This window comes from Macaca mulatta, chromosome 13 (genome assembly GCF_049350105.2).
Source record: "Macaca mulatta isolate MMU2019108-1 chromosome 13, T2T-MMU8v2.0, whole genome shotgun sequence".
Lineage (NCBI taxonomy): Eukaryota > Metazoa > Chordata > Mammalia > Primates > Cercopithecidae > Macaca > Macaca mulatta.
The window spans coordinates 116,231,506-116,302,597 of NC_133418.1; the positions used below are offsets into that span (position 1 = coordinate 116,231,506).

At 51.0% G+C, this 71,092-nt stretch overlaps 1 long non-coding RNA gene across 1 annotated transcript; it reads left to right on the forward strand.

Annotated features, from left to right (window-relative positions):
• Positions 1–18,350: 18,350 nt before the first annotated feature.
• LOC144333924 (uncharacterized) lies at positions 18,351–56,047 on the forward strand. The gene is made up of 5 exons (XR_013403076.1): positions 18,351–19,040; positions 19,789–19,860; positions 50,827–50,915; positions 52,000–52,059; positions 53,838–56,047. It is a non-coding gene; the product is annotated as an uncharacterized LOC144333924 (long non-coding RNA).
• The last annotated feature ends 15,045 nt before the right edge of the window (positions 56,048–71,092 follow it).

Below are 71,092 nucleotides of genomic sequence, written 5' to 3' on the forward strand. Positions count from 1 at the left end.
ATGAGAAAGTTCCTGGAGAATGCTCTGGAACGCATGAGCGTTTAAAATGCCATGTGGCTGCTTGCTTTCTTTGGTGGCTCGTTTCTCATGCTCTGACTTGGTCCATGGCACCCTGGCACTGGCGGCAGGATACAGAACTCGGTTAGGGAGGCTGTCCTCAGCTCTCTGCCCTTCCTTCCTGGCTCAGAGGACCCGCGCTGCTGCTTCTGCTCAGGGGCCATGGGGTGGAGGTGGGGCAAGCTGAAGACTGGCTAGCAGAGGACATGAGTGGCTGCTGGTCAACCCATAGGCTGGACGAGCATTTGGAAGTGGGGCCTGGAGCTGGCTTCTGGGCCGGGGGCCTGGAGCAGGAGTTTCCCAGAAGTCAGGAGCCCAGAGGTGGACGGGGTCTCTGTCCCAGCCTGAGGGGGAGCAGAAAGAGCGGGGAGCGGGTTCAGTGCAGCATCCTCACTGCCTACAGCAGAGGACCTGAGCGGCAGGGGGGGGACCCTCGGGGGAGCTGCTCACGGGGAATTCAGCCCCCCGCACCCCACAGTGGGCACAGAGGAAGCTGCAAAGAGGTGAGCGCTGGGCCCTCTGTCCCTGGGAGGTTTTCCTGCTGTTAAGATTTGTTTGAAAAAAATATTTTGGAATAACTTGTCTGGGAAGGGATTAAGTGAATCTTTTGCCCTCTTGAGTCGGCTTGCTGGCTGAAAGGCCTGCTTGTAGCACACTGGGATCAGGAGAGAAGGGGCACCCCAGAGGGAAAATATTCAGATGTGAACAGGTGGATTTTCCCCCAAGAGGCAGCACGCTTACAGACTGAGAGCGAGTGTGGAATCGAGTGAGTGTGTGTGCAGAAGCGCCTTCTGGAATGGAAAGTGCTGCTCCGTGACGGGAGCTCACTGCCGTGTCTGGGTCTGGCCGCAGCGTCCAGCGTGCGTGTCCGGCGCCCCCTCCCTTGGACCTGGCTGCCGGACCACAGCCCATGACTCACGCTCTGGGTGCTTTTCGCTCATTTTCATGTTGTTACCCTTGTGTGCTTCCGAGTAAATCACATTTCTCAGAAAGAAAAAACAAACTACTTGTTATTTACTTGATTTAAAAACTATTTTTTGTGAAAACTACATCTGCAAATGGGCAAGAATAATTCAGATAAAGAGAAACATGAACTCTTCTTAGGGGATGGACTTGAGGATGATTTTGGAGTTGGATTCTTAGTTTAATCTCATGGCTTTTGTTTTTTCAATAAAATAACATTATAAAAATAAAAATGAGGCCGGGCGCGGTGGCTCAAGCCTGTAATCCCAGCACTTTGGGAGGCCGAGACGCGCGGATCACAAGGTCAGGAGATCGAGACCATCTGGCTAACACGGTGAAACCCCGTCTCTACTAAAAATACAAAAAACTAGCCGGGCGAGGTGGCGGGCGCCTGTAGTCCCAGCTACTTGGGAGGCTGAGGCAGGAGAATGGCGTGAACCTGGGAGACGGAGCTTGCAGTGAGCTGAGATCCGGCCACTGCACTCCAGCCTGGGTGACAGAGCAAGACTCCGTCTCAAAAAAAAAAAAAAAAAAAAAAAAAGAAAAGATTTGTTTCATAATAGAGAAATTATTTTCATCAGGTAGAGCAAGACAGAAAGGGAAAAGCTTCTATTATAGCTTCTATGCATTAGACTTAATGCTATCTTTGGAAAGCTGATAAGGAGAACAAGCTGTCACACCATGGTGCCCCGTATTTGGTGGGTAGATTTCCTGGTGACTGAGCTGTCATCCTCAGTTCCAGGACAGCCTCTGCCTTCAGAAAAGACCAGATTTTAGCAGTGAACTAAAATGGCTTCCAAGTCCCTGGTGATACTTCTGAGCACTTGGCAGCTGAAGTGTTTTCCAGTGAGGAAGACTGAGTTAATGGGCACATTCTGGGGTTGTTGGAGAACCCTTCCTTGCTGCAGGGCAGCCCTCAGCCAGCTCAGGTCCTGCTCAGCCACCATGGGCCAGACAATGCACACAGAGTCGCCAGGAAGTAGATGCTTCCCTCATGCTCCCTATGGCCTCATTCTGGTGGATGGGATGAATGTGCTTTTAGAATCATGTCCGCATCATTATTTATTGAAGAGGAAGGGAAGGATTTATCCTCTTCCCCCAGATGCGTGACTGTGGATATTTTAGGCAAGTATGCAATGACTTGGGGAGGCGTGAGGATCACCTGGGATGGGAGAGCACGCCGGAAGTAGGCAGGGAGGAGGAAAAGGAAACACCTATCAAGGTTGTTTAACTGCACAGGTCAGCGGACATGGGAGCCCCTCTTGTTATGTTGGAGAGGGGCTCTCTCATTTTCAGGTTGCTCATACATCAAGATTTATCCACGGACTATAACCAATGCTTCAATTGGTTGGGGGAATATTTCTTGACTGGGAGATTATTGGATGGAGAGGCAAGACAGAGTGTGCGCATGCACACGTGCGAATTTGCAAGTATGGGTTTGCTCTTGTGAGTGGGAGACACGATCTATGGCTTCCTCTCATAAGGACTTGTAATCTACTCTTACAGAGAAGGAAACCACAAATGGCTCAAAAAAGAAGAAAGATGAATAACACCAAAGGGATAAATAATGATGGTATCAGTTTTCTAGGACTGTGATAACAAAATACCACAGGGCCAGGGAGTTTAAACAACAAATCTACTTTCTCACGGTTCTGGAGTCTGGAAATCCAAGATTAAGGCGTCTGCAGGGTTGGTTTCTCCCCAGTCCTCTCTTCTTGGCTTGCAAATGGCCCTCTTGTGGGCGTGTCCTCACATGGTCACCCCTCCATCTGTGTGTCTCAAGTGATCCTGCTGCTTCAGCCTCCTGAGTGGCTGGGATTACAGGCGTACACCACCACGCCCAGCTCATTTTTGTATTTTTAGTAGAGATGGGATTTCACCATGTTGGCCAGGCTGGTCTTGAACTCCTGACCTCAAGGGATTCGCCTGCCTCAGCCTCCCAAAGTGCTGGCATTACAGACGTGAGCCACCATGCCTGGCTCCCATGGGTATTTTCGACACCTCCACAAGGTGAGAGGGGACCAGGTGTCCTGGTTGTTACAATAGGGAGGACCCTGGAGGGGAGGCTGGTGGCTGTCCACAGCTGAGACAGTTAGAGGCAGTGCCCAGGCCTCTGGATTCCTTTCCCATTTGTTGTCACAGCTCCAGGATCCCACAGTGCCACTCCCGGCTATTCTAGGAACATATCAGTCACACCATTGTGACGCCTGATAGGCAGGGAGACCTCTGAGGAGCGCGGCGCAGAGAGGCTGCCTCTGGGGATTCAGCTTCTGGAGGAGCCGTTCCTGTTCTGTTCTGTTCCCCACCACCCTGTCCCACTGACTCCTGCACCGTCTCCATGTGTCTCTGTCTGCTACCTGGCTAGCTGTCTGGCTCACGAACTCCCCGTGCAGTTAGAAATCTGAGCACTGAAAAACCTGCAATCCTGTGCACGACAGCCCTGGCCTCGTCTCCCCGAATGCAGGCAGGGCTTTCAATGCAGCTCTCTGCAGGCACTCTCTAGCACGTTGGTAGGCACACAGGAAGCTTTATTTATCTATGTGTGTTGAATACATGAATAAATACATTTTAATGTGGAGTTCTGGAAGTGGAAGAAGCCTCGTGCTCCTTTCTCCTGACACCTGTGGAAAGCTCGACACTGTGCCTGGCTGCATCTCTTTGAATGCTCCCGGGGATGAGGTGCTCACTCACAAAATAGCAATGTCCCTCCTGGGAGATGTTGACAGTGAAAACATGATTTGTGTATGGCAGCTGCACTGTGGCTCCCTCTCATGTTTGCCGCATGGTCTTAGTCATGGACAGAACCTTGGGGATCTCTCTTCCAGGGCTTCTCAGAAGGGAGGAAGATACCTGCTGGGTAGGGGTGAGTGGAGCAAGATCATTTGAAAAAGCCTATGTACTATTGTATATTTTGAAATTTAGAAGATCAATTCAAAACCCCTATTATCTTCTTTCTTTTTACGAGACAGTGTCTTGTTCTGTTGCCAAGGCTGGAGTGCAGTGGTATGATCATGGCTCACTGCAGCCTCGACCTCCTGGGCTCAAGCAGTCCTCCCACCTCAGTCTCCTGAGTAGCTATGGGTGAGCGCCACTGTACCCAGCTCTATTATTTCCATAATAAAAACTACTGACAATAAAGAGAAGAGTAATTACAAAGGGTGGGGGGTAAGATGCTGATCAAGTCCGGGTTGGTAACCAGGCTTCTCAAAGTTCACCTGGTTATATTGTTTTGAGGTTTGAACCATGTGAATGTATCACCTGTTCAGGGCAAAAACGAAATAAAACATGAAAATCAAAAGCAGGAAAAACAAAAAGGGACACATTTTGCTAGGTCGGGATAAGACGTAATGATTCCAACACCACAACGTTCCATTCCGCCACCGGACTTCTCTTTTGTACCAAAAGAGAGTGTGTTTTAACAAAAGTTAACGAACACTCCGATAATGGGGCCGCTCTGTTTGGAAGGAGGAAGGTGCAGCAAAGAGAGGAAAGTGTCGTGTCCAGTTGTGGTTGAGTTGGCTCAATCTCCTCCCGCACTCGGAAGCTCTGGTGGTGGATGAATTTGGTAGAAAGCATCCTGGCCTGAATATTAAGCTAGTGATGTTTGTTGACCCCTCCGTTTGGATGTTTATAAGTTGCTAACGTGGGGTTGACATGAGCATAGCTGGCTGCTCTACAGCTACTGACAATAACATTTAAAACATTTCCTTCTCTTCTCTGAACCTTAGCCTCACTTAGAAACAACACAACACAACACAACACAACCTACTGTATTGTGAATACATGAAAAGGAGCTCAATTTCACTGCTTCATAAATGCAAATCGGAAGAAGATGCCATTTTTCACCAATCATATCGACAAAGATGAACAAGTTTGATCATCTGCAGTGATGACTCAGGTGTGGTGGAACAGGGCTCTCAGCACTGTCGGTGGCAGAGTTTACGTTGACCAGAGTTTACATTGGTGGCAATTTTGCCTTGTGTATCAACGTCATAAGTGCGTGTAATTTGAGACCTACAATTCCACTTCTAGGAATTTGCTCTTCAGATATCCTGTGGCAATATGAACAAGGACACTGTAGCAAGGTTTGTAACGGCGGTAAACTAGAAGCTGGGTAAATGAATTATGGCGCTTCTATATAATGGAATCTTATACTGACATCTAAATGAATGAGACAGATTTTATAGAAAAAGCACACCAATTTATGTTATTAAATTAAAACAAAAATGCAAAAACTGGTGATGATAGACAGCAGTTTTTGTTTTTTTTTTGCAAAAAGATATTTGCATGTGTTTGTGTAGATGGGAAATTTCTGGGTGGATGCATGGACAATGGACCCCTCTGGAAAGTGAATGGGGGCATGAAACGAGCAGGAAACTAACTTGGATTGTATAACCCTTTGTAGTGATTGAATTCAGTCACTATGGGCATGTGACTTTTATTTTTATTTTTGTTTATTTTATTTTATTTATTTTTGAGACAGATTCTCGCTCTGTCACCCAGCCTGGAGTGCAGTGGCACGATCTCGGCTCACCGCACACTCTGCCTTCCAGGTTCAAGTGATTCTTGTGCTTTAGCCTACTGAGTAGCTGAAATTACAGGCGCGTGCCACCATGCCCAGCTAATTTTTGTATTTTTAGTAGACACGAGGTTTTGCCATGTTGGCCAGGCTGGTCTCGAACTCCTATCCTCAGGTGATCTACCTGCCTCTGCCTCCCGAAGTGCTGGAATTACAGGCGTGAGCCACAGCGTCTGGCCGAGTTTTATTTTTAAGGGGCAACTTTTCCCTCCGACAAAAACCTAACCCCTCATAGGCCATTGTGAAAATCAAATTGGATAAACTCAATTCAATTCAATCAACTTTTATTCAGCACTGATTACATTTCAGCCACTGGCTAATGCATATAAAACTGCTTCCCAAACTGTTAACCACCAGAAACACCAAGAGCAAAGCATTTATTTTAGATAGTACAGCTAATTAACCAAATATTTATAAGAGCCAGCTTCCATTTATAAGACAGAGCCCTCCTGAACAGCAAGATTCATTGCAAATGAGCAGTCACTGTTATTTTATTAAGGTGCTAGATTTCAACAATACAGAATCACCCTATAACTTGAAAAAGCAGACATATAACAATTCCCCCTAAATCCTTCCAGAAAGCCAAAAACAGGTGTGAAGATAGTTCAAGACCTGGGATAGATTACTATATATCACAAGACCTGTGATAGTATGTAACATCTCTCCTCCCCTCCCCTTCCCTCCCCCGCTTCTCGCCTCTCTTCTCCTCTCCCCTCCCCTCCTCTCTCCCTTCCCCTCTCCTCCCCTTCTCTCTCTATATATATATACACATATGTATATGATATTTGCATGTGAGATATATATTATGTATACACACACACACAGAGGATTCATACCACTTTAATTTTTTTTTTTTTTTTTTGAGACGGAGTCTCACTTTGTTGCCAGGCTGGAGTGCAGAGGCGCAATCTTGACTCACTGCAACCTCTACCTTCCAGGTTCAAGCGATTCTCCTGTCTCAGCCTCCAGAGTAGCTGGGACTACAGGCACGTGCCACCATGCCCAGCTAATTTTTGTATTTTTAGTAGAGATGGAGTTTCACCATGTTAGCCAGGATGGTCTCAATCTCTTGACATTGTGATCTACCTGCCTTGGCCTCCCGAAGTGCTGGGATTACGGGTGTGAGCCACCCTGCCCAGTCACCACTTTAGTTCTTTTACTCATCCTTGCTGTGAGTTTTTGGCTTGCAGATGTTGTAAGATGTCATAATATTCAGCTATTCCATTAAACTGTGTCTGCCCTGAGCACCCAGCCCCTCTGACTGCAATCCTCCAGGGGTAACAATGCCTCTGATGTCCCCTGATGCCCTGGGGCGGGGGGAGTGCACTGGTGTTATCAGGTGAGACTGTTTTAGCTGAGATTTCTACTGTACCCAACTGACCTGACAGCTCTGTATAAACTTCTTGGGTTGCAGGAAATGGGTTACAGGTGTATCCTAATGATCCTACGGGGCTGTGACTGGCACATATTTCAAAATCATTTCCGAGAGCAACGTGAATCAATAGCTAATGAGCCATCTATTTTCACCCTCCAATGACTATTCTTGTAAGGTGGGAAAGGATGTGGCTTCTTAAAATGAAAAAGGCATCACAGCCCTTTGGTATCTCACACCATCAACCTTCCTTCCCCTCCTGTATGAGCAGCAGCTTGGTCAGGATGGTGTGTAGCTTGGAGGAGGGAAAGTAAGGGCTGCTCTGGGGCAGGGAGGGTGACTGAGATCGGTCTCACCAGGCAGTGCCCTCCTTGGAGAGAGACCCTGGAGCCGCATGGTCTGGGTTCCGATTCCAGCTCCCCTACTTAGTGCTGGTAGGATGGTCCGTGCAGCCGCCCTTTGCCTTAGTTTTCCCATCTGTGAAGTGGGAATGACGTCAGTGAGGTGGCCCAGTGTGTTAGTACAGGCAGGGGGCTCCCAGCAGCACCCAGCATGCACTAAGATGTTCAATAAGTAGAAGCAGGCACCCGACTTTGAGAGAGAGGAATGAGGGCGCAGAAGCTGGGGGGAGACTCTCTCTCTCTTCTGCCTCCCTCCCGGAGTCACCATTTGGGTGGCAAAATTGTTCTGGCTGAACTGTTTCCGAGGCTTTTGACCTTCTGAGGACCTGTGGGACTTGATGGGGCTGTGGAGAAGCCAGCGGGGTCAGTGTGGAGCCTAAGCAGAGGAGGCCCAGGTGGGTTTCTCCAGGGTCGGCGGCACGGGGTTCCACCAGGCAGGCCTGGCTTCAAACTGGGCTCTGCCATTTACTAGGTTCCCACCTGCCCCACTGGATCCTGGTTTCCCAATCTGTAGAATGGGGATGACTTTATACCACAGCTTAAAGCCTTCAACTGGTGTTCACCACTGAGACAGACACTGGGTATTTAGACTAGAGCTTGGGACCCAGATGCAAGGGCTGCTAGGGTGGAGCTAGGGACTGAAGCGCTGCTCAGGAGAGAAGGCGAGAGGCCCTAGAGGGCTTCACCTGGTTGTGTCTGGTCCCTGAAACATTGAGGTTTTGGGTAAAGCCCTGGGCACTGTTCTGTGGCCCTCACATTTGGGGGTCCCTGATATGGAGGGCTGGTAGCTCATGCCGCATGTCACTGAGAGCCAGCTAGGAGGCTGTTGGAGGATGGCTGGAGGGAGAGAATAAATTGGAGACTGAGGGGACAGCCATGGTCTGAGGGCCACTGCCGAAGGAGACCCAACTGCTCTGCAGAGTGGAAGAAGGACCCAGCAGCCATTCTGTGCCGTTGGGACAGGAAGATGGGGTGCCTGTGCTGCCGACGTGGCCACAGGTTATATCCTACCTGGTGTCTTTCTAAGACGTAGAGCTGCAGGGGAGGAGTGGGTCCCCACATGGGTGAAAGGTCTTCTCCCCTGCGGCCCTGGGAGGAGGGAGGGGAAGAAGCTGGAGTGGTACCCCCTTGGCTGCCTGGAGTTCATCTGCTCTGCCCCTGGTTGGGGAGGTGACCAGGGAGCTGAGGGGGCCTTGGGCTCAAACACGAAGTCCTGTTTTGAATTATGCCACTTGCACAGCCGACGTGAAGCTCCAGATGTGCTCCCAGACCTCATTTTTTCTCACTTTAAAGCAAATGTGTGTAGACTGGGAATGCGTTTGACCTCTCAAATTTCAGGTTTTAGATTTGCTGCAAACCTGTCCCCAACGTGGGGCTGTTTTCAGATTTGAAGGTGAGTTGTCTTGACCTAGTTCATACCTTGTCTTGGTTTGACATGAGCTGTTCTGGCTCCTGAGGCATTACCTGACCCAGACCCCCTTCACTGCCCTGTGAGGCTGGCGCAGGCCACCTCTGGCAGCGCTTGTGCCTGGCCGTCACCCTTTGTTTTGGTCCCACTGGCCACCCCAAGGCTCTAGCTTCTCCCCTACCATGAATCACAGCAGTCCTTGCTTCAGATGGCTGTTGTGAGAAGAAAGCGAATTAACCCAGCCCCTTTGGCTTTGAATCCACTGCTCTGTCTCCTGGCTCCAGGCCCATGTCCTGGCTCCTGCCTGGCTTGGGGACCTCTTTGGCTCCCCCAGATCTACCGTGGCCTCCCCCAGGGGTCAAATGTGAGTTCCACTTTTGGAAGAGGCCGGTCCAGCCCAGCTGGACATCCCGAGGGGGAACGGAGCATCCCAGGCCAGGCAGCCTCTACAGCTGCCAGCCCTCTCATGGAGCCCAGAATCTTCTCTCACTCTTCCAGCCAAGGGGGAGGCCCCCTGCTTGGGAGCTTCCAGGGGCTGTGGCTTGATGGCAGCGATCTCAGAGGTATCCGGTGTTACTTGGGTGTTGCTGTGGGAACCTCACCGCTCACGGGTTACCCTTCACACTGGTGACCTTTTCTTTCGTGTCTGAGCAGGATGACGTCTCAAATGTCAAGAACTTTAATTTTCACTTAGCAACGTCCCTGTGAGGTGATTTCCAGCCAACTTGGAAGCAGAAAGTTCAGGCATTTCTGAGTGGGTTGAATAATAATAAAATTTTAAAAAGGATCCTAAAACAAAATGAAAAAGGCCCCCGGAAAACCCAGACTTTCACAGATCCCCAAACCTTGTCATGCTTCTGCTTCCTCAGGAAGGTGACGGGGTTTCAAGCCCCTGTTGCATGTCAGGTGGTCTGGCCACAGTGGGAGCTGGTGGCACTAGTGACTGGGACATTTCAGTTCTAAATGGATCAGGGAAGTTGCATCCCCCCCATCTCCCCCACTGGCTTTCCCACCACAGCCTGTTTCCCCACCCCCCACCTGCAGGTGTAGCTGCTGCTGTTTCTCCTGAGGCAGCCACTGAGAGCCACAATGTTCTCCCCTCTGGGTGCCCTTTGGTTTGTTGCTTGTGGCTACTCAGCCAGGTGAGACAGCTACATACCATCGTCTCAACACCTTCCCCAAGACCTGGACTAACTGTGGCGTCAGACATAATTGGGGTTTGAATCCTGGCTCTGCAGCATCCACACAAAAGTGACTTAACTTGGCCAGGTGCGGTGGCTCACGCCTGTAATCCCAGCACTTAGGCGGGTGGATCACGAGGTCAGGAGATCGAGACTATCCTGGCTAACATGGTGAAACCCCGTCTCTACTAAAATACAAAAACAAAATTAGCTGGGCGAGGTGGCGGGCGCCTGTAGTCCCAGCTACTCGGGAGGCCGAGGCGGGAGAATGGCGTGAACCCAGGAGGCGGAGCTTGCAGTGAGCTGAGATGGCATCACTGCACTCCAGCCTGGGCAACAGAGAAAGACTCCATCTCAAAAAAAAAAAAAAAAAAAAAAAAAAAAAAAATAACTTTTCTGATTGTCAATTTTCTTGCCCATAAAAGGAGGAAAAATACATTTTAACCCGTAGAGTTGTTTCAGAGATGAAACAAAGTGACATATGAGGTATACTTAATATGCCAGTCAACACTGGTTGAGGGTTTATCCTGCACTGGTCACTATTTTAAGCTCTTCTGAGCACTGTGTGAACTCATTCAGTCTCCTCTAATGACCCTCGCAGGTAGGTAACCTTATTATTATCTCCATTCTTAACATTTTCTAAAAACAGTTGTATTGAGACAAATTAACATACTATACAATTCACCCATTGAAAGTGTACAATCCATTGCTTCTTGGCATATTAATTTTTCTAAATTGTGGAAAAATATGTAATATAAAATGTATCATTTTCACCATTTCAGCTGTACAACCCCGTGATGTGAATTATATTTACAGGGTTGTGCAGCCGTCACCACTATCGACTTCCAGACCGTTTTTATCCCTCCTAAGTAGAAACTCTGTACCATGTTATGCCCACTCTACAGATGAGAAAACCGAGGCACAGAATGATGAGGAAACTTGTTCGAGGTTATGCAACCAGTATGTGGCAGAGCCCAGATGTGAGCTCTCGTCATTTGGCTCAGAGCTGGTGAATTCACCCGCACGAGGAGCTGGGTATTCCGTAACCTCTGACTGAGGACCCATTCCGTGCCATGTTCTTTCCTTTGGCCATCGTAACAAGGCTGCAAGACAGACGATTGCTGTTGCCATTTTGCAGCTCAGGAAATCGAGGCTCAGGGAAGTTAGACAACTTTCTCAGGGTCACAACCATGGTGTGCAACAGAGCCAGGCTTTGACCCCGGGGTCTCACTAACCCCAGAGTTCACAGGCTCAGGCTCAGCAGAGTCGCAGAGCTTTCTTGGTGTCCAGCCTAGAGGTGGTGTCGCACAGTAGGTGCGCGGAGTGCGAGCTGAGCTGCCCTTCGAGATGCAGCTCTGAGGGAAGTCTAGGTCCCGGAGCCTCCAGCGGGTCCTGCAGATAAAGAAAAGTTCTCCAGTCAGCCCCAGAGGAACGCTGATCCCGAGGCAGGGCCCGAGGATCCTGTTGGGGCCTCCCTGCTGCAAAGGAGTCCTGGACCTCCGAGGTTCATGGAATTCTGCAGGGGAAGGCCTGATATGAAATGAAAGTCACGAGGAGCCCTTTTAAACCACCTCACACGTATTTCTTCAGGACTTCAAAGTGCCTCGCCGGGAGGAAACCATAGGGGTGTGCCTGAAACTGGTAAAGTAGCCGGCAGGATTGGATGTGTGCACTGATTGCCAGGGTGGGGGCGGGGGTTGTAAAAGAGAGAAAGATTATACCCAGGCCTAGGAATGATAAAAGGTCTTAAGCAATGACAGGGACTTAAAAAGAGGCGACTGACAGGTCGGCTGGCATGCCTGGAGACGGGAGGCAGTGAGTTCCGTGGAGAGTAGCAAGTTGTCCGGAATGAGGCTGGGAAGGTGAACCTGGAGGCCCTCCGGGAGGCTGGACTGTGGCAGGAGCGGTGGGCAGGACCTTGAACATGACCCTGCGAGGCGGGCCGGGAGGGGGCGTGGCATGGTGCGGCAGTGGGCGGGTTTTGGCTGGGGCGGAGCATAGTTAGGGCTGTGGGCGGGGTGTCGCCTGGCCCCGCCCCGTAGGTGCCACCCCGCGGGTTGCACCCCCCTCCCTGGAGCTCTGCCTGCGTGCTGGGTCCCAGAAGAGGAACCTGCTGCAGGCGCCGGCGCGGGCGGCGAGGACAACCTGTTTTTCTGACCCAGCCCGGAAGCGCTGGTGCAGGTGGTCTCTGAATGAGGGTTCCTCTTTGCCTGTGATGTCTGGAAGGGGAATTCAGCAAGAGGGACTCCAGTCTGGAGCTCTGACCCCAACTTCCTCAATCCAGGCCCTCAAAGAGGGCGGCCTGTGTCACCGGGCGCCGGGTTCCCTGGGGGTGTCCGGGGTTGGGGCGGCACATTCCCACCTGGAGTGTCCTAGTACCTGGCTCTGAGGGACCCACAGGGTCACACTCTCTCTCTGAACCTTTCCATCCCCTGCACCCCCGCTCATGCCCCAGGCCCTCTGCTGCTTAAGCCATGGCCCTAGGTCTGTATCCTGACCTGCACTGAGTAGTTTAATTACAGCTTTATGTGCGCTTCTCTGGTCTGTGAGCACAGGACCCCGGGCTTACTGAGAGATCCGTAATGTTCATGGATGGTGGGTGTGGCTGTGTAGGATGCCGGTCTCCTGCCGCAGGAGCAGCCTCGCCCCACCTGACCGGGCCTGGGACCAACAACTCGGTTGCTCTCCTGGAAGGAAAGGGGTGCCTCCTTCCACCTGGGGGTCTGAGCTGCTTCTCTCTTCTGAGGCCCTGTGCTGCAAGGTGCGCATACCTCCAGTCCACACCTCAGGAGTCCTTCCCGTGTCCTCTGGGAGTTCCCGCCCACGCTGGTTGAGCCCCAGGTCTCCCTGGGAGCAGTCCCACAGAGGGAAGCTGGTGGAGGAAGGGGCAGGGATGCTGGCTGAGGAAAGGCCCTCTTTCCTACAATGGCTGTACCCCAGGAAGCCCCAAGTGCGTGTTCCCTAAGCCGAGGCAGTGCTGGCTGTAGTTTCTCTGGGCTTCTGGGCTGGTGCATCTGCCCCTGCCTTCAGAACGGGCCCCTGTGCACGGCTGGCATCTGTGATTGGGGGCAGCGCCTGTTTCTGAGAAATGTGAAAAAAGCAGCTTCTTTGATTTCACCATTCCTAGAAAATGGCCTAAATTTGCTGGAAGAGTGGGGACAGAGGGTCTCAGTTTCTCAGGTGAAGCTTGCAGGCCATTGTCTTCAGCACCCAGCGTGTGTTGAGGCCTGTGAGGGTCTTGAGGGGCTTCTTGAGGAACTCTGGGCATGGGGTTTTTAGCCGAGGCTGAAAGTGGAGTTCCCAGGCTGCTGTGCTGAGTCCCAGCTCCCTACAGCCTCCTGGGTTTGGCCATGTCCACCCGCCCTCCTCCTCTTTCCTGCAATTGTGCCTCTTTTCCCTGCTGCCTCCCCAGCCAAGCCCAGGGCAGGACTTAAAGGGCAGTGGAGGGGGTAAGGGACTGGTGGCCTTGGTGCCTCTAGGCAGCCGTCTGTTCTCCGGGCTCTGGGCCTGGGTACCCAGGGAGGATGAGTGTCAGCGGATTGATTTTGTATCAGAAGGAACAGACTGCTCCAGATCCCTTTTCTGGAGTGTTAGGACTTGGGGCAAAAGAGATGGGCCCATCTTGTGAGTTTAGCGCCTGGAGCTTGCTTTAGTGCTAAAGCAAGAAGTAAAAACAGGATTTAAAGAAACCAAATGGAATCACAGTCATGGAGTATCAGACCTGGACGATGCCTTGGTGATGAGGTGGCCCCCTTCCCTTGGCAGACCAGGGGAAGAAACTGAAGCTCTGAGGAATTCAGGGATGTGCTGGAGGTTCCAGAGCTAGGCCTGGAACTTTTTCCAGGGTTCAATGCTATGCTCAAACAGTGGAAGGATCCCGCAGCATGGCACAGAGCCCCTTCAGAGCTCCAGCAATCTTGAGCTTAGCAACTGAGTAGACCCTGGAAGCCAGAGGGCTGCCTGCCGTCTCCCCAGAGATCTCAGGACCCGTGCTGCTAAGGTGGTTCACTTGAAGGGTGTGTCCACAGTGGTTACAAGTTAGCACTGGGGCCCTGTGCCCCGGCTCCCGCATCTCCAGGTCTGGCCTCCCTTGGCCCCTCCCTTTCCTCAGTGGCCTTGGCCTTGGCCTATCAGTGTCTCTGCCAGGATGTCCTCATCCTAAGGGTGAGCTGATAAGGCAGTCTCATAGGATGCAGGGTTGGAAGGTGGCTCAGGGACACTTCAGCTGAGCCCTCTGGGAAAACACCAACCCCTGCAGGAGGTGGCGGGCGGAGGGGCCCAGGCTGCACTCAGGCTCTAGGAAGTTTTATTCTGTGTTTGCCCTCCCCATGGGCTGCACCCTCCTCAGCACAGAGGCGGCAGCTTCCACACCTAGCACCGTGCCAGCCTTGCTGGACACTCAAGAGAGGTGAGTTCCCTCCTGCTGGCCGCCTCTGCCACTGTCTCACCAGCCTGGGTGCTGGGTGGTGGCCGCACTCCTGGTGTGCTGCCTGCCTGCTTGCAGGAAGTCCTGGTGCCAGCGCACCCTTTGCTTGACGAGCTAGTGAGCTCCCTGCGGGGGGTTTTCCTAACAGTCTCTCCCCACATCCTCTCCTGCTCCTCCCAGCTTCCAGATCATGGAGGATGTCCCCAGCTGCTGACTTGTACGCAGTGGCACTGCAATTTCCAGAAGAAACCTGACCTGAAGAATCTATCCACCCAGGCATCTGCCCCTCCCACCCCGCTGAGAGTCCCTGTCCTCACTGAAGCCGGCCTCCTGAGGCCCTTTTCCTCACTGCCATGGCCCTTGGGAGCTCTTCCTTTTCCCTTCCCAAGGAGGAACCCTTCAAGCCCCATGTCGGTGACCCCGGGGCAGCTTGGTGTTTCCTGCCTCAGCAGCTCTGCCCACCTCTAGTCTGTCAGCAGATTCTCCCTTGCTGGTCTGGCCTGTCACTCCAGCCAAGGCAGGCACAGCTCCCACATATTTGCTTCTGTGTCACCTGCAATCTTGTCATGGAAAGAAAGGTTTAAAGACGTTCTCATCTGCTCCATTCTCATGCTTAAAGGGCAGGAAGGACCGTGGGACCTCCCCTCAGGGTCAGGGCCTGATAGGACACAGTCACCAAAGGGCTCCCCAAGGGAGCTTCGTGAAAAATGCCTGATTGTCACATGGTCACAGAACAACATAACCTATAATGGTATCATTCCATATACTACTCATTGCATGTACTAATTTCCTATTTGGTCTTATGGAAAATATTTGACAATGCCTCTAGGGGAACATTCGAGCATGCATTGGGGGTGGTGCTGGCGCACGCCTGCTGGAGTGATCTGTGCGAAGCTGCATGCTCACCCTTTCCCCCACCTACCCCACTTCCCTGAATGCTGAGACTCATTTAAAGTCACAACAATTTTTTTTAAGTCTCCTTTGCTGAGTAGCAGAGTTTCACTTTCCAAGCATGGATGATCGATTCAGGAGTTCAATTGTTCGTTCATTAAATAAGTCAAATTTATTGAGCACCTACTCTGCACCAGGTGCAATGCTAGATAGGCTGTGGGATACAACAGTAAACGAGACTGGCACAGCCCAGTCCTCATGCAATTGTGAGTCCGTTGGTTTGAGTCCTAATTCTGCCATTTGCTCTATAACCCTGGGCAAGCCATTTTATCTTTCTGAACTTTGATACTTTTATCTATAAAATGAAGATTGGAATTCTTGCCTCACTGAGTTTTCCTGGTACATAGTTGGCGCTCAATAAATGGCAGCTATTCTTTTTACATTTTCCAGGCCTTGAGCTTTCTTTTTTCTTCTCGCTGTGGAAATTGCCTGATAAGCTACAAACTGTTGGTTCTTGAATGGGCTGGCTGCCCCAGATGTCCGAATCCCTTGGAAGGAACCTGGAGGAGTTGGCTGATGGGCTCCAGGTACATGCCAGGCTGTGGGCCGTGCTGAGCCCTAGAGTCTGAGCTGCAGCTATATTCTGTTCTAATTTCTGTCTCTATATTCTTTGTAATTGGGCCACTCTCTTAGACAGCTGGAGCAATTAATGACCTTGAGAAATGATCCCAGCCCTGAATGCAGAATCCTGCTCTTTTGAAGTCAGTCACTTTCTTTGTGGGTCTAAACGTGTTCGTGTTTTCCCCTCTTGGGCATGTGCCTCCTCCTTCAGCTTTGATGCTGCCTCTATAACAACAGGGTTTAGAATTATTAATTCCTCTGCACAGCAAGGTGCATTTTATTACACAAAGAGGGGGAAATATAATTGCTATCTTGAGTAATCATTTTCTGAAGGCTGAAAAGTGTAACCTTTAATTAATATTTCATCTGCAGCCAGGGTGGGTAACTTTAGCAGGGCCTAAAAATATTCCTGTCCCGGTGCATGGAGAGATCATGAACTGTGCGACATGGAGCCAGTGTGTGCTATTCAATTGTTGGCAATTATTTCTAGAATTAAAATGTTTAACCCATTAACCCATAATAAACTGGGGGGAGAGCTTTGGAGATGCAACTCTTTATTGAGTAGGATAAATGTGCAGATTCCTGGCATAATTTGTCTCAGCCACCTGCATTGGAGGAGCCGTCTCACCTGCCTGAGAAATGAATTTGGGGCGCAGGGGCCTGGTGGGCCAGGAAGTCACTGATCAAAGCTTGGCTTCCAGGCTGTGGCTGTGTCCACCAGGCACTGTGCGGGCTGGACTTGGACTTCTACAGGTCAGTGGGTTTAAGGGTGGGATGGGAAGCACTGTCTTTGGTGTTTTCCAGAGCGGGGCCCTCGAGATGTTCAAAGTGCTTCCTGAGAGAGGGCCAAAGGGTGTTCCCTGGGAGAGCTGGGAATCCAAGAGACATGCACTCTGGGGGCAGGAGGAGGGCAGGTGAGGACCTGGCTCAGGGTCTGGTGGGAGAGGGAAGGAGGGAGCCAGTCAAGGGCAGGAGGAAACAGAGTTGCGAATCATGTGGTGGCCAGCAGTGATTCTGGGTGACTTCCATCCCAGTCTTAGGAATTCCTCTGGATAGGATCATAGGGCTGACTCTGGCGAACCTACAAAAGTCCTTAGTCATGCGCATGTCCATCAGCACAGCTTTTCATGGTATACGCATCATCTCACTGACAGGTGCTACCCGATCACACTAACAGCCCTCTGGAACCCGTGACCATGTGTTCACAACAGCAGCCATTACAGGGGTTTCCTGAGCTCTTGTCGTGAGCCTCTGTCTGCTCCATCTCATCGATCCTCCCAGCAACCCACAAGGAAGGAGAGGTTTCTTTACAGATGAGGAAACTGGGGTGTTGGGCTAAAGTTGTTGATTTGCCAGAGTCCCACAGCACTAGGTGAGTTGGGACAAGAACTCAGTGGCCTGCTGGGTCGTGAAGACTGTGCAGAATGGTCTGGGTTTGGGGACCCCTGTGGGGCACATGTGTGAGGCTTGCTGCCGTGATGTTCTCGCTGGCCCTTCTGGATCTCTCTTGGGGTCCCTGGGAGTCCTCGCCCAAACCTAGGACCCATCCATGCAAGAGGACAAATCGCTTTATCAACACCATTGAGATGATTGAAAATCCTCCTGCTCGTAGGACCCTGGAGTTGCTGTGTTTCTGTGTTGGGCTTGTTGAGTCTCTCTTGAAAATAACATTGGCTAATGGGTTTATTGCCATTTTATTGATCACCAAGGGGATGGTCTCAATGGTTAACCATCTTGAGATTTCTAGACATGTTTGCCAGCCCTGGTTTCCTCAGGAATGCCCTCAGCAGGGAGAAAGGCTACTGGGTGTGTAAATGGCCACCCCTTCCTCCCCCGCTACCTGCCCCTCAAGACGTGGGAGGCTGGAGAGGAGCAATTAATTTGATTTTTTTTTCTCTTTGGAGAGAAGAGTGTTCTGTGCCATGTACCAGGAAGCAGGGAAGGACAGGTATGCTGACCACAGCTCATCCGCAATTCCCAGGCTTTAGCTCACTTGATCTCGCAGCAGCCCTGGTGGCCGGTGTTCCTATCCTTCCCATTTTATACAAGGAGAAACTGAGTCCTTCAAGATGGGGCACCAGCCAGGGCACTCTGGTCAGTACGGAGAGCCAGGATTGGGAGTCTGGGGGAGCTGACCTCCAGGACAGGGAGTGGCTCTTGGTCCCTCCGACCGACACTGGGACCTTGCTCTCCTCACTGTGTTTTTGTGGCCTGCTTCTACCTGCTCCAATCCAGCTCATAAAACCACTTCTAAGAGGTTTAACAAGAGTGACTTCATTTTATTTTTCTCCCTTACTCATTCCTTTTTAAAAATTATAAAGCAATACTTGCTTACAAAACGTTTAAGGAGTTTTCTTCCCTAATCATCTCTCAGAAGTAACCACGATTAATAACTTGGTGTATAGTGTTCTTCTATGCAAATAGGAATCTTTAAAGATATGTAGAGATATCTATACACATGTGACTTTTTATTGATGAGCACATATAAGCATATATGTCACAGCAACGTTTGTAAAGGTCAAAGACTGGAAATACATGTCCCTCAAAAGGGATTCAGTAGAATAGATTATGATGCAGACATTTAATAGAATTATTGTTTGGTCATTAAAAAAATGAGGCAGCTCTCTGTACAGATGTGAGAACTCCCTCCTTACAACACATTGTTAAATAAAACATTGTATGCACATTGTCAACTCACTTAATTTTCCATCACAGCTTCACATAGAGGCAGATGCCACACAAGCCACCCACCCAGATGCAGAGCCAGATTCCCTGCATGGACTGGACGGGAGTTTCCCAGCTGGAGTTCTCTGGGCCCAGTTGCCTGTGACATGGGGTTGGGGGTGCTCCAGAAAGTCATGGCCACCCCTGGAGGAAGTGACTTGTGGCTGACTGCTCAAGGGGAAGTCCTGTGGCGGTGGAGTCGTCAGCATTCATTCAAATAAGGTAAGTGCTTCAGCAGGGATGGGGGGGGGCTGAAAGGCTGGGGGTGACTGCGATGACCTCAAGCTTGAACTGAAACCTCTGGAAGGGCATTGTATTCGAACTGTTTAGATGATTGCATGGAATCATCTCATTTTTACATCAGCAGAAGCCTAGACTCAGAGAGGTGAAGTGATTTGTCTGAGGTCACACAGCACGGTAGTGATTGGGCTGGGTCTGAGGGCCTCTCTGGGGGTGCATCTGAAGTCTCTGTGCCTCAGGGAAGCGGGAGGAGTGGAGACTGGGGCTGTGGCCAGGCTCTTCCTAGCCTTCCTAGGTGTCTATCTCCTCTTCAGTGTCATCTCCACTTTCCTTTCCCTCTGTTTCTTCCTCCTCTGCCTACAACACTCTTAGTTTGTTCTAAATGCCCCCTTGTCAGAGCTGAGGAACTTGAGGTGACATGCTGAAGACCCTGGGTGAGGATCCTGGTTTGACGCATTTTTCTTGGAACCCTTGGATGTTCCTGGGGTGTAAGTGTGTGTAGGGTGTGAGTGTGTTGTATGTGTACCCATGTGTGCTTTGTGTGTGTGGTTTGGTTCTGTGGTATGTGAATGTGTGTGCATGCACATGTGTGGTGTGAGTGTATGGAGTGTGTGCACAATGAGTATGTATGGTGTGTGTGCATGCATGTGTAGTGTGCACGTATGTGTGTGAATGTGCGGTATGTGTATCTGTGCACATGTGCAGGGTGTAGCTGGTGTGTGCTCACTTGTTTGTGATGTGTGCATATGTGCACATGTGTTCATGCATGTGTGTACTTGTGTGGTGTATGCCTGTGTGTGCCCATGCATGCATGTGTGTGTATACGTGTGTGCAAGAGGAAACAGATGGTGACTTTGCCACAGCAGTGTTTAGCTGACCCCAGTGCAGGAGCTGCCCTTACCGTCTGTGTCCCCCTTTTCGGCAGCCCCAGCGGGAGTTCTGCCTCATGGCACACGCGTGTCCAGTCCTGCGGAGCCTGGACTCTGGGTTAAGAGAGGTAAGCGCTCAGAAATAGTAAACCACTGTTTTCTTGCCGGCTGTTTGCCCTTATTAATTCAGGTAGCAATTACCCATTCTGAATATTTGGCAACTAATTAGTTTTCCCGTGGAGATGGCAGAATGAGGAATGCTCTGCTTTGACCTGATCCACTTTCTCAGTTCCCGGGGATGGGGGTGGGGGCTGGAGGAGGGAGGGCGTGGAGCACGGAAGTGAGAGCTACAGAGAAGTCTGCTCAAAGCCCGAGATGCCCTTTAGCTGCCGGGGTCTTGGCTACAAATCTTTAGGAGGATAAAAATAACCCACCCAATGTTGGTTTTGTTGGGGCTTTCATGTCACGGGCCCATTTCCTCTGTGGGTGCAGCTCCTGGCAGTGTGCCGGGTAACGGAGGAGGTGCTGTCAGGGCAGACTCAGGGCTGCTTTCCAACCAAAGCGCCTCCTTTTTGGGAACCCTGATTTGGACTCGGGATCCATAGGAGACTGGAACCTGGACCACAGGGACCCGACGCTCAGGGTGAGGGCACCCCTCAGACCCCAAGAGACTGGGGCCTGTGGAACACACAATCCGGGGGACAGGTTGGAGGAGACACTCAGATGACCGTCTGGCCAAGCTCAGCTGGGAGTTGAATCAGAGATCGTTTCTTACCAGCCACTAAGTCCCTTGGCCAACATCTGGCCTAGATTTGCCTTTTTAGCTCCTGAGCTTTCTGTTACTGGGAAGAGTTGTCAGTGACATGATCTGGTTCCCAGAGGCACCTCTGAGAAAGGGTTCTTACAGATAGGAGGGTGCATGGATCAAGGCCAGCTCCATCCAGCAGCCTCCTGCATTGGAACAGCCCTCGGGCGGGAATCTATTTTGGGGAAGTGGTAGAAGGATGAGTCAATCCATCGCACTGCTTGCTATACCTTTTCTGGTGGCGGTGAGGGGGCTCAGACTACTGTGGGGAGTGGATGCAGTTCAGGGTGCCACAGACCAGCCCGCTGGTGGGGGAAGCTGCCTCCAGACGCCTCCCCGCACGCTGTGTCCGCAGGGACGCAGCCTGTGAGTCACAGGCCTTCCTTCTGCCCCGCGTGGTCATGCATTTGTGTCTGTGAAAGGTGCTCTTTGCCTGATGGGGGCTGGGAGGCCTCCAGGCCGATGTCCCTACCCGTAGCCTTGTCTTAGCTGTGGGCAAGACCGGCTGCCCGCTTTCCTCCTTGGACACAGGTCCTCTTCAGAACCTGGGGTGGGCATCAGCATTCTCAGACTGGCACCGGCTGGCTGCATGCCCCCTCCCGCTTCTGTGTCCCTGACACTCAGCACGCGCCTGTCCGTCTGCACACGGCTGGAGCCGGCTCCAGTCAGCCGCACACAGTTTGCCCAGCTCACCTGCTTATTATAATTCAAGGCCAGGGACCCTGCGTCCTGTGTGTCTGGGGTTTCCCCAGGGTCTAGCGTTTGCTCTGGCTGCCGGCCCTGGCCGGTGGCTGATGCCGGGTCACATGTTCAGGCTGGTTTCCCTAAACTGCGGCAGCTGCAGTTCCTGTACAGATAGGCTCAGCGAAAGTGCCAGGGCCTTGGGTTCAGACCTGGCTGAGTCCCGGTTCTGCCAGTTGTGTGTGACTTTGGGCAAATTCTTTCAGCTCCAGGAGCCTCGCTTTCCTGGTGATTGCTGTATTTTTGGGGTAGACTACACGCATATTTGTCATTAGAACCACATGCTCCGGTCCCCAGCGATGTGAAGGGGCTTCAGGGAAGAGAGTGTGCGGAGGTGACCTTTGCAGTTTGCAGCTGGACGAGTGGCCTTGGGCCTCCTTACTCCCTCACGTGTCTGTGGGGTGAGCAGGCGTCACTCCTTCCTCCCTGGAGCTGAAATAGTTCTGCTTCGGCTGGGAATGACCGGCTTAGAGCTGAGGTCGGGGTGACACCCAGGTGTTTTCCAGGTCACCCAAGGGACAGGGTTGAAACAAGCGCGATCACAGAATTCCCAGGCTGGGACGTGAAGTGGCTTTGAGGCGCAGACCAGCTGTCTTGCGACCTAGGCCTCCGCTTGCTTCCTCCAGGCCACACCTGACCTCGGCCTAGGAGTGAGCTCAAAGCTGCACACACAATCCCTTCAGCTGGCTTGGGAAATGCAAAAACACCAGGTGCAGGGCTGTCGGTTAGAGTTTCCATTTACATTACCTGGGGCTTTTCTGTCCAGCTCACCCTTCCCCCACCACCTTGCACAGGCCTTCACCCCCACAAGCCCAGGGAGGGGGCAGTTCTTCCCAGACAGGTCACCTGTGGAATGTGAGCACCAGGCAGGCCTGGCCTCCCGCTGCAGGCAGGACACACAGCTTCTGCCGGGGACCTGGCTCTGGCTGGGGAATTTTGACCTGCAAAAGGCAGACAGCCATGTGACGACTGTGGAGGCCGGGATCCTTGGTCCAAACCCCTCATTACCTGGGTGGCCCTGGGCAAGTCAAACCACCTCCGATTTCTCCACCGCACATGGGGTTACGAGTACTTCCTTAGAGGCTAGTGGTGGGGGTTAAATAAGCAAAGGATAAGAGAGGGACTGGAACGGTGGCGCTTGATAGCGGTGGCTGATATAATCATCACCCCAGCGTTCAGTGCGGGCTCTCTGCCTCTGGCTTCGCGGAGTTGGCACAAGTATCACCTCATTGAAATGGCACAACACACTCATAATGTAGACATTATTCTTCCTGTTCTTTCCATTTTGCCAGTGAGGAAACTGAGGCACAGATAAGTGAAATAACATGCCCAACCTGACGTTGGAATCTAGGCGTGCTGACTTCCAGCACTGCGCTGATGGACTCTGGGCGTGCTGACTTCCAGCACTGCGCTGATGGACTCTGGGCGTGCTGACTTCCAGCACTGCGCTGATGGACTCTGGGCGTGCTGACTTCCAGCACTGCGCTGATGGACTCTGGGCGTGCTGACTTCCAGCACTGCGCTGATGGACTCTGGGCGTGCTGACTTCCAGCACTGCGCTGATGGACTCTGGGCGTGCTGACTTCCAGCACTGCGCTGATGGACTCTGGGCGTGCTGACTTCCAGCACTGCGCTGATGGACTCTGGGCGTGCTGACTTCCAGCACTGCGCTGATGGACTCTGGGCGTGCTGACTTCCAGCACTGCGCTGATGCTGTTCCTCTCCCTCTGCTCCCTCAGCGGCCCTGGACGCCCCTGTGGGTCCCAGGCAGCTGGCATGACCCCCACGCAGAGCCTCGCTGTGGTTAGCATCGAGCCCTGGGGAGGCCAGCTCCAGACCCTGCTGCTCCGTTTGCAGGTGGGCTGGGGCGGGGGAGGTTGGGGGGAGGGTGTGGGCTCCCAAGCCAGATACACCTGGCTGTGCTTCCCAGCTGTGACATTTACAACTGAGGATTTTGATTTTTGTCACTAGTAAGGGTACGGTCAAGAGAAAGCACTGTGCTTAGGCTGTTAGCTTCCCATCCTTGGGCGTACCCAGGTTCCCCTGCTGTGAGCCTGGTTTCCTTCTATGCTTTCTTCGTTCAACAAACCTTTCTGGGAAGCTTTTCCCTGTCAATCTCTGGACTAATGAGCAAGACTCAGTCCTCACTCGTCTGTTGGAGGGTGTGTGTGAGCGTATGTGTGTGCATGTATTTTGTGTGCATATGTGTTACATGTGTGTGATATGTAATTCCAAAGACACAGGAGTAAAATAAGAGCCATCCACAAAGGTCAGAGGAGGGAAGCAGCAAGGTGCTTCCCAGCAGTCCTTGAGTGCAGACACTCAGGAAATGTTTGTGGAATGAACAGGAGGAAATCAAAGGAGGCGTCCTAGAGGAGGTGGCATTTAAGCTGAGGCTCACAGGGTGAGTCCTGTTTTGGTTACAGAGACAGAGGCTGCTATAGGAGCCAGGCTTAAAGACATGGAAATGCCGAGCCAGAGGCAGACAGCTCCCAAACTGCAGTCTAGCCAGGGGTCCAAGAGGCCTTGTTTTGTCACAGGCTGTGTGTTGGGGTTGGGGAGCAGCACAGGGTGAATGAGTTCCTGGAGGAAAGTAATAAGGACCCATCTGTTTGTTCAACAAACATTTACTCGCTATGCACCCAGCCTAGTCTGCAGCTCAGTGAAGACCAGGATGAAACTGTTGACGGAGCTGGCAGACTCGTGGAGGTGACTGACCCTGGAGCCACTTGGGGCCCCCACAGTGTCCCCGTGCTGGGGTGGGACTTCTGCAAGGCCCTGGGGGCCCTGAGCAGGGAGGAGAGACAGGAGGAGGAGGACCATACAGAGGGGTCAGGAAGGAAGGCATCACGCGGCTGGGCTTCCAGGTTATGCAGGTGCTGCTGGGAGAGGCGAGGGAGGCCATGTGCGCATTCTGTGGGGCCTCGATGTGGGGAGGAGAGTCTGTCGGCGTGGGGCGGCTGCTGGCAGATGGCAGAGGCTGGGCACTTGCCTTTTAGGGCAGCGGTGCTCATGGTGCATTGAACTCAAGTTACCTGGGAAAGTGCAGATTCGGGGTCCTACCCCCCGAGACGGAGTCAGTGGGGGCCTGGGGATGTGGATTTTAGTTTTGTGGGTGTGTTTTTGGCACCCTAGGGAATTCTGATGTTGGTTATTTGCTTAGTCGCCTGGGCAACAAGAGCAAAACTCCGTCTCAATAAAAGGAACACCTCTTTAGAAGCACTTCAGGCATCCAAGCTAGAAATTCTCTGACGTCCATGACGCTGTTGCTTCTGCCTAGAACCCAGAGGCCCCAGGTAGGAGGCGTGCAGGAGCATCACCGCAAACCTGGAGTTCCCACCTTTGGCAGTCTGCAGCCACCGCTTATTTCCTTTCAGGTCACTCCATTTCTTGCATTTCATCGCCTCTCTCCTCATTCAAGAAAAGAGTTTCTGACGGCTTATAAAGATACCATAATATATGAACATGGCATAAATTAAAAATGGGGTAAAAAGATGGCAAAACAAAGGAGGGGTCGATGCAGATGGGGAAAAGCAAGGCTGCTGCCTTGGCTGTCATTTCCTGTCCAGCTGCTGTCATTTCTTTCGGGGCATCTGGCTACTTTGTGGGCTGTGTGAAGAACTTGGGGTCAAGCTGCCAGGGCTCCTTCTCCTGCAGAAAACCTCGCATCTCTATAGAAACTACAGCTACCAAATCCACACTTGATTTGTTGAATGAAACGCTGTGTTTCTTAGTATGGGAGCAACGTCGAGGAAGTCTTGTCTGGCGACAGGAAGGGCTGTGTGCCCAATGTCGCCAGCGGGGTTTTGTGCCTGTGAATGCAGGCCCTGCGCTTGCTCGCTAAGCCACCCCTGAATGGTCAGCACCAGCTGCAGGGCCAGTTGGCCTCTGTGCCTGACCCAAGGTTCCCAGGCCCTGGGGTCCCCAGGTGCCAAGTCATCGCAGAAGGGGTTTTCCAGGGGCCTAAGGGGGTCCAGAGGCCACCATGTTTTAGGGCGTTTGGTGGAAGGGGACTCAACCCCATTATGGTTACTGTGTGGTCCTTGGTGGACAGAGATGTTTGCTTTAAGAAGAGCTTCAAAGCAGTGGACTCCACTGGGAGGGAGGCAGCTGAGGTTCTGGAATCTCCGTCTTGTAGATCTCTCCCTGCACACAATCTGCTTTCGTGTTCCTGATGGATTGAATCAAGAGTCAATGAGCTCCTACTTTGTGAAAGCAAAACAAACTAAATGCTATCAACCACGACAGCAGAGCCTCCACCTCTCCCAGGAGGGTGAGCCCAGGTTGTGTTTTCATTTGTCAGAAATTTATCTGAGGAAGCCATTCCTGGAATCTGTTCTAATTTAGGCCTTTTTTTTTTTTTTTTTTAAATAATGCAGTTGATTCTTTTCCCATGAGTTTTCTTTTCTCCATGACTTGAATTTCCCCAGGAACTATTCAAATGCAGCATCTGGGGTTTTGTTTTTGTTTTTTGGTGAGGTCATGACTTTCTCTAAACAGTACTTATTAAACAAACCAAAGAGCAACCTTCTGTGAGGACGCTTTTACAAATATCGCCACTTTTACAATCAGGAATGGAGGTTACAAGTGCAGGATGCTGAGTTCCAGTGAATCTAGGGGAGTCGCCCGAGTCTTCCAGTTGGTTCCTGCCTCGTTCAGAAGATAGTTTCTCACATGGGAAATGGTCTTCAATGCCCTTCCCTCCTCTTCCTCTCTCCTAACTCGACTTTTCCAGGGCTTTCATGTTTGGCTCCCATTGCAGGCTCGGGAATGCCCTGGGCTTGGTGACCAGAGGGTGGTGAAGTCACCCTGCTCTGCTAGAAAAGGGATGAGTGCTGTGTTTTTGGCAGATGATCAAGGGCTCACCAGCCTGGTGGCTCATTTGCTGGGGGCCTGCAGGCTGCCAGGAGCACCATGAGGAGGACAGAGTGGAGTTGCAGAGGGGACACGGGGGGTGTGCAGCATCTCGGGAAGGGCGCGGCGGGTGTGGCAGGTGCGTGGCAGGGCCACGCCATTCTGTCTGTTGCGGTACCCTCCATCCAGCATGAATTGAACAGAGAGGCAGGTATGGCAACTGAAAAGCAAGGGTGCTCCTAGGTGAGCACTGGGGCTAGTTTCCCGGCTGGCAATGGGTGGGATGTGGTGGTCAGAGGAGTGGGGTTTGGGTTTGTGGCTGTGGCCTGGCTGCTGTGCTGGGAAAGGGTGATGGGAGCTTGACGGGAGGTGGCACCCACATGGGAGAGGAGCTGGCATCATAGCCGTGCCCTTGGGGATTGGCTGCTTCACCACCCAGATTGGTGGGTGCTCCAGGGGGAGTGGTGAGTGGGAAACTGCACTAGGAACAAAGCTCTTCCTTCCTCTCTGCCCTTCTCCTTCCCTTCTTTCCTTCCTCCCTCCCCTCCACTCTCCTCTGTCTCCCTTTTGACCTCTCTCCTTCTCTACCCTTTTCACCCTCAAAGTGTGATCTGAGGGTCCCGGATGCTGGACTCATCTGGGGCTGGGTGTGCAGGGTGAAATATGATCCTGAGGACTTTCTGAATTGGGATCCCGGGAAGGGATCCTGGGGGGCGCCCTGTTAATAGCACCTCTGTTGACACTGGATTGTGACAGCCACCGTTGGAAGGCACAGCGGCCTCTTCCCCTGAGTTAGAGATTTACTGTGACTCCCCAGTCTCTGTCGAAGGCCATCTGGTACACGTTAGTGTCCTGTGAGATGAGCAGTGTATTGTCTGCTGCACCTTCTTGTCCTGTATTAGCCAGGGTTCTCCAGAGAACAGAACCAGTGACCTGTGTGTGTATATAGAGAGATTTATTTTAAGGATTTGGCTTACATGATTATGGAGGCTGTCGAGTCCAAAATCTGCAGGCTGGCCAGCAGGATGTGAATTGGGAAAGTTTGGGGCTGCCGTTCAAACCCAGAGGCCTGGCAGGATTCCTTCTTGCTTGGGGAATGTTAATCTTTAGCTTCTTCAGTCCTTAACCTGATTGGGTGAGACCCACACACACGATGGAGGGTCACCTGCTTTACTCAAAGTCCACTGATTTAAATATCAGTCTCAGTCAAAGGCACCCTCACAGAAACATCCGGAATAATGTTTGACCAAATATCTAGGAATGGTGACTCAGCCAGGTTGACATATAAAATTAACCAACACAGCCCCTTCTGTCTTTCAAATATCCAGAGGGTTCTCTGGTTCTAGAAGACTGCCATAGGCAAGGTAGGGGTCTCAACCCTGTGGAGCTACAGAAATGCATAAAGCCACATGAGTGAGCCGCAGGTCTTTCTGTCAATTAATCATTTGGCATAGCGTATCCATTTCGTGTCCATCATAGACAAGTGCAAGCCTTATATAATGTTACCAACATAGATCACACCTCCTCATCTTCCTTGATGTGTTTATTTTTCCATCAAACCTATCCATCTACTTCCTCCCTCCCTCCCTTTTTGCTGTTATTCAATCCATACTATTGGGCATCTAGCATATTCCAGGCACCAGGCCAAGCACTGGGCAATCAGAAATGGAGAAGACACATCCACTACCAACAGTGAGCCCAGAGGCCAAGAGGGCTGCAGGTGCAGAAGTCAGTCCACAGAAGGTTGGGGCCAGCAGCCCGCCTTTCCCCTCTCTGAGCTTCCTTAGCAATGCCAGGTCTTAACACACAGCCCACAACAGTCCTGGATTGTCCTGGGGACACCACATCTTTGTACCTGATGTACCTGCTCTTCTGTACAGAGGCACCATGTCCCTTTTCTTCAAGGTGCGGCCGAGGTGCAGAGCAGCGGCATCACCTGGCAGCTGGTTAGAATGCAGATGCTCAGGCCCCACCCAGACCCATGAGTCAAATCTGCATTTTCACCAAATCCAGCAGGTGATTCCTGCACGTGTACATCTGCTCCCTGCTTCCCTGGTCTTCATCCCCTGCAATACGCAGAAATATTTCCATGGAGAATTCCAGAAGAGTTGGCAGCCTGGTCACAGGGCTGCTCTGTGAGGTTGGAATGTATTCCTAAGCCACACAGGGAGGTCCCCAGGCACCCTCTTCTCAGGCTTACGGGAGGCAGACTGGAAGCCACTGGTGAAATGTGAGCTGGGAGTGTGAGCCTCTGCGCCTCCGCTGACTTCTGGAGGCATCTCGGGGAGATACGTCACTCTTCCAAGACTGCTTTCTCCTCTATAAACAGGGATGATGAAAAAGAAACATCTTTCGGCCGGGCGCGGTGGCTCAAGCCTGTAATCCCAGCACTTTGGGAGGCCGAGACGGGCGGATCACGAGGTCGGGAGATCGAGACCATCCTGGTTAACACGGTGAAACCCCGTCTCTACTAAAAAATACAAAAAACTAGCCGGGCGCGGTGGCGGGCGCCTGTAGTCCCAGCTACTCGGGAGGCTGAGGCAGGAGAATGGCGTGAACCCGGGAGGCGGAGCTTGCAGTGAGCTGAGATCCGGGTGACAGAGCGAGACTCCGTCTCAAAAAAAAAAAAAAAAAAAAAAAAAAAAAGAAAAAGAAACATCTTTCTTTCTGGGTTGTTGGGAACACAAGCAGATCCACAGCACATGGAGGGCCTGCCCTGAGCCAGGTGTGGCTGTGCCCTCATGATAGGCAGAAGGCCGCACTGGAGGCAGCTAGAGCTTTGGGACTGGGCCCCTCATCACCGACGCAGGGACAGTGCTTGCTGCACAGACTGTCCCAAGGACTAAGTGAAATTCTGTGAGCAAAACACCCTGAACCGTAGCTGTTATTTTTATAACAATTGGCTGATGTAACTGCCCTATGTGCAGTGCCAGCCCTTGACTCATACCCAGAGATAGGTGGCGGCAGGTGGGGGAAGGGACCACTGTTGGCTGAAGCAGTGTCTTCCAGATTGTTTGCAGAGGCACCATTCACCCCAGGGCACTCAGGCCTAGATTTCTGAGAGTCCGTAAGAAGGTTCAGAAGTTAATGTACCATGTTGCTAAGTGGATTTCTTTTAAAAGGTGTTCTCTTCTAAGGTAGCGACAGATGTGAGGGTTGCTATGGCAACAGGTGTCTGTTTTGGAGAGCACCACACAATAGGTGAGATGGCTTACCAACAATTTATGGTCACGGAAGGTGAGCTTCCTCCCAGGAAATTTGAGTGAGGGATCACCTCCTCTGGGTTTATATTTTCAGAAGCTGGTTTTATTTTGTGCCTTGGGAGATTGGGCAGGATGGGGAAGCCTTTGCATGGATTCAGAGCAGACTCCGTGCACAGCATATGGTCAAAGGGTCAGAGTCTTTTCAAGAATTGAAGGAGATTAAAAAAGAACCTTGAAGAATTAGATGGTCTAAGATCCTCCGAGAACATTTCACTAGCCTGTGAATTTATTTGTAGCAAACAGCACTGCAATTTTGCAGGGTTAGGAGTAGAATCTGTAGTTGGCCACGACTTTATTCTTTCCATAGAACAAGTCTTCAGCGAATGCCTCCTGGGTACATTGAAGGTCATGTGCTGGGGGGGGACCAGGGTGGCATAGCAGGATATGAAGATGAATAAGACCTGGGCTCTGCCCTTCAGAAGTCAGGGTGGGAGAGACAGATGGACACAGGCCGATTGTGGAGAGGCTTAAGGTGTTATGAACGTATAGCTGGGTGTAGTGGATGAGTTTGGAAAACTTGGCTGGGGATCATCCTCAGTGTGGGGTTGAGGAGTCTGAACTCTCTCCCACTGGAGACTTTTCTCCTGGGAATGAGATGTGGTCAACCAGGCCCATCGTGGTTAGCAGGTAAGGGCAGCATGGGAGGGAGAGGACAGGCAGGGGGCTGGAGGACTCTGTCAGGGCGAAAGGTGACGGATGGGCACCAGTCCTCAGCCCTGCATGCAAGACTGACCAGATCCCAGCCAACAGCCTGGGCTCTGCTGGTTCCCCAAAGCCCTGAGAGTTTGCTGCCTCTTCTGGGCCTGGGTCAGGCTGGAGAGGCGGTTCCCTGCAATCCCCCCAGAGGGCTTCCAATCCTAGCCAGAGGGGAAGGCCCTCAGTGAAGTGCCTGGGTCCCAAGTTCTGGGCCAGAGCCCTCCTGTGCATCTGCCGGGCACCGTTCTCGTCCCAGACATTCCTCTCCAGGTGGGTCCCTGGGCCCCAATCAGCTCGGGCCAGCATCAGATTCCCGGGCCCTGCTCTCTAACCAGGCTGGCCCATCCTCGCCTGGAGCCACTGCCCAGAGACCCAGCATGGCTGGTGGATGAATCCCGGGGATGTAAGCCTTACTGGACTGAGATAGGAGAGCCAGGAGTAGGAGCAGAGGAGGATGTGCCCAGAACCTGCTGGAAGCAGCCTTCATCCGCAGGAGCTCGCTGGAAGCTCTGCTGCAGCACCTGGCAACCTCCGGCGCAATAGCCACATGACTAGACACAGCTGAGCCCTGGAGCCGGGCAGGGAGCCAGATGGGCACCTCGGGCTGTGGATCCCTCGAGTCAGGCACCTTGAGCCCTGCCTGGGGAGGGCACAGGCGAGAGTGCACGGGAGGCAGGGCCAGAGGAGCTCTTCCCGCCGTGGATTCTGCAGCCTTCTCTGTTTCCCGCCCGTCTGCACTTGGGTGCACCAGTGGAGAGCCAGCCCTGGAGAGCCACGGAGTACCTGTCTGTTCTGGGCAGGGCATAGTCTCAGCCTGCACCCTGCCTTCCCCAGCCATAAAGTGGAGATAAATTGTACCTGTTTGGGCTGCCTCAGGTGATTTAATGCAAAAGATTAGTAAGCTCTAACTAGGATTCCATTCCATGGGATTTGAAGGATGAAACAAAAACATTTATTTCGTTCCAGAACATAAAATTGATACATGTTTTCAGCATACAATTTGGAAAATACACACAAAAAAGAGAAGATAGAACAACCCATTATGGCAGCACTCAGATGCAAACACCATTCATATTTTGTAATGTTAGCTGCCACTCTCTTCTCTATGTGAGGACACACGTCTCTACCTTTTATTTCCTTTGGTCCAGATGGTATCATAGTTCATGCACAGCTTTGAAAACATTTCTTTTCCATTTAACAACATCTTAGAAACATGTTTTCTTATCAATAAACCTTCGAATGTAACATCATTCATGGCTGCCTGTAATTGCATCCTGCGTATGGATCCCACATTTTGTTCAGTGGGTCCCTTCAGTGCTCATTTAGGTCGCTTCCAAATTGTGTTACTGTGAGCAGTAGTGCAATGACGGGTTTTGCTGAGTACCTCTGCCTTTTGCACTGGACGGTTTTAATAGAAGTCTTAGTGTAGGCAGAGTTGTCATTCTAGGGAAATGCATGCCCAGGTCTCCCTGTCGGCTCAGGCCCGACCCGCCCATGCTTCATGCTGAGCATGTGCTGGTCTTTGTCCTGGCATTTTCCGGGCTCTGTGTCTTTGCTTTGATTTTTCTGTCTCTCCATCTTAAATGTGGAAAAAGGCGCCCCTGCTTCTGAGAACAGAGAGAACCAAGCGACAGGCCATGAATTTCCTGGTGCACCAATGAACGGCCACTTCGCTTGCTGTCCGCGAGCTGATCGTGAAGCCTGATGGTTTTTAACCTGGGCCAAGGTGCAGGTTGTCTCTGCCGTTGTCCTGTGATGCTTTCTTCTCCAACACCAGCACCGAACTCGCCTTCTGGGGCTTGTCTCCAGCTTGTCTCTGAACTTGTCTTCCGGGTCTATCTATTCCCCAGCGCAACTGGCCTCCTAGCCACTGATTTCCCAGTCACAGATGCAAAGACCCCCTCTGAGGGTGGAGGCCCTCCCTGAAGGTGGCCCCACCCCAGCAATGCCATTTTCTATCCAGCATTCAAGACTCCTTGAAGCAGAATTGTAGGGTGCTTGCTGGTGCCTTCGAGGGACAGCCTTGAGTCTTCCCCTGTGAGTGTCGTGTCCTCACCAGGCAGAGGGAAGGAACAGGAACCACTGTCCACTGGACATCTGTTAGGACCTAGGTCCTGGCCTGGGTACTCACATGCTGACAAATAAGTGTTGGCCTCAGATTTGGCTGCCTTGTCACACTGTGGTCACACACGTGCCAGGTGGACCATATGATGATGTGTCAGCAATTTCTAACCCACAGATCTAGACTCAGCAGCCCCTCCCACAGGTTTGGGAGGCATGTCACCCAGCACACAACTCAGCACAGACAGACTTGGTTTGGATGACAATGGTGGTAACCATCACACATCCAGCTGCATGGGGCCAGCAGGCAAATTTCTCTAGTCCAGGGGTTGGACTGGCTATGCAGGCTCAGCCAAATCTCAAATCCCGCTCTCTGGAGCAGACTCCCATTAACCCTGTGCATAGTACTGATGTATATGCCAGATGTCAGCTTATTATTACTATTAGTATTGTACCATTTTATTGAGGCCTGACTGACATGTGAAAGCTGTCCATATTTAATGTATACAACTTGATGAGTTTGGAGCTAGGCATGCCTCCATCAAACCATAACCACGATCTACACTGTCAGCATTTCCACTGTCTCCAAGAGTGTCCTCCCTTCTTTATTTATTGTATCATGTTAAATATTTTTTGTGACAAGGCCGAGTGCAGTGGTTCACGCCTGTAATCCCAGCACTTTGGGAGGCCGAGGTGGACGGATCACGAGGTCAGGAGATCGAGACCATCCTGGCTAACACAATGAAACCCCGTCTCTACTAAAAGTACAAAAAATTAGCCGGGTGTGGTGGTGGGCGCCTGTAGTCCCAGCTACTCGGGAGGCTGAGGCAAGAGAATGGTGTGAACCCAGGAGGTGGAGCTTGCAGCGAGCCGAGATTGCGCCACTGCACTCCAGCCTGGGCAAACAGTGCAAGACTCCATCTCAAAAAAAAAAAATTTTTTTTGTGACAAGGACACTTAACATAGAGCTATACTTTTAGTGAACATTTAAGTAGACAGTAAATATTGATAATGTAATACGAAACAATATGCAATACTGAACGATATTGATAATGACAGGCACTAAAGTGACAGTAGATCTTTAGGTCTTATCCGCCACGCATAACTGAAACTTCGTGCCCTTTGACCAACCCCTCCCTGTTTCCCCACCCCCCAGTCCCTGGCAACCACCATGTTACTTTCTGCTTTTAAGAGTTGGACTGTTTCATTCATAGATTTTTTTCTGCTTACTGAGGTATCATTGACAAATAAATATTGTATACATTTAAGGTATACAACATGATGTTTGATAAATGTATACATTGTGCAAGGGTTACCACAATCTAATTTACTTATCCATCACCTTCTATAGTTAACTTTTGTGTGTATGTGGAGAACACTTAGGGTCTACTTACTATCTTAGCAAATCTCACCTATACAATACATTAACTCTAGTCACCATGCTGTACATCAGATCTCTAGAACTTATTCATTCCACATAACTGAAACTTTGCATGCTTTGGCTAACGTCTCTGCATTTCCTTCTCCTTCCAGCACCTGGTAACCACCATTCCACTTTCTGCTTCATTTCTGGCTTATTGCACTTAACATGATATCCTTCAGGTTCATCCGTGTTGTCCCAAATGATAGGATTTCCTTCCTTTGTAAGGATGAATAACGTTCCCTGTTGTGCATGTGTGTGTTTATCACCTCTTCTTTCTCCATTCGTCCATCAGTGGACACTGAGGTTGTTTCCGTGTCTCTGCCATCGTGAATAATGCTAGAGTGAACATGGGAGTACACATATCTCTTCAAGACCCTGATTTCAAATCCTTTGAATGTATATTCACAAGTGGGATAACTGGATCCTGTGGTATTTCTATTTTTAACTTTTTAAGGAACTTCCATACTGTTTTCCATAGAGGCTTCACCAATTTGCCTTCCTGCCTACGGTAACAGGGCTCTCTCTTTTCTACATTCTTGCCAACACAACTTTTTTTTTGGTTTTTGTAATAGCTGTCTTAACAGGTGTGGGGTGACATCACACTGTGGCTTTGCATTTCCCTGATTATTGGTGATGGTGGGCACTCTTTCATATACCTGTTGGTCATTTGTATATCCTCTTTGGAGAAATGTCTACTCAGATAATTTGCCTATTTTTAAATTAAGCTGTTTATTTATTTTGCTATTGAGCTGTAGGAGTTCCTTATATATTTTAGATATTAACCCCCATTATCAAATATATGGTTTGCAAATATTTTCTCGCATTTTCTTAGGTTGCTTTTTCATCTTGGTTATGGCTTCCTTTGTGGTGCAAAAGCCTTTCAGTTTGACATAATCCCACTTGTCTAATTTTGAGTCTTGCTCTATTTTTCTCGGTCTATAGTGTTAAGTCTGTTGTTTCCTCATTGATTTTCTGTCTGAGTGACCCATCTATTATTGATAGTATTGAATTATGCTATTATTGTATTGTTGTCTGTTTCTTTCTTACGACCAACCTGGCCAACATGGTGAAACCCCATCTCTACTAAAAATACAAAAATTAGCCAGGTGTGGTGGCAGGCACCTGTAATCCTAGCTACTTGGGAGGCTGAGGCAGGAGAATCGCTTGAACCCAGGAGGTGGAGGTTGCAGTGAGCTGAGATTGCGCCATTGCACTCCAGCCTGGGTGACAAGATCTAGACTTTGTCTCAGAAAAAAAAAAAATTTGTACATGTTTACTTTATAACTTTCACTGCTATGATGTTGGGTATATATAAATTTATAATTGCTATATCTTCTTGTTGAATTGACCCTTTTATCATTATGTAATACCTTCTCTGTCCCTTATGACAGTTTTTGACTTAATGTCCATTTTGTGTCATGTAAATATAGCTACCCCTGCTTTCTTTTGCTTACCATTTACATGGAATATCTTTTTTCCATCGCTTCACTTTCAGCTTCTGTATGTCGTTAAATCTAAAATGAATCTCCTATAGGTGGCATATAGTTGGATCTTGTTTATTATATTCATGCATTTAGACTACATCTTCTGATTAGTGATTTTAATCCATTTATATTAAAGTAATTATTTATAGCTAAGTACTTACTATGACCATTTTAAAATTGTTTTCTGTTTTGTAGTTCTTTTGATTCGTTCTTTCTCTCATGTTGTGTATCTTGGTGATTTGATGATTGTTTTTGATCATGGTATACTATATTTATCTTTATTGTATCTACCATAGGTTTTTTTCTTGTGGTTATCATGAGGTTTGCATAACATTTTTTATATTTATAATAGTCTGGTTTAAGCTGATAACAACTTCAATTACATACAAATGCTGTACACTTTTACTGCTCCCCTCCTTCACTTTATGCTATTGATGTCAAAATTTAGTTTACATTGTGCATTCATTAATAAATGTTTATGGTTATAGCTATTCTTTAGACTTTTGTCTGTTATCTTTTAGACTTGGATTAAAAATGATTAAGCAGGCTGGGAGTGGTGGCTCATACCTGTAATCCCAGCACTTTGGGAGGCTGAGGCGGGCGGATCATGAAGTCAGGAGTTAGAGACCAGCCTGGCCAATATGGTGAAACCCTGCCTCTACTAAAAATACAAAAATTAGCTGGGCGTGGTGGCACACGCCTGTAGTCCCAGCTACTTGGGAGGCTGAGGCAGAAGAATCGCTTGAACCTGGGAGGCAGAGGTTGGAGTGAGCGGAGATTGCGCCACTGCACTCCAGCCTGGGTGACAGAGTGACATTCCATCTCAAAAAAAAAAAAGATTAAGCACCACAATTACAGTATTGCGTTATTCTGTATTTCTGTATTTATTTATGTTGACCAGTGAGATTTATACTTCCGTGAGCTTCTGTGTTGCTGTTTAGTGTCCTTTCAATGTGTAGAACTGTCTGTAGGATTTGCTGCAAGGCAGGTCTAGTGGTGACAATCTCTCAGTTTCGTTTGGGAAAGCCTTTATCTTGCCTTCATTTTTAAAGGACAGTTTTTTTTTTTTTTCGTTTTACTTTCAGCACTTTGGAAATGTCATCCCACTTTCTCTCCTAGCCCATAGTTTCTGCTGGAAGTCTGCTGACAGTCTTGTGGAGGTTGACCTGTATGTGAAGAGTCGGCTTTCTCTTACTGTTTTCAAAATTCTCTTTGTCTTTGACTTTTGACAATTTACATACAGATAGTCCCTGACTTACAATGGCTTTACTTAAAATGTTTAACTTTAGATGGTGCAAAAGTGATATGCTATGCATTTAGTAGAAACCGTACTTCAAATTTTGAAATTTGATTTTTCCTGGGCTAGCCATATGTGGTGGGATACACACTCCTGATACTGGGCGGTGGCAACAAGCTGCAGCTCCCAGGTAGGCACTCGGCACTCGGTCATGAGGGCAAACGACCAATACCCTGCCGTTTTGACTTATGATATTTTCAACTTACCACAGGGTTCCTGGGACATAAGCCCATCATACGTTGAGGAGCATCTGTGTAATGTGTCTCAGTACAGACCTCTTCGGGTCAAGGTATTTGGTACCCTTTGGGCTTTATAAACATGGATGTGAGAATTTCCTGCTTGAGGGTGTCCAATGATAAGTCCCACAGGCTGGCTTTCTTCACTCTTTTTAATTCTTCTGTTTGTTTTCTTCTCTGATTGGTTAGCTTAAAATGACCCGTCTTTGAGTTTGCTGATTCTTTCTTTTACTTAGTCTAGTCTGCCCTTGATTCTCTTCCAGTCCTGCAGAGTTGAGCTGGCTGCTGAGATCCACTCCAGCTGCTGAGATCTGTGTTTGGCCTGCAGGCGGGTATGGAGTGTCATCTGTAGGGGCTTGTGAGGTAGTGACTGCAGAGGTGCATGTGGGCTGACTTCTGAGGTCTGTGGGTAGGCCCGTTGGCTGGTGGGGTCTACAGATAGGCTGGTTGGTGGGCGGGGGCGTCCACAGCTGGGACAGCTGGCAGGCCAGCTTGTGGGGTCTATGGGCTGGTTGTTGGTATCTGTGTGCCAGTTGCTGTGAACACCAGCCCCTTTTCTATATTCTTAGTTGACCCCAGGTGATCGAGCCATGCCAATTTCCTCACTGTTTTGGGCTAGGTGCTAGAGAAGTGGGCCTCCTGGGAAGTGCCGTGAAAGGTTAGGGAAGCTGGATGCTCACTTTGCTCTCTCTTTCCCTCATGGGAAAAACTGTAGGCCAAGGGCATCTCTCAGTGCTTAGCTGTGCCAGCTTGGGGAAGGAGTGATGTGAGTGAAGTGAAACTACTCTTCTTTCCCTTTCCATTGGGACTGTTCCTGTATTTTGTGCCTCACCAGGGTGCGGGGACCTTTCAACTGGATTCTGGAACTCTCCTAAAAATATTTTTATCCATGGACGCTTGTTAAATCCATGTGTCTGTGAGGAGACAAGGGCCAGGACCTCTTATTCTGATACCTTGCTGTTGTCACTCTTCTTTATAAGGAGAAATCCATCTGTCAGAGGGTTTGGAGAGCGGAATCCTCTGGTTTCCCTATTCTGTTTGGGGAAGCCTACCTGGCAGACTTCTTTGGCTGCCTAGTGAGTGTGGAATCCAAGTCAGGGAGCAGGTGCTTTGGTTTGAATGCTTACTAACTTCAGGCACTCGTGCACTCATCTCCTGTCTCTAGAGTGAGGTGGGCCTGCCACTGAGACTGGAGAATTACAATTCATTCCTCAGACGGATCTGATTTTCTTCTAGATCCCTATGGGTTTCCATGGGTGTGCATTTCCCATTCTAAAGAATAGCGTTTTTACTTATTTATGCCAATTTCAGAGGGGCTGCCTTTACTTTCTTCATACTTCACATTTATCGGTGGATGGTCTGGTCCCAGGTAAATGGTGTTTCCTGTGCAATTCCAGCTTCTCAGCACCCTGTGAAGAAGGACTCTTTGGGGTGCCACGGAATTCACATCTGTTTCTTGGTAGTGCTTCCTTTTCCGGGGATTGGTTTTTGGTTTCCTTTTTTTCCCCTAGCGTCTCATACGTCGCTCAGTCTGTAGGAAGGCCCTACAAAGGCCTTAGCTGGAGATTTTGCTGTTCTGCTCTAGAAAAGGGCTGTGACACCAGCATGAGCAATTTTAGGGTGCAAATTTGCAGGTCCTGGAACTTATGGACTTTTAGGTTCATTTTTTAACATGAAAATATGAAATTTTAAATACAAAATTAGGTATAAAATGAAATTTAGGAAGGGCCTAGGTCAGTGAGGAGCCTGAAGCTTAGCTTCATGAAGTGCAGAGAAACTTGGCTGCTGGCAAGGGTTCTGCACAGGTGGGGTTAGGCTTAGGCTCCAGAGGACCCAGGATTATGGATCGTGGACCCTCACAAAGAAGACTTAAAGGTTCTTGTGCCTAAACTGAAAAGCCTCTAATTGATGATACTTACACAGATAATTCATGAACATGCTCTCATACCTATAAATGAAGAAACAATGCAGAAGAGCATAGAGCGAAAAGGGAAATGCTTCCTCTAATTATGATCACCCGACCTGCTTTCTCCCATCAGCAATCCCTGTGAACAATTCAGAGCGTCTCTCGCAGGCATTTTTCTTAACCTCTAAAAAGATATATGTATATTTACCTCATTATTTTTAAATGATACATAGTAATCTATAATATGTCTGCTCGAAGTTTATTTGAACAATCACTTATCGATAAGTATTCAGGTTTATTTCAGTTGGTTGCTTTTACATGATGGCAGTTACCATTATTTTACCTACATATGGGCATATGGGAATATTTTCATGACATAGACAACTGGGAATTTCTCACTAGGTAAAAAAGTGTGAAGATTAAAATTTTGATAGATTTAATGTTGTCCTTTTAAAAGACTACCACAATTTACACTCCTATCAATAATATAATAGTACATCTTTTATATGTTCTTATCAATATGACTTTTCAGCAATATAATGGGTAAAATATATTTTTGAGATTTTTGAATTTTTTTTTGATATGGATGTGCTTCAGTGCTAATAAAGTTTGACATCTTTTTTATTTTTATTTTTATTTTTTAATTTTTAAATTTTTTTTGAGACAGAGTCTTGCTCTGTGGCCCAGGCTGGAGTGCTGCGGTGCGATCTCGGCTCACTGCAAGCTCAGCCTCCCAGGTTCACGCCATTCTCCTACCTCAGCCTTCTGAGTAGCTGGGACTACAGGCGCCCGCCACCACGCCCGGCTAATTTTTTTGTGTATTTTTAGTAGAGACGGGGTTTCACCTTCTTAGCCAGGATGGTCTCGATCTCCTGATATCGTGATCTGCCCACCTCGGCCTCCCAAAGTGCTGGGATTACAGGCGTGAGCCACCGTGCCCAGCCGGCATCTTTGTTGTATGTTTACTGTTCATTTGTATTTCTTCTCTGTGAATTATCTGCTCATATTCATTCCTTTGTTTTCTTTGGAATTGCTGGTCCTTTTGAATGTGTAGGTGCTCTTCCACACTGCAGATGTTATCCATGCTGTGTATCCTTTCTGCCTTTCTGCAAGTTAGCTTTAAACTTTGTTTATGATGCCTTTGGTTGTAACATTTTTATATTTATGTGACCAAGCTTGTCAATCTTTTTCTTATTTCATCTGGGTTTTTTTTTTTTTTTTTGCTGGTAAAGAGGGAGTAACACTTATGAAGCACTTTTCCATCCCTAGATTTAAAAAATGCTCTTATATATTTATTTTAATAATTTTATAATTAAAATGTTTATGAATCATTTAAAATTTATTTTTAAATATTTTAAAATTATAATTTAAAATGTTTACAATAATATTTATATTATAAATATTATAAATAATATTTTATACTATAAATATTATAAATAATATTTTATACTTTATAATGTTTATATATTATATAATATTTATTACAATTTAAATTATTTTAAAAATGATTTGTAAGTCTTTCTATCATTTTTTTGAAAAGTTGATATTTGTTCAGTGATTAGAAACATCTACTGTTCTGGTTTTTCTATTGCTGCAGAACATACGCCTCTAGACTTAGTGGCATGGAACAATCACAACTTGATTCTGCTTATGAACTCTGAAGTCTGGGAATTTAGGCAGAATGGGGATGGTCTGGCTCTGCTCCACCATGTCTGGGGCCTCAGCTGGGAAGACTTGAGTGACTGGGGTGGTGTGAACAGTGGGGGACTGGGATCATCTAAGGGCTTTTCACTGACATGTTTGGGTACCTGGCCTTGGATGACTCAAAAGTTGGGCTCAGCTGGGAATAGTCCTTGGAGCGCCTGACTTGGCCTCTGCATGGCTTGGGCTTCCTTACAGTATGGAGGCCTCAGGGTGGTCTGAATTGTTCATGAAAGCTCGGGACACCAGGAGCCAGTGTTGCAACAGAACAGGGAAGAACCTGCACGGCCTTTTGTGACCTCACCTTGGAAGTCAAACATGTCACTTCCACTGGTGGATGGTCACGTGTCCACCCAGATTCAAACAGAGGGCACATAAACCCCACTTCTCAATGGGAGAAATGTCAAATAATTTGTGGACATGCTTTAAAGCTACTTCAGCCTCCCTTATCATATATTAAATTTCCGTTTATAATGGATCTGTTTGTAGACTCTAACATATCCCAGTGGTCTATTTGTTTAAGCCCACTCCAACATCACGTGCCATCCTACAGACTTTTCTTCTTAGCTATGACAATATTTAAAAATTTCTAAAACAAAACTTTGGTGAGAAAGTAATATTACCTGTAAGCAATGATTTTTTTTAATGTGTCCATCGGGAGTTCATGGAGTTTTTAGGGTGGATACACATGATATTATGTGCTGACATCTTGTAATTATATCTCTACTTCTTAGAGGAGAATTTCGCACCTGTTGAGTTCATCTACCTTACTCCTGACGATTTTATAGGGCAAAGAAGCCCATGCAAAGACATTGAGTGGTTTGGCCATGGTCTGCAGCATGTTGGAGGCAGGGCTGGCTCCGGAACCCAGGTCTCCTGAGCGCAGCATGGTGCCCTGCCTGTCAGTCAGCCTGGATTCTTCAACCCCAGTCTTCATTGGTTACATTTTGCGCACTAATGATGTTTGCCTGTGGCCATCGACAAGGGCTCTGGTTACCTATGTGTATGATGCTGACAATACACCATGGAGCAAATGCGCCTCCTGCACGGTGAGACAGCCCCCAGGTAGAAGCAGCGTCTTGGCAGGTGCCCCACACTGCATGGTTACTTCAACCTTCATGCACTGAGCACTGCACCAACTGCCAGAAGAATGTATTGGCCATTTTCATAATTTCTACACTAGATGCTGGGTTTGGGATTTAGAGGTCAGCTGTGGAGTAGGCTGACATCTTACCAGTGCCCTTAGAAAATGCAGTTCAAATTAATTGTCATTCCCTGGGCTACTGGGAGCTGCTTGCAGGGAATATCTCCCTGGAGATCCCTTTCCTGCTTTGTCCTGACATTTAAGACCCTCAGAACTTTCTGTAAGAGGCTGGCCTTTTAGCGCTGAGAGGGACTTCTCTAACCTAAACTTGGTTAACCAGACTAGGGTATTTGGCAGACATTTTTTTTTTGAAAATAAATGAAGTAAGCCTGTGACTTCAGGAAAAATAACTGATAGTATCTGTTGCCATAAAATGAGAGCTTTCGTGTGAAAATTAGAATTTTAGAAAACTTGTATCCATCGCTGTGAGCTTGATAGCTTCCTAACACCTCCTGACGTTTCTGATGGGATTCACGGTCATATTAATGCACTGGCTGTGTAATGAAATGTGTTGACATTTGATAGATCTGCAAACGTCAGTGAATCAATATTTGCCAAATGACCGATACGTTTATTGCAAAATCATGAGTGGGTAAACAAATGATCTATTCAAAGTGCAGGATAGCTAATAGATTTTAATGTAGTCGTGTAAAAAAATAGGTGAGATGGGTTCTCATCCGCCAGTGCTGCGAACCTATGAGAAACTATCATGCTTTGAATTTTGGTATAGTATTGATGAGGAATAGCCACAATTGGCTGAAAAGTTTACTACAAAAGTGCCCCTCTTTTCTAGCTACATATTTGTTTCAGGCTGAACTTTCTTCACATGCCTTAACTAAAGCAATCTAATGGCCCAGGCTGAGGGCAGAAGCAGATCTGACAACCCAGCTGTTTTCTAAGTCGGACACCCAGGAGCTTCGAACAGGCATAAATTATCGCCATTCTTCTCACTGATATTTTTGTTTTGCAAAATATAGTGGCTGGGGCACAGTGGCTCACACCTGTAATCCCAGCACTTTGGGAGGCCGAGGCAGACGGATCACTTGAGGTCAGTAGTATGAGACCAGCCTGGCCAACATGATGAAACCCCATCTCTACTAAAAACACAAAAATTAGCTGGGCGTGGTTGTGGGCGCCTGTAACCCCAGCTACTGGAGACGCTGAGGCAGGAGAATCACTTGAAATCAGGAGGCAGAGGTTGCAAGGAGCTGACATTGGGCCACTGGGCGACAGAGCAAGACTGTGTCTGAAAGAAAGAGAGAAAGAAAAAGAAAGAAAAAGAAAGAAAGGAAGGAAGGAAGGAAGGGAAAATATAGTTATGTTTCTTAAAATATGAAATTTATGTTTACATGTCATGAATTTATTATTGTTATTTTTGATACAAGTTGATACATATTTTAAAATTTTCTCAGCTTTCATTTGTAATACAGCAGATGCCATCAAATCTAAACTCTCATGAACAAAAGCTCTTGAGGATGCTGAATAATTTTTCAGAGGGCAAAGTGGTCCTGAGGCCGAAAAGTCTGAGAGAAGCTGCTTTTCAGAAAACCCTACCTTAGTTTAAACAGTTAAGAGACCTCTGCACAGGCACCTGGTTGGTGAGGCCTGTGCCAGGTGCAAGGGCGGCCCCCCAGTTATTACCTGTGAGCTTTCACCGGGTCTGACTTCTGCCTTTTAGGCAAATGACCTGGATCCTGTGGGGCGTGACTCGGAGACCACTGGGCATGTCTCCTCTTCGTCATGCTGTTTAAAAACAAATGACATGTGGGTACCAGCGTGTATTTCTGAACAATGTGTGAAAACAGCAGCAGAATAGAAAGTTCAATGGTAACTGTGCAGTGAGTAATGTGGGTGTCCTCTAATGGGGACCAGGAAAAGGGAAGCTTGTCGGGAAGACAGGGTGTACGCTGATATCAGGAGGTCTTGTGTGAGGCTGCTGAGGCGCCCCCAGATCTGCTTCACATCCGCTTCTCACATCTGCATCTGAGGCCCCGCTGTCTCATCCCCGAGTGTGGAAAAGGGGGACTCGGCTGCACCCTCCCTGTGCTCGCCGCATTATTCTCTGCACCCTCCGAGCGTGTGCTGCTGAGTTTATAGTCCGGGATTGTGGGTGGAAAGATAGCTTTGTATTTCTGAATGTTAAGAAAACAGAGTAAAGCCACTTCAGCGTTTTTTGTTTGTTTGTTTGTTTTTTGTTTTTTCTGGGAAGGTATATCCATGGACAATTTTCACCTTTGTTTTTCCTGGGATTACGTGTATATGCCCTCTGTCCCCCCCTGTTCTGGATTCAGAGATGAACTGGACTTCTCAAGAGAGTGCTCAAAGTCTCGTTGGGAACTAGATAGAAAAAATGGAAAACTACACAGGGGTCTGAGGGGATACGCTGAGTCATCTCCCAGAAGTGAGTGCAGTGGGCGTCTAGAGAGGGCTGTCCCTGACGGTGGTGTGGGGGGTAGTGAGAAGGAGATTTGGGGGAGGGAGAAAGTGGTGACATGGGGCTGCACAGAAGCAGGTGTTCAGAGGGAAGGGAATTGAGAACTGCTCCCCAGGAGAGCTGGAAGGCTAAGTCCAGGTGACCCAGACAGAGTCACCAGGTAGTGAAGACAAGGGCAGGGTGCAGCTATGGGGAGGCAAACCCAGATGATTTTCTGAGCAGTTGGCTTGTGGTCATGAGTGTTTCGGTTTCACTGATCCTGCTGAACACACACTGCCTCTTGCCAAGTCCAGCCTCGAAGAGTTGGAGTCATCTGGAAACATTCATAATGAAGGGAGGGCATGAACTTGACCTTGAAGGGCCACCAGGATTTGGGTAAGAAGAATGGGAAAAGCATTTGAGGGTTAGAAAAGGGGTAGATGAAGGCTTAGAAGTGGGAAGGTACCAGGCATGTGGACCAGGGGACTGGAGCCAGGGCGTGGTGTGGGAAGTGGGCCGGGCTGTGAAGCCAAAGGCCCTGCAGGCCAGACTCAAGCGTGGGCCTTGCCTTTTGGCTGTGGGAGTCACGGATGGTCTTTGAACAGCAGTTAGGACTGTATGACAGGGCCCTTATCATGGCACCTGAGGGTGACTGAAGGGGAAATGGAAATGCCAGAACCATTAGGGTTTTTCTTCATTGTGGGCTGTCGGGGAGAAAAGGAGAGATGAAAAAAATCACTGCTTTAGAGGAATTGGGGACTGACTGGAATCGTATGGCGAGGGAGCGGAGGAGTGAGGGATAGTGCCAAGTTTTCGGCCTGACACCAGCGAAATACAAATACGCTTGTTTCTTTACATAGCTGAGCGCGCAGATGATCTTTAAGACGTGCTCGTCTGATTTGGCACTTGGATTCTGGGAGGAACAGGAGGAAGAGCTCTCTCAGACTGGGATTCAAGTTTTAGCTCCCCTTGGGCTATTATTGTTACCTAAGAAACACAATCAGGCTCCTGGTTGAAGAATCAAACTAAGGACAGAGATGTCTGTGACCTGGGCTCCCCTGCAGGCCTGCGTGGCCGGCGGCCTCTAGGACTGCCTGGTGACCCCTGCTGCTGCTGTCATGGCCTCTCCTCGTGCCCACCCCTGGAGCGTGGGCTGGATCTTGGGACTCGCTTCTCATGGACAGACCACAGGCTACAGCAAAGGTGACCAGATGCCACTTCCGTGATGAGGCCGAATGTCTTGCTCACTGTCACTCACGCCTTTGCTTGGCCACTCACCCTGAAGGAAGTCACTGGCCTCAGGACAGGCCCCCATGTAAGGAATCGAGGTCTCCAGCCAACAGCCATGTGAGTGAACTTGGAACCAAATCCTACCCCAAGCAGGCCCCGAGATGACCGCAAGCTATCAGCTTGATTGCAGCTTGTGAGAGGCCTGGAGCCAGGGGGACCAGCTAACCACTCCCAGGTCCCCAACCCACAGGGACTGTGACATAATCTACATGGGTTGCGTTAGGCTGCTGAACTTGGGGAAATTTGTTGCACAGCCATAGATAGCTGACACACCCAAACTCTCCTGGTGGTGTTTAAGAGCACTGGCCCCGAAGCCAGATGCTTGTGTGCAAATCCTGGCTCTGCCATTTACAAGCTGCACAACCTTAAGGAAATTAGTTGGTTCTATGTGCCTCAGTCCCTTCACCTGTAAAATGGGAATAAGAATAATGCCTGTGTCATGGGATGACTGTGAGGATTAAATGAGATAGCCCCTACATTGCTTGGCATCGTGTTAGCACTCAGTCAGTATCAACTCCTATGACCACGATTACTATTGTCTACCCTTGAAGGCCAGCTGAACGCCCATCCCGCCTACAACTTCTCCTTACTGCCCCAGTGCATGCTGGCCTCTCCTTGGCACTGCACACTCTGATTCTCCATGAAAAACTCTTGAATTTGTTCTCTGAGGGTCTCAGATGTGTAACCTCTTCTCTTCCCAACTGTGTTAGTCCATTTTGCATTGCTGTAAGGGAAGACCGGAAGCTGGGTAATTTACAAAGAAAAGAGGTGTATTTGGCTCACCATTCTGCTGGCTGTAAAAGCATGGAACTGGCATATCTGCTTTAGGCAAGAACATCAGGAAGCTGCCACTCATGGCAGAAGGTGAAGGGGAGCAGGTGCTCCCCTGGTGAGACAGGGAACAAGAGAGCAGGGAAGACCCCAGGCTCTAACCAGCAGATCTTGTGGTAACTCATTACCACTGGAAAGGTACCGAGCCATTCATGAGGGCTCCCATGACACAATCACCCCCTTCCAGGCCCCACCTCCAGCACTGGGGATCACATTTCAACATGAGATTTGGAGGGGACACACATCCAAACCATATCACCAGCTCTGGAGGGTCTCCAGGAAGACTTGGCAGAGTGCTTGATCAGAATGAGAGGGCGGAGTTAAAGTGGACAGATGGTGAGAGAGGCATCATTAGCCATGAGCCTGCGGAGGCCAGGACCAGGTGGAGATACTGGTTGCGGCTTGTGAGGTCCTAGACTGTCCAGGCACAGAACAAGTGCAGAGCCATCTTGTTAATCTGGATAGAGTGAACAGAAATGACACACTCAGAGGCCTCGAGAAAATGCACAAGGCCATGAAGGGGACATGAAGACCGGTTCTACGGAGGTTCCCTTAATGCAGAGTGAGTGCTTGGTAAATGTTTGTTGCAAAAAGGTTTGTTGAATGGAGCCAGATGTTCATTCTTGCCAGTTTGGTGAAGGTGCCCTGAAGTGGTTGGAGTTTGGATGATGGGAAAAGAGACTGATCACCGTGAAAGGAAGAGGAAAGCTGAAAGTCACAGGAAAGGGTTTTAAGCAGGAGCCTGAGCTTGGTGCTGGCACCTCAGGCCACAGGTACCCTCCCCGCAACTGTGCCCGCCCCGTGCTGATGGCCTGGCGCATGCTTCCGAGTTTGTATTTTCTATGGCAGCCAGCTCCCTGGGTGGGCCTACGTAGAAGGTTGGCAGAAGGTAGGGCGAGCTAAGGTCCTGACCATCAGAGAGAGAAACCAGCAGCACCTGCCCCTGTCCATGTGGCCCAGGGAGAGTCTATTGGATCACTTGTGCCTGAACTGCTGAAATTCAGGTGAGATAAGGGAGGTGCTGGCTTTGAGTCCTGCCTGATTGAGCTCTGGGAAGATGCCATGCCATGATCCCACCCCAGGGGGACGAGGACCACTGCCTACAGGCATGATGGCTTCCTGGACCCCCAAAGGCGAAATCCTTGCAGCACCCGCGAAGGTAGTCAGAGCAGCCATGTGGAAGCCTGCAGGTAGGAGCTGCCCATTAATACATTCAACATGCCTTTTGTGAGTGTCCACTTTGTGCTGGCACCTTAAAGCACTGGGGTTGAGCAAACCCAGACATAGCTCCTGTCCCTGCGGCTCTTTGCACCTAGCAGGGCAGGGCTCCCTGGGGCGGTCCAGCCTCCTGGGGCTGTGGGAAGGCCTGAGTGCCTTTGAGGCTTGTCACAACGCCTGAGAGAGCCATTGGCATTGAGTGGGTGGGGGCTGGGGACCCTCCTGCTATTCACAGCACCGCACGGTGAAGCATTCCACCGCTGGAAATGCCAGTCAGTTACACCTTCGGGGATGAAGAGTCTCGTGGGAGAGGTAAGCATTAGTTAATTAGCCACACAAACAAGTGAACAGTTACCAGCCCTGTGAACTGCTGTGAAGATAGGGCCCAGGGCGCTCAGAGGGGGAATAGACAGGGCCAGGGTCCTCAGAGGGGGAATAGACAGGGCCAGGGTGCTCAGAGGGGGAATAGACAGGGCCAGGGCGCTCAGAGGGGGAATAGACAGGGCCAGGGCGCTCAGAGGGGGAATAGACAGGGCCAGGGCGCTCAGAGGGGGAATAGACAGGGCCAGGGTGCTCAGAGGGGGAATAGACAGGGCCAGGGCGCTCAGAGGGGGAATAGACAGGGCCAGGGTGCTCAGAGGGGGAATAGACAGGGCCAGGGCGCTCAGAGGGGGAATAGACAGGGCCAGGGTGCTCAGAGGGGGAATAGACAGGGCCAGGGCGCTCAGAGGGGGAATAGACAGGGCCAGGGCGCTCAGAGGGGGAGCAGTGCAGCACCGTCTAGGCGGGGAGGTGACATGGAGGAAGGAGGAGGGCTTCCTTGGGGAAGCCATGAGTGGCCAAACTCGGAACCACTGGGTTAAATGGGTGCAGTGGGGGTGAGGATAAGATGAAGATTGTTCCAGGCAGAGACAATGACATCCCCTAAACCCTGGGAGGGAGGATGTGGCCCATATGAGGACTGCAGACGGCCAGGGGGATGGTGGGAGAGGAATCGGGAGAGACAGGCCAAGGTGAGGCACATAGGCCCTGAGGAGCTGCACCGGGGTCCTGGTCCCCAGGAGTTTTTGGCACATGGGTGACCTGACCACATCTCAGACTTGGGATGATCGCCCTGGAAGGATGTGGAAGACAGATGAGAGGGCAAGTGTGGGGACGGAGGGCACAGCCCAAGGGCCACGGGCCTGGCACCCAGAGAGATGGCTCTTGCTTGGATGGGGTTGGGGAGGGAGGCACAAGGATGAAGACAGAAGACAAAAAGGGAGGGCTGTGCAGGCCTTGAGCGGGAGGTAGGACTTGGGGTGGGGTAGACCTGGGCAACAGAGAGGAAGGTGGGAAGATGAGTGGCGGACAGTGGTGGTATTACCATGGGCCTGGGAGTGGGTGGTGAGCACAGTTTCGGGCATGGAGAACCTGGGGACCTCTGAGGCATCGTGTGTGTGAGGGGGCGGTGTGGAATAGACCTCTCATGGTGAAGCTGTCCAGGGGCCAGAGGTGAGGTCAGGGCTGGAGGTACCACTGGGAGAGGCTGATGCAGATAGCAGTAGAGGCCGCTGGAGTCGGGGACCAGCCTAGAGAGGGAGTTCATCAGAAGACACAGCTCCCCCTATGACTTGAGGCACCCCAGTTTTAACAGCCAGGTAGAGGACTCTGGCCCAGTCAAAGACAGAAAGAGAACGGACAGAGGGGAGGAGAGGGGATGGACCTGTCATAGACACTGGGAACACACTTGTTTCGAAAGTTGCTTGTGCAGTAGGGCTTAGGGCTGCTGGGACGTAGAGTCTGAGGATGACAGAAATGTCTCTCGGCTTTAGAAAATGGGGTTGTTGGTGACACTGGCAAGATCCACCTTGGAGAAGTGGTGAGGCAGAGGCCGCTTGGCAGCGTGGGGTGAGTGGGTGGAGGGGAGGAAGTGGGGGCGGCCTGGAAACCCTTAGAAGATGCGTGTGAGGGAAGAGAGGTGAAGGAGTAGCTGGGGAGGCTGCGGGGTTGAGGGAAGGCTTTTCTTCTTTAATTTCGGGAGGGAGAGGCCTCAGCATTCTCCTGGCAGATGTGTTGTCCCTCAGTTCCATCCCTTAAAAAGAACAGCTCGTGACTGCAGGTCATTACTGCAAAATAGACACCCATGTGAAAGGGCAGATGCTATTATCATCTTCGCTTTACATACGAGGCCCAAAGTGGTTATGCAGCTTGCCCAAGGCCACACAGCTGGTAACTAGAGCCGGGATGAATCAGACACAGTTTTCCTGAGCCTAACTCAAGGGTCCGGGTCTTAACGCCTTGACTCTTGCTCTGCCGCCTTTCAGTTGAGCCTGGGCCATTGTCACGTGTCTGTGCCCCTGATGGACGTGAGCCTGTGTGGGAAGGGTGGTCATATTACTGCGTATTCACCAGCCCTGTGCTGGGTGTTGGAGCTCATGGCAGCCCATTTGTGGTCTCTTCCCAACGCCACATGTGGGCATGAAACCGGCTTCAGCGGGAGTGTTTATACCGCAGGAATTGGCACCCGCTACAGATCAGAGCTATTTTTAATCCCCTCCCCAGGCCCCAGTGGAGCTGGTTGTTCGACATTTAGCAGCACACCACACGCTTGTCCGTACAGAACACCAAGGTAGGCTCAGTGGAAACCCTCCACCTCTGACAAACCTTCTGCCTTGGGTGAGCAACTGAGGGCCTGTGGCTCCCTCAGAGCTCCCTCACCCTGCCCTGCAGCTGGGAGGGTCTCCACCCATCAAAGGCCACGGCGACCTGGGCTCCGATTTGCTGAGCCTCGGCGGGGCGGGCGGCAGGAGGGTGGGAAGGTGGCCTGCCATGCCTGGGAGGCCTGGCTGCTGGGCTGCACGGGGTGAGCCTCCCCACCTGCTGTCCCTGCCCTGGCTTCCCTCCTGTCACCCCCATCCCTCCACATCAACTCAGCAGCAGCAAGAGGCGACACTCCAGACCCCGACTTTCAGAGCAATCACCTCTACATGTCAAAGTGCAGCATGGTTTAAAGAAAGATGAGGGGATGTATTAAAAAGGGAAGAAGGGGCCAAGAGCTTTCTTGGGCCTAAGGAAGAACCCAGGCAGGGCTGTGGGCTCCCTTCACAGAGCACCTCTGGGTGCTGGGCTTCGACCTAGAGAAGGTGGGGCTTCTGTCCATTTTATAGATAAGGAAACTGAGGCCCAGAAAGAGGAAGTGACCTGCCCCAGGACACACATTGGTGAGGGGTGGACTCCAGAGGCTCCAGGTCTCACTCTTACGTTCCTGTAGGGCCCGGGGAAAGAGAGAGATTGACTCAGAACCAAAAGTTGTTTCTGCCACCCTTTAGGTAGCCACATCTTCCCAACTTCCAGGATGAAGAAAGGCTTTTCCTGGACTAACTGAGAGGCTGGCAGGGTGGTGGATGGCCGGTGTTGTGGCGTCTCAGTTTCCCAGCCGGCTCCCATGCAGCAACCGGGTGGGTTCTGTGGCTTCATTGTCATCTTCATCGTCGTCCGGGGCCTGCTTGGGGCCGTGTCTGCCACCTGCCTGGTCTAGGCCAGGCACAAAGTGGGTGCTGAGGCGTCTCCTCTCTGCCTCCTGGGCTCAGTCGCTGTGGCTGGTGTCTGGGCCCCTTGTCCCAACCTCCAGCCTGCAGTGCCCACTCCCACGTGAAAGACTGGCTCGTACATTTCCCCATTCAGCTGATGGTGAGTGCAGTGCTATTTTAAGCCCACATGGAAGTACTTTTTTTTTTTTTTTTTATAAGGACCATCTGCTACCGGCCCCAGCCCAGATGATACAGTTAGAGCCTACCCACAGCATCCTCCCCGCCTTCAGACAGTTCCAGGAACAGGGGTGAGTCACGCCCAGCTGAACTCCCATCTCGCTCACCCGAGAGCTGGACCGGGCGCCAGCAGAGGGGGCCACGCACGCTCCGTGGAGCAGGTGCACTCTGCCACCTCCCAGAGATGGGAAGGAGACCCTCACCCTCTGCCCCAGCTGTGCCCTGCACCCTCTGAGGGACCAAGGCCCGGGTCACAAATTCAATAGCAGATGCTGCAGCTTCTAGTCACAGTAGCTTGTCCCAGAGCAGGCCACACAGAAGCCACCCTTCTCTGGCTGCCCCTGGAAGCACCTTGGGTCTGCCTTGGTGCAGAGAGGGTGGGTGCCCCTTGTTGGGCTGTTTGAGGCGGTGTTCTGGGTAGACATCCAGCTTGGGCCACTGGGAAGATGTGATTAAACACTGACTACCCCATTTTCTTTCTGGGTGAAAGATCAGGGCCCAGGCAAGGCTCCTCAGCTGTGCTCACCCCCCGTCTCCCTCTGACCCCTTCTCTCCTCTTCCCATCTCAGCACCTAGCGGCCTGCTGTGAGCAGAGGTTGTCAGGGCAGAGACCTCAGTCAGACTTTGAATCCAGGCTCTGCCCCTCATTGGTGGTGGAACCCAGGGCCAGACCTATTTAATCCTGAGCCTCCGTTTGCACATCTGTAAAATGGGGATAGTCTGAGCTGCCTCCTAGGGCATGTGAACAGGAATGGGACGATGCATGGAAGGATCCGGCCTGCTACCTGGCTGCTACTTTCTCATCACTAGGGATTCCAAAGGGCCTGTCCTTGGCATAGGCTGAAACGCAGTGGGAGTGTTGAAAGCGCTGGACCTGTAACTCCATAGAGAAGCGCTTCCCCCCCTCAACACCAGCACCAGCACTGCTCTCAATGTGCGGTGGCCTCTCCCTGCCTGAGAGCTGGTCATTTTGGCAGCAGGGAGCCTGGTGAGGCAGTGCATGGCCAGCAGGCATTTGACACCAACAGTGCAGGCTCTGCCGGCCGTGATTCCATCATCCCCAGACTAGCAGAACCACTGCCTTCGCAGGAATCTCAAAGCCCAGGGCTTTTGGAGGTGCTTCTCCACCACTCCTGACTGCTTCTTTCCCTTCAGGGGCCATGGTTGCTGCCTGCTGCGGGGTCACTGCGTGACGCGAGCACCGCAGCATCTCAGGTGCGTGCACCCTTAGATGACCCTGAGGTGCCCGGGAGCAGGCGAGGGCCGAGTCCTAACAGCTCCACTTCCTGTCCCCGAGTCTATCTGCTGCTGCTCTGTAGAGTCCTACAGTTTATCTGTGGTCAGTTTTCTTACCCATTTCCTGCCAGCTGCTACTGGTTTTTTAGTCAGCTCTGACAGCTACGGTAATTGGGAAAGGACGCAGGCTGCTGAGGCCGGGTGATTCACCAGCTCTGGCCAACGGGGACAGGGAGCACAGACGGAGGCGCCCCGTCAGTCCCCCTGGGCCTGGTCCCCCAGGCCTCAGTGAGTGAGACGCAGAAAAGACCCAGGGGCACACTCATTGTGAACCGAAAGCTGATCTCTGTGTGCACACGCGCGTGCATGCGACATAAGGGAATTTTCTTTTGAATGCGCCAAAGCCAATATAAATGGTTTCGTGTTTTGAGAAGTCAGAACATAACTCCAGGCTGAGTGCGGCCCCTCTCCCGGGGAGCCCCACATTTTCTCTGAGGTGTAACTGCGGTGAGTTGTCTGTGCCTCAGATCAGGATATTGGAGTCACATTTAACATTTTATTTCATGGCATTTCCAAAAATGAAGGGAAAACCCCTATCGCAGCAAATGACTCCTCCAAATAGAAAACTTTGACTGTGTCTGTTTTGTAAATGCTGTGGAAGGGAGTTTTGGAGCTGCCTCACTGTCAGTCATCTCCCAGCCAGGTGCCTTTGGTTGCTGAGTGTTGCACTCAAGGGTGGGCTCCCGGCTGCAGAGCAGTGCCCCTCAGAGGCGGGGGCAGGACCAGCCACGCAGCCTCACCTGTCTGGGCCTCTGGAGCCAGCGCCTCTGAGTTTTACCTGACTCTCTGGGTGGCCCTGTTGCCTACTCTAGTGTGAGAAGCACCACTCTAGACTTTACTGGAAGATAATATTAATTTTATTGATAGCAGTAGGTTGTGGAGCATGAAAATGATCCTCCAATGCAGAATGAAATGAAATCTCCACACAGATTTACTACCTCCCTTGTGGGCACCAGGTTCTGTGCCGGGCACAGCAAGGGACCACCTGGCCTCCGGAGCACAGGGCTCTGTCTCCAGGGTTCCCAGTCTGGAGAAGGTGGATAAAACAAACAAGGAAGCCTCCTAATAAGAAGTTCCCTAATCAGATGTGGGCTTTGCTGCCAGGAGCACCCAGGGGGGCTGGCCTGGGGCCCAGGGAGGTGAGCAGGAGGGGCTCACTGGAGTAGTAGGTGAGACACAAACAGTATCATCCATGGGTAGGAATTAGATGAGGGGGAAGGAGAGAGTTAGGAGATGGTCATGGAGTTTGGGGGTGCTAATAATGGCCTTGGTGGGTTTGGGGTCATCCCCGCTCTGACACTATACAGCACAGTCAGCTTGAACCAGTCCCTGACCTCTCTAAGGATCAGTTTTCTCATTCATTCAATGGGTCTAATGATAGTTCCTTTTGTGATTGTTGTGAAACTTAAATGAGAGAATAATGCAAAACGCTTAGTACAGCCCTCACTAAGCTCAGTAAGGAGGGTGACTGCATCCGAGGGCAGAGGGAGCCGCTGAGGGTGTTTCAGCCGGTGAGTGATGGGAGCAGATTTTTTTTCTTGAATAATTCCTGGAAATGCTTTGATCATTTAGGCCAGTAGAGACTCTTGGTTGAGTGTGAGATGCATGAACCATTAAGATTGCAGGATATAATCATGTGCACATTTTAGAAAATACCTGAAATCCTAAAATGCATTTCCCTTTTCCCATCGCCATAGTTTTGGATCCTAAAATCAACCAAAGGCAGAATCTGACCGCTTTCCAAAGCAATGATCCTTTAGACTGAGAACAAAATCGTGGAACAGCCCTTCATTTTTCCCATCTCAAGAAGTCACAACGCCCAGAATGCAAGAAAATCGTGGCTTTTGATGACCAGGCCTTGTCGGAATGGCCGAGAAGTTCCTCACCCGCAACCTGGTGCAGTGGCTGCATTTGGCTGTCATGGAGCAGGTCTCAGTGGAGCCAGGATTTGCTCTGTTCAAAGATAAAAGCCACTGGAGAGGGAAGCAGCAGATCACACGGAGTGATCTCGATTCTATAGGGGCCTGTCCCCGGGGTGTTTTGCACAAGGCTCCATGTTAAATAAGCCTCCATTCGAGCGCAGCCTCAGGACAGCCATCCTTCATTCCCCCCAGTCATGCACCTTCCACTGCCTGGTTCTCTGAGCGCTTCCATCTAGTGGGAGAGACGCCTGCAGCCAATAGTTGCACACAGGTCTGGATGATGCCCAGCCCCAATCACTCCTCTAAAAGCAAGGAACTTGCTTCTGCAGAGTCAAACGGAGCTCACATGAGGTTCCTGGAGGCACTGAGGTTTCTTTCTAGTCTCCCGTTTTGCACAGACCTTTTTCTTACTGAGCAATTCACTGTCTGCTGGCTTCGGAAGAGGTGGATTGGGTTTCAGGTGGGGTCACCGAGAAGCCGCCAGATGTCCGAATTTGGAGGCAACACAGGCCACCCAAGTGCCTGCACAGGAAAATGCATGCAGCTGCCACGCCACATCAAAGGCAGGTGGTCCAGGGTGATCCGGGTGCGATTCCTGGCACAGGCACCAAAGTACTGTCATCCAAAGCATCCTCTATCTCGGTTTCCTCATCTCTAAAATGGGGTTCCATCTAACTTTTCGGGTTCTGCAAAAACTCCTGAGCAAACCACTTCACTAGCCAGGAACGCGGTATGCCTGCCATGCCTGGGGCAGGCAGGGCTTTCCAATTTCCTCCCCAAGGTTTTCTGAGAATTCATCTGACAATGTCTGTAAATGTCCCTCCATTCTCTTTCACAGAGGAAATGCTCACATTAGAAGGAGGTCTCTTATGACCAGAGCTCCCCACTTTCAAGGTAGAATTTTGCTTGGCTCCCACAGCCCTGTGCTGGCTTCTGCACAGCCTCCCAGGGTCTTTTCCTAACCCACAAGTTCTTTTCTGCCACTGGTCTTGCCTAATTCCCGCTAAGAGCCCCTGCAGGAAGGCACCAGGGCTCCTTCCGTCACCTGTGCTCCATTCCCCTTCTGAAGGGCATGTGGCAGCAGCACGGAGCAGCTTGAAGCTCCCCAGTGGGGCTGGGCTCTTCCTAAGTCCCAGAACCTCCCTCTGCATGCCCTTTCCTTTGATTGGCTTTGCAAACTCCTCTTCATCCTTCAGAACCCAGCTCTGTGATCAGCCCCTCTGGGAGGCCTTCCTCAACCCCCCTGTTCCCCTGCTGACAGATTCACTTCATCCACAGGCTCAGTGTCAGGGACGTGGGGAACCCTGAGGCCTGTTCCTGGTCATCCCGCAGGCCAGCAGAGTACCTCTCTCGCTTTTGGGGAGCAGGGGCACATCCTCCTCGGTCCCGCTTCGTGGCCAGAATCCTGTCCATTGACCTCCCCAGCAAAGAAGTCCTGTTTCAGAAAAGCCTGCATGAGGCAGGCTGACTGCAGGGAGGGCTGCCACAGAGCCTGGCGATTGTGGAGACACTGTTTCAGGCTGAAAGCGGAGTGCAGCTGACGAGAAGGGTCTCTGGGAAGGAGGGCTCAGCACAGCCCGACTGAACGCCACTACGAGGGTCCCCGCTTGTGTGTACAGCAGCCAGGGTTGTTCCGCGGTGGGTAGGAGGGTATGAGGAAGGGACGGTGGTCCTGGAGGCCCCAGGGAAGGATGGGAAGCCATCTGTCCCAAGGATCCTTCTGCCCTTGCTGCCACCTTCAGGAGGGAGCAGTGGCCGTGAGAAAGGAAGTGGAGACAGGGAGGGAGAGCCTGGCAGCCCGTCCTATTCCTGCCCCAGGCGACTGGCTTGTGACATTCAGATAGCTCCCTGGGTCTGGTTTTTCCTGTTACTGAAATTGCTGCTGCATGAAATTCTCTGGGCTAGGTCAGAAGTGGCAGCTGGGGAGTGTGCCCATGTGTGTAAAATGTCTCAGCTTAAAGAAACAGGAAATTCAGGACCAACTCGAACGCTGCGGCCCACGCCTTGTTTCCTAGAAAGGAAGGGGTCGATAACATGGGAGGCTGGGGCCCTGCGGTGAGGACACGGATGACACAGGAGGCTGGGGCCCCCCAATGGGGTTGGATGACACAGGAGGCTGGGGTCCCCCAGTGGGGCCGGGGATGACACGGGAGGCTGGGGTCCTGCAGCGAGGACAGGGATGACACGGGAGGCTGGGGTCCCCCTTTGGGGCTGGGGATGACCTGGGAGGCTGGTGTCCCCCACTGGGGTCAGGAATGACATGGGAGGCTGGGGTCCCCCACTGGGGTCAGGAATGACATGGGAGGCTGGGGTCCCCCACTGGGGTCAGGAATGACATGGGAGGCTGGGGTCCCCCACTGGGGTTGGGGATGAGACAGGAGGCTGGGTCCCTAGTGGGGTCGGGAATGACAGGAGGCTGGGATCCCGCAATGGGGTCAGGGATGACACGGGAGGCTGGGATCCCCCAGTGGGGTCAGGGCTTTGGTCCAGAGAGGAATGGCCTTCTGGCCTCTGTGCTTGCCTGGGCCCAGGGCAGTCTCCTGACCCCCAGGGTCTCTTTTCCTCTCTGCTCTGATAGAATGTGGCCAAGAGCTTGTGCCTGCTGGCCTGGGAGGGTCTGGGTAGAGGAGGATGAAGCTCTGCACGGAGAAGCTCTGGATGCCGGGTGCTGCCTGGTCTGGATTTTGTCCTGAGCAATCCTGGGGAAATGGTCCGAGTGAAGTGAGAGCGACTCCGCGAGGGAAGACAGGTTACAGCGAGATGAGAGCGGGCAGGGCTAGCCTCGGGGTCTGGGTCTGGGAGGTTCCTGGGACTGGCAGTGGGGCAGCCATTTTCTTCATAGTCAAGGAAACCGAGGCCTCGAGAAGCTGGGTGCATGGCCCACGGTCCCAGGCTCTTAGCTGCTTGACACCTGCACCAGAATATAGGTCCCAACACGTGGCCACTTTTCTAGTAGGTGGTCCAAGATGTCCCCAGTCTGAATTCTAGGGCTGGGCACTTGGCCAGCTCCCACATCCTCCTCTCCCTTAGGGAGAAGTGCAGTGGTCCTGGGGCCACTCCACACTGGGGCGTCTGGGCTGGAAGTCACCCCAGGAAGCACCTGTGGGCCTGGCTAATCAGGGACCGATGAAGGACACACACTTCTAACTCCCAAGGCCCTCAGAATAACTGGGTCTGGTTTCCTGGGTCTGGCTTCCTGGATCCAGCTGAACAGGTCTTGAGCTGGGGCTGTTTGGGAGATCTCGGTTTCTGTCTGCATCTCCTCGTCTGTTCAAAGGAGCAGTGGTTTGGGTGTCCCACCAAGAAGTCACTTTCCCACAAGGGAAAGGAAGAGCCCTGGGGCAGCCAGGTGGGCCTGGGTCGCCCCACTCAGCCTAAGGCCATCCCTGGAGCTCTTGGGCCCAGAGAGACCTGCCTCCAGCCTGTCTCAGCCGGGATGTCCTGCAGAGCTCAGACCCTCGGAAGGCCCCCATGACCTCGGATGGGAAGGAGCACCCAGGCAGATTGTGGGGAGCCCGGAGCAGCTCACATGGCACAAACTCTCCCTGCACTGATTCCCCTCAGCTTGTTCCACTTTCAAAAATAGCTAATGAGGAAATTAATTTTGTCACCCAGATGTATTCAGTAAAAACATGTCAGGGAAAGACAATTAACCTCTGTACTGATAAATCCTTCCCAAATTAATGAAGTTAACATTTGTAGATATGGAGAGATTCATTTGGGGAGAGAGGGCCTAAATTACAGCTTTCTCCAGGCTAAGAAGGGAAGGTTGAGGGTGGAAAGAAAGGAGAGAGAGAGAAAGACGTGGGGCAGGAGAGCAAAGACAGAAATGCACACGAGAGGGACCATGGCGGGGCCAGGACAGGGAGAGCGGAGAGAGGGTGGGGACTGGCAGAGAGACACAGAGAAAGAAGGAGACTGAGGGAGAAGGGGCTGGGCTCAGCGGGAGCCTGGCCGGGGCCCTCCTGAGCATTTTCCATTGGTCCAGGCATTCACTTGCAGTTGCTTTTTGGGCAGGAGAAGACTCGACAAGTTCAACCAGAGAATGAAAAGAGCTGAGGTATTTTTAAGATGTAAAATTTTCGGTCCCCACTTGGCCTGATGTCTCTCTGTCTAAGGTCTCTGGATTCCTTTCTCCCCGGGAGCCCAGGCCCTGGGAGCTGACTTGCCAGCAGGAAAGGCTGGCTAGCTGGATTGGAGCTTCCTGAAAATGTTCAGCCTGGCGTCCTCTTTCCCCGAGAGCCACTGAGTCCTGGCATCAGCAAGTTTAGCCTGTCACCCACGCAGGAGCTCCCTTTACTTTCTCCCCTTTCACCAAGTGCAGTCATGCCCCAGATGCAGCATCTTACGAGAGGTGAGTCTCTGCCTGAGTTGGATCCTTTGATCCAAGGTGAAGACTGGCCTGAAAAGACAGGAAAGCTTAGGCCACGTGGACAGCCAGGTCGGGGGTGTTGGCAGGCTGGCAGTGATGTGGCAGGACCCAGTGTGGGAGGAAGGGACAGCCCGGCCCAGACTCGTGCTCTCCCGACCCTCTGCGGGCTCAGCCCCATCTGAGAAGCCCCAGCTTAGAAAGCGAGTCCGACTCTGCTCCTGGAATGGAGATAAAAAAGAAAGCTTCCCAGGAGACCTCCAGTTTTGGCGATGTCAGGTCGAACGACTGAGGGGCCTCGTGACCTCCTGAGTTTCCATCACGTCCAAGACCGGCAGGAGTTGCCTGCAGAACTTCACTGCTGTCCTTCTCTCCGGAGGGTGTGATGTAGCCATCAGACCCTAGCCAAACGGGCTGCTTTGCTCTTGTCTGTTTAAAAATTATGCTTTTAATAATCTCTCCCAGGAGTGTGACATGCAAACAGGCCTGGAAGCAGTAATGATTTCAAATCCTGCCAAATGACCAATTCTGGGAAGTAGTTGTCAGGATGCGTGGGGGCTGGTATTGCTGTGTGGAGCCCACCAACCAGGAGGCCGAGAGGAGATGGGAGAAGGACCCTGAGACACACAGGCTGTGCTTCTTTCTGGAAAACCCAGCGTGGATGACAATGATCGGCAAACGGGAGGGGAGGGAGGGGAGGCCTGGTGCCCAGGGCCCCAAGACATAGTGCAGTCTGGCCTGGGCCCCATTTGGGAAAACTCAGAGGGCTGGAGGAGGTGTCTGGGGGAAGAGTCAAGGGTGGGAGATGACTGAAGTCAGGGACGCCCTGCCTGGAAAGGAGAAAGCTGCCTGCTTTGTTTCTACACTTGAAAAAATGCCAGCCAAGTTAGCCTCACAAACATTGTGGGCACAGAAGGAAGAAAACAAGATACTAGGTATCTGGAGCTGGATTTTCCGATGACCGGGCGCTTACTAATCTAATCTTCCCAGGCAGAGTGTGGAGCTTGCAGATTGCAGAGAGTGATACATGTTACCTATCTAGAGTTCAGTTAGGCCGTTGCTCTTCGCTGCGTGACAAACCTCCCCCACCCCCAAACCAGGAGCTAAAGGGAGCATTAGTCCCGTTGTCTGGATGACAAGCTGGAGGACCAGGGCCTCCACGGGCCATCACACAGAGCAGGGCTCAGAGTGATGTCTCGAGGGCTCAGGCCTGTGTGATGGTGTCGCGATCTCCAGGAATGGAGAACAGAAGACGTGTGATGTTTTGCAGAGGACATCCAATGTGGGTGGGAAGGGATCTGCCCAGGGAGGAAGGATCTGGACTCATGGGGCTGAGGTCAGAGGGGTCAAGTGCGCTGCAGGGCCAGAGGCACTGGCTGGAGGGGCTTGCCCAGGTCCTGGCTGGTTTGGGCCTGTTCGTCTCGTGCCTTCCCCGGGCCTGGCACTGGGCTAGGATGTGGATCTTACTCTGTCTCTCCGAGGCAGCAGTGGGGCCGGTACTGCTGGGTGAGCACAAGCCCGGGGCTGCCACCGACTTCAACACCGAGCTCTCGGCCTCCCACGTGCCTCCCGCCCCCCGGGCCGCTTCCCCCAGAGATGAGTAAAAGACTGAAAAATTAGAACCGGGAGGGAAGTTTGGGGGAAGGTGAGGCTGCAGGCTGGTGGTGAAGTCTGCAAGCACAGGAGGCTTACGGCTTTTTACACGAAGGGTGTTAGGTGGGTGGTTCTCTCTCCTCTGCTCTGGACAGAACACAGGAAGCTGGCTTGGATGGCAGCACCGAGCCTTTGAGCTGGGGTAGGGAAGAGATCTTGCCAGCAAGAGGCTGATATGCAAATGAGTTACTAGTAAACCTCTGTGTGTGGAAGTCTCAGAGATGGGCTGGTGCTGCCTGGCAACCGCGACCACCTGCAGCAGAGTTCCAGGATGTCCGCAGGGACCACCGTGGCAGCGGCCCAGGCTGCGTGAGAATCCCCGCCAGTCACTGAGTCAGTCCAAACCGTGGTGTCCCTATCTGTGTATTGACACAAACGTTTCTGCTCATGAGACTGCTGTGAGGATTGGAGAGATACTGTGTGTTTTCAGGTCGAAAGTGCCACACACACGCTACCCCCAGTGCACACACGTGCACACGCACGGACACTGGCAGAGGCGCTGGGTCCAGACGAATCATGGAGTGTGCTGGGGTGTGCTCTGCTCCCCTCCTCAGCCCCTTCCTCTCCCTGGACCTTCTCTAGTCAGAGCAGAGATCCCCTGGGGCTGAGTTCAGTTGCTTGGAGCCAGGGCAGCCACAAGGGCCTGGCGCTCTAAGCCTCCCTCCTGGGCTTTCTCCCCCAGGCCTGGGAGTGGAGGAGACACGGAAGCAGCCAGCGGGTGGATCCGAGCGGAGGTGAGCATAACCAGCAGAGCAGCAGTCGCAGGGCAAGATCACCTCCTCCCAGTGCAGCAACTTACTGGGAGCCGGGCCTGTGGCACAACCAGGCCTGGACATTCACCAGGAGTTTACCCAGAGGGTGGCTGGGGGCCCAGGACCTTTCTGGCTGCAGTGGCTCCAGGCCTGGGCCGCCGCTCACCCACTCAGCCTGGACCTAGGCCCTGCTGGCTTGGCCCCATCTCGGGACTGGCCTGGGCTGGGGTGGGGCTGTCCTCTGGCTCCTGTCTTTGCTGACCCTGCAGGCCAGCCCTTGCAGCTGTAAGGGGTTAATTAACAGTCACGCCGGGCAGAAGGGTGGTAACCAAAGGGGAAAAAGTGGGGAAGTGACAAAAGTTGAAGAAATCTCACAGGGCCCTCACAGCTGGGGGCTCTAGTTCCTGATTCTCTCGTTGAGATGGTGCCTGAAGGCAGCCCTTGGCCTCTGCCTCCCCTTCCACCCCCGCCAGCGAGGGTGCAGGTTCCCCTCCCAATACATCCCCCAAGCACCCCTGACTCAGCTCCTTCCACAGCCTGCAGATCCCGCAGCGGGTGGCCGCGGGGCTGGGAGTCTGGTCAGGGGTCAATTGCATTTCCTCGCTGGTCTGCCCTGGATGCTTCCTACTGAGAGGCCAAAAATCTGAGTCTCAGGGAGGTCAAGTGACTGGCGATGTGTCTAAGCTCATGGCCAGTGGTGTGGCTGGGATCCAACCCCTGCCTGCAATGGGGCTACGCCGCCGAGTTCCTCACTCCTGAACTTTGCAGAAGGGTCTGGGGAATGGGCGAGAGGGTCCCAGCCAGGAAGACTGTGATGCGCACAGTGGAGCTTCAGTGCGCCCTGTCCTGTCTGTGGTGGGGACCGGTGAAGGACTTAACCTGACAAGGGACAGAAGTGCCTCCCCAGGAGGCCTCGTCCCTTTGAGCAGTCACTCATGGACCCGAGAGGATGGGAAGCACCTGCAGCCCTCTCTCCAGGGAAGAAGCCCTGACTCCGGGGGAGAAGACCTCCCTTGGGTCTTCTCTTGGATCTTCTTGCTGAGATTTGGACCCAAGGCTCACGCGCATTGGCCTGGGAGTGTCTATCCTGGTCCTCCTGCCTGTCCTGTCCTGATGGAGCAGGACATGCATTTCTTCAGCTTCAGTGTGATCGCATCGGGGCTGAGTTTAAAAAGCCAAGTCCCATTTCTAGCTGGTAGTGTAGAGAAGGAAGCTACACGGGGTGACAAGGAGATGGGTGGAAGAGGGGCGCCTGGCTCCTGTGGGAGGGCTGCTGTCCCGCTGTCCACCTCCCCTCCAGGTCAGCCCTGGGTCTCCCTCATCCTCCCGAGTATTCTCTCCATGAATAAAGGAGGTGATTCCAAGAGGCCTGTAGCGGGTCCTGGGACAGAGGCTTTGAGTTTAAATTTGTCATGAATACATTTGGTTTTGTAATGAGAAAGCACAGTAGTAACGATGATGGTAACAAAGTCACTCATTCAACATTGACTGCATGCCACAGCACACCCTAAGCTTGGATGCTCTGATGTAATCCTTCCCACAACTTTAACATCCCTGGTCCTGATGAAGACGTTGGGATACAGAGAAATGTAATGAGTTTCCACAGCTGGAAAAAGGCAGAGCTGGGTTCAAACCTGGGGCCTGGAGCCCCATGCCGGCCCTTTCTCTATATGGCTCCTTAAACGTGTAAGTGATCAGCTCCGTCCTTCAGGACAACACGTGGGGTTTGCCAAGGGTAAAGTAGGTTTATCATCTTAAAGCTCTGCTTCGTGCTGAGGCTAGAAAACCTGATTGTTCACCTCAGAGCTCACGGGTGAATAAATCACCATTTGCTGATTCATGCGGGGCCAGGGAGATGGCGGAGATACTCGCAGTTGAGGGGCTGTGCAAAAGAAAGGCTAACTCTAGCTCAGCAAGTTTTTAGCCAAGTGACCTTGGGCAAAGTCCCTAATCTCTCAGAGCTCCAGTTTCTTCACCTGTAAAATAGGTGTGATGACAGCTTCTGGCCAGATTTATGAGTTTACATGGCTGCCATGGCATGGTACTCCAAACTGAGTGACCTCAACAACAGAAATGTATTGTTCTGCAGACCAAGAGTCCAAGATCAAGGTGCGGGCTTGGTTGGTTCCTTCTGGGCCTGCGAGGGAGACTGTCCCAGGTCTACCCCCAACTCCTGGTATTTTGCTGGCCATCTCTGGTGTTTCTTGGCTTGAAGAACATCACTCTGATTTCTGCCCATGTGGCTGTGCTCCTGGGGGATAAGACAGAGGGTCACAAAGTGGCCTGTGCTAGGCTGAGATATTGGCTCCGTTGAGACAGAACTATGTCCTGTGTGCTGAAGCACCATCTATATTCCATACCTCTGGGGAAAGGTGGAGAAAGAGATGGGTGAACTCTGGTTTCTCTCTTTAGTTGACCCTAGGGTAAGGGTCATACCCTCTGTTTGGGCCAGAACGGGCTGCTGGGTTGGGATTCAGCCCTAAGAGCCACAGTGTGCGCGTCTTGCAGATCCCTCGTGGGATGGGGTGAGCAAGCTGCTGAGCTGCTGAGGACAGTGCTGCCAGCTCTGTGCTCCACCAAGCTCATTTTTATCTATTTCATTTTTACTTGGCAAATAATTATCTATATTTATGGGGTGCAGTGTGATGTTTTGATACATGTTTACATTGTAGAATGATTAAATCAAGCTCATTAACAAATTCATCACTTCACAAATTTTTTTTTATACAGAATGAGGACTATAATAAATAAGGATGCATTGCATATTTCACAATTGCTAAAGTGTAGTAGATTTTAAATGCCAGCTTCACTCTCTGTAGTCAGGTATAGACATACCCTCCCCCCACACCCAATGCCCTTTCAGTAACAAAAACATACACACATACACATGGATATGGAGCTATTTAGACACATGGCCCGATACTTGAAGTGTGCCACTCTTCAGGTCAATGTTGGCTGTTTACTGAGTTGTGAGTGAAGATGCTTAGAAGATGATCAATACGCTGATGAAATTCCACTTTGCACTGGGCTCTAGCAGTCCAGCCCAGCCAAGTGCAAAGAGCTGATATCATATTGGGAGCATCCTATGGTAATTGCGTGTGTGGTGTTGGGGGGCATTCTAAAGTTAGAGGGTAGAGCCTTGGTGATACTTTATCTACCACCTCTGTAATCTAAGAACAGAAGCTATCACATGTCTATTACATGTCAGACACTGCTAGCATGTTCTTGCAAGGGAGGTTATTATTCTCATTTCCAGAGAAGCATCCAGTCTTCAGAGGGACTAAGTACTCTTAATGTCTGTTGGTCTGTCTGTTCTTTGAATAGATCATTTGCCCATGCGTGATTTTACATTGTCATATTAAATACTGGTTTACTGAGTTATGAAAATCTTCCAAATGTTGACACATTTCATTGTTCAATATCCAGAAGCTGCCTTAGTTAATATCAGCATCAATCTCTGTGGAAAAGTCTTGGAATGCTCTCAGTCAAGTACAAGCTTCCCAAAATTCTAATTTTCACTTGAAATCTTAGATTTTGTTGTTGACAATAAATGCTGTCAGTTGTTTGCCTTGAATGAACAGGCCTACTTTATTTTCAAGAGGATGTCTGCCAAATCCCTAAGTCTGAAGAAATATAGTTTGTCAGTTGTCAAGTAAAAATGATGTTGCATGAAAAAAGTGGCTAGTTTAGCTTGTAACTCACATAAGTGCTTTTCCTGTAGTCAACTTCTCACTTCAGAGCATAGTAGAAGGGTGTATGCGTCCTTCCCATCTCCTCACACAGAATATTAAAAATATGTCATCAAGTAAAGAGATGTAATGAAATTAATGCTTTTTCCTGCTTCATCAAGGGCATTCTTTGGTGAAACTGATGTGTGTGGTAGGGGAGATTGCAGTGACTGTTAATACGGTTTGCTGCTGCTGCCCATTGTCTCCATTTGTGCAGTTGCCTGCACTGCTGCTTTTGTACCATGTGTGCAAATGTCGACACAGAGAAGAAGCAATATGCTCCCATTGCTCTCTCTCTCTTTCTGTCTCTCTTCTTTCCTCTATGTGTCTGTCTGTGCCTCTGTCTTTTTATTTTTAGCCCTTTCTTTCTCATTCTTTCAGCCTACACCTCTCTCTGTCTCTCCGTTCCTTTGTGTCTCTCACTCTCTTAAACTGTCTCCCTCTGTGTTTCTCTTTTCATGACTGTTGCCCTGATTCTCCGCTATCTCCTCCTCCTGCCCTCTCTCCAGGTGCCTGGATGTGTGTGGGACCCTGTGTGGGTGTGCAGATAGTACTCACCATGGCGGGTGGGGGGGCACTGGTGTACAAGATCTCTCCTACAAATACAGAGCAGTACGCAGCCCTCCGTCCAGAGAAATCCTTTTCCTTTAGACACTCACTAGCCCAGGATGCCCCAGCATTGGGGAACCACCTAGCAGGTGCGGTGAGTGCCAAGGGCTCTTCCTTGCTTCCTCCCAGCCACACTGTTCTGCTGTGTGTCTTTGAGCCGTGGAAGAAGGAGAAATACCATCTCGCTCCTTCTCATTTTGAAGCAGCTTGGATTTGGTGTTTGTGTTGAGCAAATTAGTCTAAAGAGATTCTAATTTTTTTTTTTTTTTTTTTTTAAATCTCAGATGTGCTTGTTGTGTAAATATTTTTTCATCCAAATCATCAGAAGAATTATTGCAGTTTGGTCTGGACATGGTGGCTCATGCCTGTAATTCTAGCACTTTGGGAGGCCGAGGCAGGCAGATCACCTGAGGTCAGGAGTTCGAGACCAGCCTGGCCAACATGGTTAAACTCTGTCTCTATTAAAATACAAAAATTAGCCAGGCATGATAGTGTGCACCTGTAATCCCAGCTACTCAGGAGGCTGAGGCAGGAGAAAATTGCTTGAGCCTGGTAGGCAGAGGTTGCAGTGAGCCGAGATTGTGCCATTGCACTTTAGCCTGGGCGACAGGAGCGAAACTCCATCTCAAAAAAAAAAAAAAAAAAAAAAAAAAGATTACAGTTTGTCTCAGAGATGTTTTGCAGGCCAACCTGTGTAGATGGACAACTGCACCCTCCTGGCGCCCTCTGAAAGAGCCCTGCCCCTCCCTCTGCCCTGTCCAATCTTCCTTCCCTTTTCCCACTTGCCCAACCCCGGTTGATGTCTGTTAAGATGCAGCCCTGGCTATTTTTGGAGGAAGGCAAAGAACATTTATCAAACTCTTTACATGCGCCAGACATGGTCCCAGAGCTTTAGATACATTTTTTTCATTGGGGGTTATAGCACCCCTCCACACCAAGAGGTGGATGCTATTTTATCATTCCCACTTTACAGGTGAGCAGGCTGAGACTTGAGGAGTGGATAGTGACTTGTTGACCAGTGGTCTGGCTACATGATCCAGGCACAGTTGGATCTAGGCCTGGCTGCATGACCGCAGGCACAGTTGTTGGAGGTTGAAGCAACTGGCAGCAGACAGAAAGGCCAGAGGGTATTTGTGTGGATGTGCACTCATGTGTATACATGCATGGGGCAGGGCTGGGGTTGGGGAGACTCACACTGTGGCTAGAGGTACTGCAGGAACAGGTGTTGGGGCTGAGTGTGGAGCTCTGGGGAGGTGGCACTGAGGAGTCTGGCGGTTGTCCTGCATGTGGCAATTTTCTGTAGAAAAGTGTGTGGTCAGGAGTGTATTCTGGAAGCCTTACCTGGAGAGGAGTTTGGAGGATGGATTTGGGATGGAGGAGTAGAGGGGAGGACTGGAGGAAGGATCCCAGGTAGGAGGCCATTGCAAAAAGCAGGAGAAAGCTGATGACGACTGGTGGTGGCAGGTGGTCTTCCTGGGGCCCGGATACCTGAGATGAAGGGGACAGGCTTCCAGGGCCAGGCAATGGACTGGATATGGGGGCTGAGGGTGAGGGGTGGATGGCATGGTACCTAGGCTTCTGGTGAGGATGCTGTGTGTGCACTGAGATGTCTCCCCAGGAAAGAAGGCACAGAACGGGGGAGAAGGGGTGGGTCTAGGGGCAAATGGGCTTTGAATCCAGGCCTTTAAGATACCAAAGCCCCAATTCTCTTTTCTGCTGTCCCAAAGCTACCGGACTGGAAGTGAACACCCCATCCCGGGGGGTATTCAAGCCTAGTCAGATGGCCTGAAGTTCATCGCAGGACCCCAGAACCCAGGATGTGGGTGGGAAATGGAAGACCGCCTGTGTGCGGGCTCACCTCTGCCTGCACCCTCAGAGTCCGCTTGTCCTGTGGTAGTCACTTTGGAGGCGAGGAGCTGCTTTTTAGCTCCTTGTCACCACCGCCTGATGCATCTCATTAGTCCCGCCCTCCAGCTGACAGGTATCAACCCGTCTGACTACAGGATGGCTTCACCTAAGTGCTTCCCTCTGGCAAAGCTAAATATTAATTATCTCTCTTTATTTCATGATGATTTACGGGCGCTAATGTCACCACATCATGGAGTGGGAAGTCGGCACCAGGAGACATGAAGCAGTGCTAAGTCGGAGGGAGCTGCAGAATGTCCCTGACGTTGGAGAGGTGGCTGCTCCCTGGGGAGCTCGGTCCGTTGTTACTGGAGGTGCCTCTGAGTGATGGCCCAGGTGGCTGTCATCCCAGGTGAAATTGCAGGATGGGAGGGAACAGAAATAGTCTGCTCAACCTGGGTGCTCAGGCAAGAGCCAGTCCCCTGGAACCAGAGCTGATCATTCGTGCAAGGATCGGCTGAGAATGTACGTTTCAGGTTTTGTGAGTACACATCAAGTGGACCCAGGATGTGCCGGGAAACATGCTGGCCCTGGAGCAAGAAGGGCCCAGAGGACAGTGCACCGTGTGTGGGTGGGTGGAGGTTTAAAACTGGACACAAATCCGTATCACAGAACTGCCTCTGTGGGTGTGTTATATCTGTGCGTGTTTGTGTGTACCTGTGTGTGTGTGTGTGTACCTGTGTGTGTGTGTGTACCTGTGTGTGTGTGTATGAGTGTGGGTGTGGGGGACATTTTGCCCATTAGAGGGGATCCCTGGACTGATGGAAAGTAAGAGGAATAATGTCCTTTGATGAAAGGTCCGTCTCCTTGTGTGACCCATGTCCTTGGCGCACAGGTGCCCACTGAATCTCCACTCGTGGATGGAGGTGTGTGCAGGGGAAGCCTCTGCTTGCTGCTATGTGAAGCCTGGTAGAAGCTGTCCCTTAAAAGCACAATCTCTGATGGAAGGCGGAGGAGCGGGAGAGGTCAGTGTGGAGCCCGGAGCTTCCTAAAGGGCGGGCAGAGAGAATAGCCTGTTATGCTAATTACTTCCAAGTAATGTAGCAGATCTGTAATTATATGAGGTCATCTTAATTCGAATGACATAAAATAATGTCTAATTAGACACCATCTTATCTTTTAGAGACTTGTCATAGTTCAAATGGAAAACCTTTCAGCTTCTCGGTGGTGAGCTTTGAAAATCTCATCCTCTCTCAGGTCTGTCTCTCCCCCTGCCAGCCCTGTAGTCACTGGCCTCCAGCGGTGCGCAGCCTGTGTACTGGACCTCTTTGGCTCGTCTGCCAGGCAGAGGGAGAGGCCAGGCTGGAGGTGGCCTCTGGAGGAGACAGCAGGGATTTGGAGGGGGCCAGACTCCCCCCTTCTCTCAGAGAAACTCCTTTTCCTGGGAAAAAGTGTCATAGAGGATGCAAGACTCATCCTGGGAACCAAGACACCTAGGCTTCAACCTGGGACAGCCTCCAAACCACAGACCCTCCTGTGAACACCCCACCCCTCTGACCCTCGGACTCTTCATCTGTGACTTGGAACGTGGGTGGTGCTAGTCTGTGAGAGGAGGTGAAGGAGGGAGGCTGGAATGGAGCAATGTTTCTTAACATTTTTTGAAGCCTCATTGTTCCTCAAGCTGGGCTGAAGGGTTTTGCTGCCAAAATCAAGTCGTGACATTTCCCCCTGGCTTGTAGGAACAAGGATATCAAAAGCTCCCAACGGCAAATGTCCCCGTGTTCTCCACTTGCCATCTCGGGGGCCTGCAGCACACTCGGACTCTGCCAGGCTTCTCTGAGCACCCTGGGAGGGAGTCCACCCTGCTTGCCCCTTGTCACCTCCTGCCCAGATGGCACCGTTGGGCTTTTCCACGAGTGGCCTCTGGCTGAGGAGAGGATCTCAGCATCTCCGCTGGCCCTGCTCTTTCTGTGTGGCCTCTCCCCAAGTGTGACTGAGCCCCTCCTGTGTCCCCAGGCAGCCATGTTCAACAGCTTTACTGAGGAGGCTGACATCCCCTCCTGGCCTCCTGGAGCCCGCCTGCTGTGCCAGCCTTTTAGAGGGTGCTGGTGGGGGCATTTCCTCACTGCCTTTGGGGTGGGGGCAGGGCCTGCTCTTCTGTCCCCTCCCCACCTTGTCTTCACTCCTGTCCCCTGCCTCGCCTTTTACATGTGAAGCAGAGCACCTAAAACCTCACACTGAGAAATCTGCATTTAGGGCAGTTCACCTTTTCGGGCTTCCCCCACATAACGGGAAATGCTCAAATACTCCGGCCCACATCTGCATGAATTAAAAGGCTCATCTAAGAGACGGTCTTTCCAGAGGACAGAGTTCTCTCTCAGAATGCAAAAAACGGGTACGTTTACCAAAAACAGGCTACTTGGTGATGAAAGTTGGCTAGGTCTCCCTCTAGAATAGAATGTTCTCCATTTGAAGTTTCTCTTTCGTAAATGTTTTAATTAAAAAATTAAAATTGTGTTAAAACACACATAACATAAAAATGACCATCTTAACCATTTGTAAGTGTGCTGTTCAGAGGCATTAAGTTTCTCTTCCATAATTTTTAATACCTTGGGACTTGTTACCACCTGACAGACTGCTTTCTTCTATGAGATCCTATTTTAAGTTGAATGTTTTTGTGCTTCTGGGTGTCCCACAGAGAGCACTGCTGCTCCTGGCGTGGGCGGTGGTGGTGGTGGTGGGGTCACTGCTGCTCCTGGCGTGGGCGGTGGTGGTGGTGGTGGGGTCACTGCTGCTCCTGGCGTGGGCGGTGGTGGGGGGCAGTCACCTCGGAGACACTTCTGGAGCCCTTTACAGCTGCCTCTTTGGGTTCTGCCCTGGTTTGACGTTGGCACAACATCCTCTACTTATTAACTCTGTGACTTTAGACAAGTGTTTCAGTTTCCTTGTCCGTAAAATACAAACATTGAGCATCTCCTGGGGGAGAGGAGACAAGGACCAGATAGATAATTATGTCCTGAGAGTAGCCAGCGTGCCCTGGCCCCAGGAAATGGCCTCTTGCTGGGACTGCCTGGGGTGGTCACAGCAGCTGCCTTGGCCAAGCAGGAAGTGGAGCGCAGGCCGGATCCTGTTAGAGCAGGTTGAAAACATGGAAGTGAGTCCAGCAAGGGAAACTGTGAAAACCAGCCGGGCCTGAAGCTGATCGCTGACCTCCCGGTGGTAAAATCGATACAGACTATCCACTTCCCCTTTGTGCCTTGGCTTCGTAGGAAAGTCCCTGCAGGTGTGAGCTGAGAAGCACAAAGAAGGCTGGGAGATAGCAGCCCTGGAAAAATAATTCCACCTGTAAACACCTGTGTTAACAAGTGCTGTATTTGTGCAGCTATTTTCTTTTTCAAATACTGTTGACACACACCTATTCTCTTACCCTGCTCAGGTGTGTGTTGTATGGCATCTGGAGACCTGCTGGCCAGGGGCCAGCCTGCCCTTCTGAAATGCTTCCCTCCTCTGCCCAGCAACGTGGGGCGCGGGAGGCCACGTCTCTCTGCGGCTTGGCTGTAGCTTTAGCGCTGCTGGGCTGACGGCCTGGAGTTCAGCCAAGTCCCCATGAGCATGAGGTCTGAGACCTCAGTGAGACAGGAAGGACCAGCCTGGGGCCCCTTAGGGGACAGTGACCCCAGCTGGATGAAAGAGGACACCTGCTCTTTTCCTAGCTGGTCAGGGTCACTTTGCATTTTCACACCCAGAGGAAATTTGAACCCTTCCACCACCTGATCCCGCCAGCCGCGGCTGACCCAGGACAGGGGAGTGACGGATGTCCAGGATCCAACAAGGAACCCTTCAGAGGTAATGCAGGGAGGGGCGGCGGTTCGTTCCATGCAGCTCTCCTGCAGCCTCAGGAGTTCCAGCATCCTTTCCCGGCTCCATCTCACTCCGTGGAAGCCCTGTGCAGTTAACTCCTGTCCTACTCTGGCCACTGGCTTCAACCCTAATGCGTGGTAGAACCACCAGGGGATCTTTTCAAGGTCCTGATGCTCAGGCCCCAGGCCTAGGGATTCTTGTTCACTTCATCCC